This window comes from Schistocerca cancellata, chromosome 5 (genome assembly GCF_023864275.1).
Source record: "Schistocerca cancellata isolate TAMUIC-IGC-003103 chromosome 5, iqSchCanc2.1, whole genome shotgun sequence".
In the NCBI taxonomy this organism is placed as follows: Eukaryota; Metazoa; Arthropoda; class Insecta; order Orthoptera; family Acrididae; genus Schistocerca; species Schistocerca cancellata.
In genome coordinates this window covers 477252010-477312957 of record NC_064630.1, presented here as the reverse complement: position 1 = coordinate 477312957, position 60948 = coordinate 477252010, and the positions used below count along the sequence as shown (strand labels likewise).

The following is a 60948-nucleotide window of genomic DNA, read 5'->3' as shown; positions in this document are numbered from 1 at the left end:
GAATTGAAGCGTCGTCCTCCCGAATGCGAGTCCAGTGTGCTACCACTGTGCCACCTCGCTCGGTATTTCCTGTTCAAAACTGTTTTTTTTTTCTAGGCAATTTTTTTCGTCATACAATAGTTCCAACAAGTTAATAGAATTTGCAAATTGCATAACGTTCTTTATGTATGCAACTGCTTCTTCAGGCGTATTAATTTTTCTAGAAACATCATTTTCCTCCTCTTCTACTTCGTTTCTCCTTCATTATCCTCTGTGTTGTGGATTTCTCTTAAATCTGTTGCTGAAGTGAAAGTGGAGTGAGTTGACAGAAAGTCATCGCTTCGAATGTAATCATCTAAACTACATGAAATGCTTAGTATTTTCATTAATTCAGCAATTGCTGCTGCATTTTCTAGAACTTTGATGGCCACAGAAGCATCTTCTTCTTGACCCCCAAATCCTGCTTTGTTGAAGCACTTGGTGACAGTTTCAAGTTTTTATTTCCTTTACTGCCAAGCCAGTCCATTTTACTGCATCCAGGACAGAAACTGACCGTGCAAGAGCAAACGCACTTTTGGCTTCTTCAACACTAAGAATAAGAGATTGCATCAGTAATCGCCTGTAACGGCACTTGAATGTCTAAGTAACCCCGTGGTCCATGGGTTGTGTGAGGCTGAGACTGACTGAACCTGGAGGGAACCAAGGCAATTTCATATTTGATAACGTTACTTTTTTTGGGTGGCAGGTTGCATTGTGTAGGAAAAGGAGAACTAGGCGATTTCCTTTTTTCGTTTTGGCATTGAAAGAGCCCAGCCATTCTTCCATAAGACCACTCACAATCCACGCCTTTTTATTGCTTCGGCATGTGACTGGAAGCCTACTGAGTTCTATGTTTTTGAAACAACGCGGTTTTGCGCCTTTCCAATCACCAGTGGCTTCTCCATTTCACCTAACATGTTTCCACACAGCAGAACAGTGTGTCTTTCCTCGGACATTTTTCCGCCGGTGCATTTTTCACCTCGAATTACTAGCGATTTTGACGGCAGCGCGCGATAAAACAGTCCCGTTTCATCGGCACTGAACACATCTTTTGGGTCATAGTTCACAATTAAGTTGGACAGTATTGTCTTCTACGCTGTTGCTACACTTTCCTGCGCATCCTTCGCTTTCCCACGCACTTCATTCCACACGATGTTGTGCCTAGCTTTCAGACTGTCGAGTCATCCTGTGGATGTCTTAAACTCCGTAATTTCGAGCCCTTTTTTACTACTCTGCAACATGGGTCTAGATAACGGTAAGTTTTTTTCCCGCGCACTTACGAACCATTCCCACACTTTCTTTCTTCTTCTTCTTTATCGTCGCCTTGTCCCATGTCACGTAGGGTCGGCTTTGATCTTCTGGATCCTTCTCTTCCATAGTACTCTATCCATTGCCTCTTCCTTCTTCCATCCTTCCTCCCTTAGGTCGCCGGATATCTTATCCTTCCACCTCATCTTCAGTCTTCCTCTCCTTTTCGCTCCTTCGGTCTTTATATCTTCAACTGTGTTTCCGATACACTCTTCTCCTTTTCTCTGTAAGTGTCCATACCGCCTTAGTCTGCTCTCTTGTATCTTTTTCCCCATGCGTCCCACTTTCACAGCCCCTCTAACAAATTCATTTCTAATCCTGTCCTTCCTTGTTACCCCACACATCCACCTCAGCATCCTTATTTCCGCCACTTCCATCTTCCTTTCCTGGGCTCTGTGATTGGTCATACCTCTGCCCCGTATATCATAGCAGGCCTTACCACAGACTTGTACACTTTCCCTTTCAACCCAGTGCTCACCTTCTAGTCACACAACACTCCACTCACTTTCCTCCAGTTGTTCCAACCGCAATTTATTCGGTGTTGTATCTCGCTTTCCAGTCCTCCGTCCCTCTGTATGTACAACCCCAGGTATTTAAATTTGCAGACCGATTTCAGCTCATCATCCTGGATCTTTCAAGATCTCATATGCACATTCTTCAGTGCTAAATATTCTGACTTTGTCCTGCTAATTTTCATCCCTCTTTCTTCTAGTGCCTTCCTCCAATCCTCCAGCTTTTCCTCAATTCTGTCGATGCTCTACTCACAAAGAACCACATCATCCGCAAACATCATATTCCACGGCGCTTCCTTCTTCACATCTTTCACTAGCATGTCCTTAATCAGGCCAAAGAGGTAGGGACTAAGCGCAGACCCTTGATGTAACCCTACTTTTACTGGAAACTCCTTTGTCATGCCCACACTACTTCTCACCTGTGTCATTGCTCCTCTGTACATTTCCTTCACTAACTTCACATACTTCTCTGGCACACACTGCTCTCTCATGCTTCTCCATTCCCACACTATTTCGCTAATTTCTTCATTTCCGGTCTTCTTCGCCTTTCTTTTCATCTGCCCGTTCCCTTTCATCCATTTGTCCCGAATCTTATCCTTTCTTCTTAAAGTCTCATAAATTGATGTTTTACCGCATTTGAAACGCAACATAAGTTCGAGCACAGAGAGTTTTTCTTTTTCACTCGCCTCGATTACATTGATCTTTTCGTTAAGTGTTAACGACACAGACCGTTTGTTCAACATCTTGTTACTGTATCTCTTAAAGTGCTACTAGTCAACTGAAACTCCCAGAAAATAATGACCTTGCCGGGTAAAGCCATTGTTTAAAGGAACAATACCCACATCTTTCACTGCGCACATTGCATCAGTGTGTTGGTAGATGTGGAACAATGTTCCTGTATGCGCTGGCGTGCGTCAGTAATGAGGAAAACGAGAAAGTCGACAAACAGAGCGCTGACGAACGAACCGTTTCCTTTGATGTATTGTAGGCTTCCGACACTGAGCTTAACTTACTCGTTGTTGCACAGAGCGGCTCTGTTTTAGGTCCAGACAAGCAGTGCCGTGCTGCGCTGGACCTCTTTTCTTGGTTTTGCGCCGCTTAGCAGAGGTGTTAAAAGTAACGTCCTTGTAGAGTTGTGAATAACTAATGAACTGTAATACAGTAGTACTACATAGGCTCCTTTCCGCATAATACATTGAATTATTAAGTATGTTCTTAAAGATTTGAAGCCGTTTCCGCGTTAGGCACGTTTCACTTTATACAAAAAAAATCAGCATATAAAAGTGCACTGAAAGCCTCTGGACTGAAATACTTGTACGCTTTGGGCAGATTTCCGAATTATACACGTGTCGATTTGAGCAGGTTTTACTGTAGTTTGTTACCAGTAAGCTCCCTCTCCAGTTCGTTAAAGAATCGAGTTGTCATGTATAAAACAAGTTCAAACGTCTGATTACTTTACACATCAGTTAATATGTACTTGACGTGAAGCAAATAAACCATTATGGTTGAAGACACAAAACCGTAGTTATGTTGGTCTTATCAGCTTCCGTAAAATGGGGTTACTTAAAACACCAGGATCAATCTAAACGATTTGCAAAGATCATCTTTTTAATGTTGGCGTCATGGTGTGCGTAACATAATTGCTGGTTTTGTGTGATTCTGGAGAATCTTGCAATGAGTAGTAGTTTTAGCAAGAAATTGGAGTTAATGAATGAAGTTAGTATCTTCTAGACATCGTTTATGTTGTTGAGGATTTTAGACAGGAAAACCTATCTTTGAAAACTTATTTTCTACAGGACGATGTATGAGCTCCTAGGTGACTTCATGAAAACGTAAGCATAACCACTCTTGTTGCTGATGATTTCGCATTAATAAATCTTTGTTGTCTCACCAGGCTTGTTTGAATTTCTTTTTTTTTTTTAATCCTATGTCTAAAATGTGATAATTTGGAACAGTTTTATGTTCACTCAGTAACAATCGAGGCCACCAAAGACGAAGGTGGTCACTGTTGCGTTGCTGAGTGCACTACCGTAATAATTTATGGTTGAGCTTAAGGATCACAGACAAAAAAATCTCGATAATATAATTTTTCAGAATTTCACAATCTGAATGTGAGTAATTTTATTATAGTGACCCTAAAGTGCAATAGAGGCTCGAAGAAGGAAACTTCAAAGAGGTTTGTTGCTCAAATTAAAAAAAGAGATAAAAACTTGGGTTGCTTGTGGCTTTCTTTAGTCTGCAACAGAATTAAGCAATTTAAAGCACCTTAGCTGTCACCGTATGTAACAAAATTACTGAAGTGTCAAATCGCTACATTCTTAGATTCTTCAAACTATAGGACAGTAATCAGTCATTTCATGGTTAAATTATTTTGGTGGGCATTTAAAAGCGTTTCTACAGTTTTACAACTCACAGCAGACGTTTTTACCATGTGATCTAAACGACACAAGAGTTTTAAGGAACCCCTTGCCTGCCGGCCATTGTGGCCGAGCGGTTCTAGGCGCTTCAGTCTGGAACCGCGTGACCGCTACGGTCGCAGGTTCGAATCCTACCTCGGGCATGGATGTGTGTGATGTCCTTAGGTTAGTTAGGTTTAAGTAGTTCTAAGTTCTAGGGGACTGATGACTTCAGATGTTAAGTCACATAGTGCTCAGAGCCATTTTAACCATTTGAACCCCTTGCCTAGGTGTAACTTGAAACACACACATTTTCCTACTTTTGTTGTAGTAGATATTGACCAATAATTTAGTTGCTGTTGTGGTCTTCAGTCCAGAGACTAGTTTGATGCAGCTCTCTATGCTACTCTATCCTGTGCAAGCTTCTTCATCTCCCCTTACCTACTGCAACCTACATCCTTCTGAATCTGTTTAGTGTATTCATCTCTTGGTCTCCCTCTACGATTTTTACCCTCCAAGCTGCCCTCCAATACTAAATTAGTGTTCCCTTGATGCCTCAGAATATGCCCTACCAACCGATCCCTTCTTCTAGTCAAGTTGTGCCACAAATTTCTCTCCTCCCCAATTCTATTCAATACCTCCTAATAAGTTATGTGATCTACCCATCTAATCTTCAGCATTCTTCTGTAGCACCACATTTCGAAAGCTTCTATTCTCTTCTTGTCTAGACTATTTATCGTCCATGTTTCGCTTCCATACATGGCTACACTCCATACAAATACTTCCAGAAAAGTCTTCCTGACACTTAAATCTACACTCGATGTTAACAAATTTCTCTTCTTCAGAAACGCTTTCCTTGCCATTGCCAGTCTACATTTTATATCCTCTCTACTTCGACTATCATCAGTTATTTTACTCCCTAAATAGCAAAACTCATTTACTACTTTAAGGGTCTCTTTTCCTAACCTAATACCCTCAGCATCACACGATTTAATTCGAGTACATTCGATTACATTTTGTTACTAATTGGAAAACGCAATTAGTTTGGAATACATTTTATTGTGTTTCGATTCATTGTTGTGATGCAAGATGGCTTCAGAGGTCAAAAATGTTTCAAGCAACCCCAAAAGACGGTTCCCATTAATCACCCATGAATTAATGAAAAAGTTTAGAAGGGAATTGAAATTATGTTTAAAGTTTGTTGGGAGTCGCTAACTGCCTTCATCACCAAAAATTTTGGATGGGTATAGTCTGGATAATTTGGGATAGTTTCTGACGCGTCTCAGTGTTAAGACGCCATATCTCCTGAACTGTGTGTCATACAGTGACATAAAGTTGCACGTACATTTAGTGGTATATGCAGATACTGTCTGTAAAATGTCTAGCGACTAGAGTTAGTAGTAAAGAAGTAATAAATTAAAACGTTATCCATGATGCTGAAGCTTTTCCTTTCGTTATTTTGTGGGCGTGTTACCGAGAGATAGTTTCCAAAAGGTTTGAAATTATGTGTAAATTTGGTTGAAAGTCGTTATTCCCAAATACTAAATGAATATAATCTGGGTACTTTGTATCCCAAGAGTTGTGCTGCCTCAAGCCATGTTCACAATTTCTAGCTTCAATTCGTCTCAATTTGTTAAAACTTAAGCATAAGACTATTTGTCTTAGTGAGCAGATTATAACAGAATTTTAAATCTTTACATTCGGTCAATAATTGTATGAAATACTGACATTCAAATTTTTGTTTCCCTTGGAAGTCTTTATACAGGGAACCTACAACTGGATTCAGGTGATCGGATGAGATACTGAGATCCTTTGTCAAAAGGTATTATAGCATTGCAGTAACAAAATCATGCCACGATATTCGCATAAAACTTCAGTCTGCTTGAATGCTTCAGTCTTCGACAACTTTCCCTACTGTTCAATATTCTTCCGACATTCAGTACACTACTTAGCTTTCTGTCGAATACTTGCTTCGACCCTGTCGACCGAGTGTTCGTAACAAAGCACACCATTTAGTAGCCTGCAACACCGCCGCTCTGGGGCGTCCTCAAAAGCATGCAACCGTGTAACTCACACTTCACATATGTTGTAGTTATTCGTTCACCTAACGCTCGAGATTCAGGAACGCTGATCTCACGCAACACATCTACATCTCATATCAGCATTTACATCTAAACTACACAAGCCACTGTGTGTTGTATGGGGTGAGTACCTGATAAAACCATTTTCCTTCCTTCTATGCTAGTCACGGAAGTCGTTTTTATAGGCCCAAATGTCTTTAAGTCTGTCTTTGTCGTCACAACGTGCGGCGTGGGTTGGAGGAAGAAGTGTATTTATTGACTCGGAACTATAGTTTTGAATGGTGACCAACGTCTTACAGTGAGCAATACTAAAGAATTGGTCGATTGAAGGATTTGTTAGTGACTGCTTTCGTGGCCGATTTATTTTCTTAGGATTATTTCCACAAATGTGAATCTGGCACCTGCCATACATATAGTTAAACAGATACAACGGCTACATCTGCTCCTACAAATGTAATCTCCTGTGCATGGCGCACAGTATATCTTGCCAATGTTATCGCTTTCGTGTCCTATTCCCTTCACTTATTGAGTGAGGAGAAAAATCGCTGCCTCTGTACATGCCCTAAACCCTCTTATCTTGATCTCACGATTCCTATATGAGGTAGGTATTGTTGGTACCATAGTTGTTCCACAGCATTTGTCCGACATAGGATTTCTAAATTTACCCAAAATGTTTTTTGTGAAACTACATCATCCTTTTTGTCCAAGAGTTCCTTTTAATTCTGCAAGCATTTTTGTTACATGGCTAGCATTGCTGCCTCGGGGTCATGTGGTCCTGGGTTCGATTCAGAGCTGGGTGTTCGTGTTGCCCTCATTATTTCAACATCATCATCATCATCATCATAATTCCTGACAGTGGCAAAATTGCACTGCATAAAAGTTGGATTATGTAAAAATTGGGACATTGTATGGGTGCTGATGACTGCCCAGTTGAGTGCCCCACAAACCAAACATCATCAGGTACTAGGTGACCTTGACCTCGAGGAATAATGTCACTGATGGCACCCCCTCCACCCCTGCCCCATCACTGCAATGCGGCAAGATCATCAAACCATAGGACTGGTATTGGATGAGGGAGGTAGGGGAGGGAGAGAAAGAAAGAGTGGGAGTGAGAGGGATTAGGGTGAGGGTGAGGAGTTGGGGGGGGGGGAGAGGGAGTAGGGAGAAAGGGGTGGGGAGAGAGAGAGAGAAAAGTGGGCAGGGAGGGAAGAGGGGGGAGAGAAAGTAGGTGGGGAGAGAGAGTGGGATGATGAGTTAGGGTTGGTGTTGTGATGTCATGACTAATAAAGAGATATATTTTTTTTCCTTTCTTGTACTACCTTGTACTTAAAGATCTAATTCTGATGACTAAGATTATTTTTCATTTGGTTATATAGTGTAGAACATGAAGTGTGGTGTGGCTATGTTTATCATGGTATTCTCTATATGAGTTCCTTATGTAAACACTTGCATTTTTTTCTGGTGATTTTTCAATTAGTTTTATTAATTGTATTGTGTGAAACAGAATGGAGTAGACAGAAGTTTTGTAAGAACTGTGGAGAGAGAGAGGTGTCAATAGTTGTCAGGCCAAACAGTGTGTAGCAGACAATTATGGATGGTGCATGAACTTTGTACTAGTCATTGCATACATTGTATGTGTCTTTTGGAAGGGTATGCTTCGATGTGTATATACAGTACTTTGGAAAGGAGCATGTATGTATTGTACTGTGAAACATGACCAGAGATGTAAGTTGAGGCATCGGCCATTTTAAAATTGACATTGAAGTTATTTACACCTACCAATTACGAAGAAGTAGCTTATTATCCATTGGTTCAAGTTAGCTTATTAGAGGGAACTTTGAATCTGACAGCTGTCAAAGTACATGACTCTTGTTTGCATGCCACTTAACATGATATTTCCTTCATTCATGTTTAGATGCAATTTATCTGGGTTTAACTTTTACTGGTAAGCAAAATTACAGTATACTGTGTCATTATTTATCAAATTAGCTTAAGAGTGTTTTACCGTTTTCCATTGTCAAAGGATTTTATTGTCAGAATTTTAACAGGATGTGGAAACTTCTCATATAAAGGTTTGCTTTTGAAGTTTCCAGAAGTAAACCAGGTTCTTGGGGTTTATACAATATTAATTTACTTCATGAAGTTTTTCTTTAAACATTTTCTGATTACAAATTCATGGTCATAGTAAATCTCCAGGAACTGTTTTCTTCACAGTGCATGGAGTGGGAGGGTGCAGGGCAAGAGGGGAGAGGGAGGGTGGAAGGAATGGAGGATGGGTGGGGCAGAGGGGTGAGGGGGAGGCAGTGGGAAGAGGGAGGGGTAGATAGGGAAGGGGGAGAGGGGGAGGGGGAGAAACGACATGCAGGAATTTCTAAACTAGGTATAAAGAGTACATAAGAAGCTGGAAGTACGAAAATGGTATTCTAACTTTGCTGAACATGTGATAAAAATGGACATGAACCATCAAACATGGAACTGGACATAAAAAATTTTTGAGTGAACAACTACAACAAGAAGCTCCTGCCACTATAGGAAAACTTCTATACACATGGAGCTGTTGCAATGAAAAACTGAGTAATTAATGATCCAACTAATGTTAGGAATAACTCACTAATGATGTTAGCCACTTAAAAAATGACACTCAGATATGTAAAACGTAACCATACTAATTTATTAATTTATTAAGGGGAGGGAAATGGAGTTTTATGGTGAGGCAGCAGTAGGGAAGGCAGAGAGATGGATAGGGGTGGGAGGGGAAAGGGAGAGGGAGGGACAGGGGGAAGGATAGTGACAGGGTGATGTGAGATGGATGGGGGAGGGGAAGGGTTGGTAGAGGGAGGCAGGGGAAGTTAGGAAGTGAGGGAGAGGGGAGAGTGGGAAAAAGGGGGGGGGGTAGGAAATGAGGAGGAGTGAACAACACTCGGGCCAGCAGTCTGTGATGCTCTCAGCCCTTGACTGATGTCAGGACACTAGTCTGTAGATTTCAGAGGTGAAAGATCTGTAAAGGAAGTCCTGCCATGAGTAGATGATGAAGGAGAATGATGCTTTTCCAGTCAGGCATGGTGTGTAATGGCGTTAGATTATGCTACAGGAACCATAAGAGGGAAAGGTCTTTTTCCCCAATGGTCTACTTTAGTTGCTCAATTAGATGTCAGTGTCAATGGAATAGAGGTAGTAAACACTCAAGGTACTGCCGTGATTGAGCCACACTAGTAGCAAAAGCCAAAATCATTGCGAAAGGATATAAACGACCTACTTTTTCTGATTTTCAAAATATGTGAGGCGATCAGAGGTCTTAAGTTCCTGGTTTTCTGTTTCTTAATTAGGATACGAGACTTTGAAGATTGGCACAGACAGGTAATAGCTCACATGGTAAGGTTTCGAAGGGGACATCCACTGACTCCACAGATTGGATCATATATACACTGGGGAAAAATACAGTGTGTTCAGAAATTCCCATTACAGACTCATAGGACTTGTAGAGGGGAATGAGTACATGGTATTTTTAATGGGGAAACTTTGAATAGGAATCTATATCCGGAAATGGACCACTTCTCTTATACAACAGTTTCAATTCAGATGTGTAATGCTTCGATGTCTGCTGAGGGAAAGAGAATAAGCTCGGAGTTGCTTGTCCTGGAATGAAACAGGGCAGACAGAATGACATATACTGTGTCAGAGAGTCAACTGATGTCACTTAATGTCTGCCTTGCTGTAAGACAGAGGAAGATCTGCTGGCACAAGGCTGGCCACTGCACTAGAAATTGAAGAGACATGAGTTGGGGTGGATATGCTTTATATGTACGATGTCTGTCACAATATGGATGGCTGCCACATCAAGCCGCTGCTGTAATGGATCACCACAGTTCTGTAAGTAAGTACGCTGGTTCTTTTTTTTTTTTTGGAATAATGAAAACAGGTAAATACCTGGCTTGATGACTATTCTCTGGGATCCCCATACCTCCAAACAGAGAGGCAGCTGCTCCTTGGCAAATTCAGGGAGATAATAGCATGGACATCAGTAGCGAATTTCTTCTAGAGTCAGGGTGTTACCATAATAATGGTACCAGATAACACTTCATATGGACTGGCTACCCTGTTGGGTATGAGGCAACATTCCTTGCATGGCCAGGGCTTCAGTAAAAATGTTGAAAAAGTGGACGTCATACCCAGATGTGGTGAATGAACACGAGGTACTGTAAAATAAAGAAACAATGTGAGGAGGGAGTTAGTTTCCAGAGTTTGCTTGATTTTGCTTTTCTCCCAAGGCATGCCCAAGGTTGGAAATTTCTTAAGGTCACAGTAATCAACACTGAAGAATTCCAGTTGTTCTGTAGAGACTGCCTGAGCTTTGTAATCCGGTACTTTTCATGATACCTTGATGCCACCTACACCAAATGAGGTTTTTTCACATGGGCATCACACTGGCATACCAGTGGCCATCTGGCTTGATGGCCCTTCCCTGGAGTCCCACTGCCACTCAAATGGACAGGCCTTAACTCCTTAGCATGTGCAAGGTGGTGGCTGGTCAGGCATCTGTAGTGTGTTCCCTTCATATTCAGGGGGCTACCATGGTATGGGTACTTGACAACCGCCCCCCCCCCTCCCCTCTGGCTACCGAACTGGGCATTGGGCAAAGTTGTCCCCATGGCCTGCATTTCTGTAAAAAATTTAAGTTGGTAGTCAAACCCCAATAAGTGGGCGAAACATGAGTTATCCACACTAGGTGGTGTAAAATCAGGAAACAAAGTGGGGGAAGCCATTACTGATGTCATATGACCAAGCTAGGTTGTCAGCAAGAAATATGTCTTAAAGAACAAGTCCGAAAAAGGATGTAATCAGAGGATAAGGGTGCAAGGAAAGGCAATGGCTTGAGGCCCTATGCTCACCATATAAATGCTCACCAAAGAGCTGTCAGCATTATACAGAAAACCAAGGATATGGGTAAAAGAGGAAATGGAAAGACCTGATGGAATGTAAATAATTTAAGGAGTAAAGGTAACAACTCACTACTTAAACAAGACTGAGAACCTTGCTAAATTTTGGATAAAACCTCCTTTACAGCTATAGAATATGCATATATATAAAAACACACATACCTGTTCATTTTCCCAGATGACTACATTGTGCTGGCATCTGAAATGTCACTCACCATTCTACATCTACATCTACATGGATAATCTGCAAATCACATTTAAGTGTGTGGCAGATGGTTCATCGAACCAACTTCACAATTATCTATTATTCCAATCTCGTGTAGCACATATAAAGAATTAACACCTATACCTTTCCATTTGAGCTCTGATTTCCCTTATTTTATCATGGTGATCGTTTCTCCCTATGTAGGTCGGTGTCAACAAAATATTTTCGCATTCTGAGGAGAAAGTTGGTAATTGGAATTTCATGAGAATACTGCTTCACAGCAAAAAATGGTTTTGTTTTAATGACGTCCATCCCAAAACCTGTATTATTTCAGTGACACTCTCTCCCCTATTTCGCGATAATACAAAATGTGCTGACCTACTTTGAACTTTTTCAGCGTACTCTGTCAATCCTATCTGGTAAGGATCCCACACCACAGAGCAGTATTCTAAAAGAGGACGGAGAAGTATAGTGTAGGCAGTCTCCTTAGTAGATATGTTACATTTTGTAAGTGACGTGCCAATAAAACGCAGTCTTTGGTTAGCCATCTCCACAACGTTTCCTGTGTGTTCCTTCCAATTGAAATTGTTCGTCATTGTACTTCCTAGGTATTTAATTGAATTTACGGCCTTGAGATTTGACTGATTTATCGTGTAACCGAAGTTTAACAGATTCCTTTTAGCGCTCATGTGGATGACCTCACACTTTTCGTTATTTAGGGTCAATTGCCAATTTCCGCACCATATAAATATCTTTTCTAAATCGTTTTGCGAATTGTTTTGGCCTTCTGATGACTTTACTTGTAGAAAAACGACAGTGTCATCTGCAAACAACCTAAGACGGCTGCTCAGATTGTCTCCCAAATCGTTTATATAGATAAGGAACAGCAAAGGGTCTATAACACTACCTTGGGGTTTGCCAGAAATCACTTCTGTCTTACTCGAAGACTTTCTGTCAATTACTATGAACTGCGATCTCTAAGACAGGAGATCACAAATCCAGTCACGTAACTGAGGCAATGTTCCATAAGCACGCAATTTCACTACAAGCCACATGTGTGGTACAGCGTCAAAAACCTTCCGGAAATCCAGAAATACGGAAACAATTTGAAATCCCTTGTCAATAGCACTCAACACTTCATGCAAGGAAAGAGCTACTTGTGTTTCACAAAACGGTGTTTTCTAAATCCGTGTTCACTGTGTGTCAATAGACTGTTTTCTTCGGCCGGCCGAGGTGGCCGAGCGGTTCTAGGCATTACAGTCTGGAACCGCGCGACCGCTACGGTCGCAGGTTCGAATCCTGCCTCGGGCATGGATGTGTGTGATGTCCTTAGGTTAGTTAGGTTTAAGTAGTTCTAAGTTCTAGGGGACTGATGACCTCAGAAGTTAAGTCCCATAGTGCTCAGAGCCATTTGAACTGTTTTCTTCGAGGTAATTCATAATTTTTGAACACAATGTATGTTACAAAATCCTGCTGCATATTGACGTTAATGTTATGGGCCTGTAATTTAGTGGATTACTCCTACTACCTTCCTTGAATATTGGTGTGACTTGTGCAACTTTCCAGCCTTTGGGTACAGATTTTTCGTAGAGCGACCGGTTGTATACGATTTGTAAGTATGGAGCTATTGCATCAGCGTAATCTGAAAGGAAGCTAATTGGCATACAGTATGGACCAGAAGACTTGCTTTTATTAAGTGTTTTACGTTGCTTCAATACTCCAACGATATCTACTTCTACGTCACTCATGTTGGCAGTTATTCGTGATTCGAATTCTGGACTATTTACTTCGTCTTCTTTCGTGAAAGCATTTTGGAAGGCTGTATTTAGTAACTCTGCTTTGGCAGCACTGTCTTCGATAGTATCTCGCCATTGCTACCGCAGAGAGACGGTATTGAAATTGATTGTGTCTTGCTGCTATTATACCTCGCAGGGGATTTTCTGCCAGGTTGTGGAAACTATTATAAGCATCTCGCATTCAAGTCAGCGCCAAATCTCGAGCTTCTGTGAAAGATCACCAATCTTGGAGATTTTGCATCTGTTTAAATTTGGCATGCAGATGCTTTTTTCGTTGTTTCTGCAACAGTGTTCTGACCCATTTTGTGTACAAAGGAAGATCAGCTCCATCATTTGTTAATTTATTTGGTATAAATTTCTCAGTTGCTGACCTCTGCCCATACCAATTCACAGGAACAATATAACAAAGTTTTCAGTTTGAATCTGGTAAGTTATAGCGTGCATTGCATTACATTAAGACAATGACCTCCAAATCTCTGAGAAAAGTGAGAAATTTCAATGAATAATGTACTTATCTTTCACCAAGTACATCAAATATGCAATTTATTTTATTTATTTATTTAGTGCCCATATTATCACATTTCTGATACTGGATATGTCAAGGCTCAGAACAGTATAAAATATCACATATTTACATCATGTACAAAATCTTATCACTGGTACCAACATGTGTAACACTATTCTGCTTAATTTGATTATAAAATTATATTGATACATACAGATACAATAAAAGCTAGCAAAACCTCATGGATGATTTTATAAAAGCTATTAAATACCAGTACTTTAGTTAACTAGGCGTAGTAACATATGGCACAAAAGCTATGTGCATAATTATATGCATGTATGAACAAAAGAAGTTTGATTTTATGTAGAAAATTTGATAATTACGAAATTTTGTCTAGAGACTTATGGAGCAGACCTACAGCTTTGAGCAAAATTCCACATATTCATTAATAATGTAGAAGCTATTGTTTATTAGTAGATTTATTTGTTCATTTTTCAATGTATTAATGTTTGGTATATTTTTGACGCTATCTGGCAATGCACTGTACAGAACTTTTAGTTTGTAAACAGCACTGCCTTGATATATTGATTTTCTGTGCACATCCCTATGACAGCCATCCCTGTTCCTTGTTTGATAATTGTGGATCTCATTGTTCAAAGTGAAACTTGATGATTTTTAATGAAGAAGATGCTTTCAATTATTAATGTAGATTGTAAGGTCATGAGTTTAATTCCTTAAAAGGTGCTCTGTAAGCAGCATCACTTATTAACTTTACAGCTTTCCATTGGAGCTTAAAAGATGGCTTTGCAAAAGAGGTATTTCCCCAGAACACTATACCATACTTGAATAGAATACACATGTATGCGTAATAAGCACTTAACACTGCTTCGGTATTGCAGCAATCCATAAGCTCTCTTTATATATTACAGTTCTTGCTTAATTTTTTGTTAAGCATTTCTACATGTTTTTCCCATCTTAGATGCTCATCCACCTGTAATCCTAAAAATTTCATGTGATTCTTTTGCTGAATTTGGCTATTTGATAATGTGAATTTTACATTGCTCCTATTTTTGTTCTTTATGTGGCTGAAATTTATCCATACAATTTTCTTCTAATTGACAACTAGACAGTTATCTTAAACCATTTTTCTACCATTTCTGCTGTTTTGTCGATTTTTTGCTGCATCTCATAATCATTCTTCACTTCAGTAGTGAAGCTGGTATCATCAGCAAATAATATGGTGTCAACTGCTGAAAACTGTTGTGCTAAGTCATTAATAAAAATGAAGAATAACAATGGTCCCAGTACAGAGGCCTGGGGCACCCCATAATTAACTCTTTTATATTCAGAATGGTACACATTTCCATCCTGAGAAACTGGTACTCTTTGTTCCTTAGCAGTTAAAAATGACTTTCACCACTCTTAGGAAATACCACAGACACCATAATTATACAGTTTTAACAGCGGTAGATTATGATTTATAAGATGAAACACTTTAGAAAGGTCCAAAAACAACCCATAAATCAGTTCCTTGTTCTCAACAGCTTCGTAAACAAGTTTTAGGAAATTGAAGAGAACCGCTTGTGTAGATTTGCCTTTTCTGAAACCATTCTGTGCATTTACAAGAATTTTATTTTTGTTTAGCAAGTCTAGCAATCTGGCATACATTATTCTTTCAATTATTTTCCAAAATACAGATAATAATGATAGTGGTCTGAAATTTTTAATGTCAAACTTGTCACTACTTTTATTAAATGGTATTACTGTTGACTGCTTAAGTTACCTCGGAAACACACCAGTTTCATAGGAGTCCACAAGTTGGGAGGCAACACTATCCATACCATATTTAATAATTTTGTCAGGGATACCATCAAATCCGTGCATCATTTTACTCTTTAGTTTGCTAATAGCTGTTTGTACTTCATTGTGTGTTATGGGATATAGGTACATTGCCCTTTAATTTATTGGAGTTATTACCTTTGTCTTTGGATTATATTTAGTGGTGAAATGCATTGTTGATTGCTCCATGATCCAATTCTCTTTTGTCCATGTATTGTATAATAGGTTCTTGTGGAACTTCAAATAAAATGATCAATGTATTATTCAGTTAATGACTTCCATTTTTTCTGCTGGTAGACTCATTTCACAATGGCAGCCAGAACTGCATAATGCTTGACATAGAAAGGCACATCACAAACATGTATGGTCAGCATTAGAGCAAAAAACCAACTACATTTTTGAATCTCAGTGTCCAAAATAGCTGATACCACAGGGTTGACTACAGTTGACTCTACTTATGCAAAAAATGGAAAACAATAATTCTGATAAAATGGATCAGATGTTATTTATTTTCAAGAACAAATTCCATTATTTATGGAATTAAATTTTTGCGTTTAATAGTAAAGGTAATTTGAATGTTTTGAAACTTACTTGTCAAATTTATATTATAAAGTTACTTTTTCTCAAAACATGTCTTTGTATCTTTTTGAGTATTAAATTAAAAATGTAAAAATCCAAAAAAAATATGTTGTTAACAATATTGTAAGTTGTGTGTGTTTTGAAATTATTAATTCCAATGAAGAAATAATCAGTCTTGATCACAATAAACAGAAGGTGTTTTATTAATGGGGACCTGTTTCAGTTTGACACAGATCTTCAGACCATGACATTTCTGAAAATTTAATGTAAGTTTTCTTAGAAGGAGATTAGGAACTTTTAAATACATAAACAGTATCCAGAAAAGACAATACAAATTTCTATAAAATACTAAAATATTTATACCCTCCAGTAATCCACAGGGAGACTGAGTCAAGCCAAATCTGTTTGCCAGAAGGCAAATTTGTCAATTACTGAAAAGCACAACAGTGCTGTGAGTTAAAGGCAAAGCTCTGTCCACTATACAGCAAGCACCAACAAGAAGAAAATGAAATGGTAATGTACGTAAATACATTGAAAATATAAATTAGTAGTTTAAAAAATCAAAAAATGCTCATAAGTGTGTTGAAGTACATCATTACTAATTGTCAGACTGACTTAACATTAGCAATAAAATAACTGAAAAATGAAAATGATAATCAATAGAAACCAACTACAGCAAAGGGAATTGTCACCTAGGGGAATAAATGGAAATAATAGACTGTAATGTCTTCGTTAGAGATTGTAGCGACCTAGATGTCAGTGCAAAGATTTATTCAAATGACACCACCAGTCACCATGAAGACAAGTGCCTAGAGTCCACCGATGAAATATTTCCATGGTAGGGCAGACATCCATTCAAAGATATACTGACAGCAGATCCGCCACAATGGAGAGGAGTAGCCAAGAGTCCACTGATGTAACATGTCTGCAGCAGAGCAGACATCCATCTGAAAATGTGCCCATAGAGAACACCTTCATACACCATAAAGAAAAAATCATCACAATGAGCCAATGTTGTAATTGTGGCCTTAGAGATAACTGGCCTGAAACTCAATAATAAACATACTGTCTGCAGCTAGGTAATTGTTTACTCAATGACATGGCACCATGAGATGCCATTAGTCATCATGGAGATGAAAGATATCACAGATTATTGACTTAGGGTGATAACATAAGTGCAATTCTAGTAAAACATCATACCACGTGGCCAGCTATAAGCCGATGCCATTTTATAAAATAATTAAGCAGTAACTGATCAGAAGAAAATAATAGTTAATTGACTGTCAGGTGGCCCAGAGAGGAGGTGTAGGTGAATATTCGGCCGCATGATTAACATGAATGCCGGTCCCTTGTGATAAGCATCGGGTTGATTTGATGGGACTCTGCAGCATTTTCTCGTGAACTACAGGGACATTTTCTGGTGCATGAGCTCATTTTGAAATGATATCAGATCATATTTGATATCATTTCTTCACTACACATTGCATGGCATTCCTCGCTGCAACTTTGACACCATTAAACTTTTCAACAAACAACTGACCACATCATTTCCATGACTGTTCTCATACAACTTTTCCACAATGAACACTCACTCTTCCAATGTGAGTACCATCATCCCTTTTGCACTGCTCCACTCACAATGATAAAGCCCACACTATGCTGTGAACTGGTGTGGATCATGTGGTGGGCATACACATTATGTGCGTGTCACAGGGTGTGGTTATATGCAGACATCAAATGCTACATGACGATAACATCAGGATTTTTTAAATACTAAAAGAACAAAAAAGCAGTAATTTTTTATAACAAGTTGTCAAACAGACAGTAAAATTGTTTATCTTTTAAGACATAAGGTAACTGATGTGTCCCCTGTCAGAATATCTTTCTATGGGCATCTGCCCTGCCACAGATGTGTTTCATGGGTGGACTCTAGGCCACTCACCTCCATGGGGACAGGTGCCATCCTCTGTTGGTACATCTCTCAATGGAGTCTGCCCAGCCGTGGATACATTTCATCAGCGGACTCTAGGCTGCTTGTCTTCATAGCAACTGGTTGTGCCATTTGAATACATCTTTGCATTAATGTCTGATTTCCTAAAGTGTTTGACAGTGATTTTACAGTCTACTATTTTTATGTATTGTCCATAGGAGGCATTTGCCTATACAGTACCCAAGTATTATTGGTTATCCTTTCTATTCTTCCGTTATTCTGTTACAAGTATTCAGTACATCAGACAATTAATATTGTATTTGAACATACTTACATATATTTTCCATTTTTTCAAATTACTCACCTATTTTTTCAATGTGTTTCGTATATAACCATTGAATTTCCTTCTCACTGGTGCCTTCAGTGATCATGCACTAAATGGCAGGTGGAATTTTGCCTTTGTGACTCATAGTGCTTTTATGCTAATCTGTTGCTGATGAATGCACCTTCCAGCAGACAGTATGGCCCCACTCAGTGTCTCTGTGGATCACTGAAGGGAATGGGTACTTTTGTACTTTATTGTTATTTTTATTGGCTGTTAAGTATATTGTTTATGTATTGAAAAGTTTCCAATCTCTCTCTAAGAAAATGTATCTTAACTTTTCAGATATGTTGTATGGTCTGAAGAAGATCTGTTACAATTTAATTTAGATCACTGTTGTTCTATATACACTATCAAAACCTGAACTTCATATTTCAATAACAACTAAATCCGGCAAGTTTGGCAAGAAATGAAATGTAATCTGGACATTCTGCCTTCTAAGCTTCCTGATGGACTATAAATTCTTAGAAAGGTAATTATTTTTTGTAATAATAAACTTTGCAATTTGTGTTCCTGTATTGATTCAGTGGCCTTTCTGTTCCCTATACTTACAGTGGTTATTATCAAAGTAAACTGAGTGCTATCCTTACTTAAATTGCTTTACAGTTCATTGATTTGGATATTTGTATATTGCAAAAGTGTCTGTAATTATAGCAATTCAACAAACTTTGTTTCCTTTGCTAATTGTCAGAATATAAATCAACTATTAAAATCTGTCAAGTATAGGTATCAAAGACTTGTCCTAATGCTTGTTAATTAAATTAAGATTGATCCCTTGCAGACTCTACTGAATTGACCAGTGCACTGTTTAAAACATTATTACTGTAACTCAACTGTGGTGAACCTGAAACATATGTCAGGTGGAGAGGGTGAGGGGAGAAAGGACATGGGGAGCAGGGATGAGTGCTTGGAAAGCATGGCTGATAGCTGGGAGGGAGAGGTAGCAGATGTGTGGTGGATAAGTGTGGCACAGACAGGGTGAGTTCTGCATAGCACTAACAATCTGGAAGAATTGAGTGGTAGGAACTGTGGAGAAGAGTGTGTGGGTGTAGGATGGATGAAGGTATGAACATAGGGCTCAGGTTTGTGTGGGGCAGGGCCAGCCAGGGAGGAGTGCAGAATCAAGAGATGTGCTGCAAGTACATCTTCCATATACATCATTCAGAGAATCTATTGTTGGATGGGAGGATCCATGTGACATGGGTTGTGAAGCAGCCTTTAATCAGCAGTGCATTCTTCCATTGGGTTGTCTATCTGCTCTTTGCCACAGTTTGGAGAGGAACATACATTGGTTGCTTTGCCCCAATTTTTCTGCCACCAGTTGGTCTACTCTGCTCTCTGCCATGGTTTGAATGGGGACACACATTGGTTGCTACGACCACATAAAATTTTGTGCAGAAGTTACCTCAAAGGTGGTATATGATGTGACTACTTTAACAGGTGGCCCTGTTTCTGCTGAGACAGGATAAATGTGTGGCACATCTGGAGTAGGTTGTGATGGATGGTGGTATAAGCTAAGTCTTGCACCTGGGTAAACTTTGCCTCCTGTCTTACATTCAGCTATCCAAGTATCTAGATCTAGGGATTGAAAAATTCTATTAGCTATGTAGCAAGTCACAGTGTTTGTTGTAAAGCTTTATGAAAAGTAATAATATGCTGTAAATATTACTCATTTTCTTTGAGAAATGACAATATAATCAAGTAATATTAAGCTACCAACAGCAGATATATAGGGTGTTACAAAAAGGTATGGCCAAACTTTCAGGAAACATTCCTCACATACAAAGAAAGAAAATATGTTATGTGGACATGTGTCCGGAAACGCTTACTTTCCATGTTAGAACTCATTTTATTACTTCTCTTCAAATCACATTAATCATGGAATGGAAACACACAGCAACAGAATGTACCAGCGTGACTTCAAACACTTTGTTACAGGAAATGTTCAAAATATCCTCCGTTAGCAAGGATACATGCATCCACCCTCTGTCGCACGGAATACCTGATGCACTGATGCAGCCCTGGAGAATGGTGTATTGTATCACAGCCGTCCACAATACAAGCACGAAGAATCTCTACATTTGGTACTGGGGTTGCATAGACAAGATCTTTCAAATGCCCCCATAAATGAAAGTCAAGAGGGTTGAGGTCAGGAGTGTGTGGAGGCCATGGAATTGGTCCGCCTCTACCAATCCATCGGTCACTGAATCTGTTGTTGAGAAGCGTACGAACACTTCGACTGAAATGTGCAGGAGCTCCATCGTGCATGAACCACATGTTGTGTTGCACTTATAAAGGCACATGTTCTAGCAGCACAGGTAGAGTATCCCGTATGAAATCATGATAATGTGCTCCATTGAGCATAGGTGGAAGAACGAAACTAAAATGAACTCTAGCATGGAAATTAAGTGTTTCCGGACACATGTCCACATAACATCTTTTCTTTATTTGTTTGTGAGGAATGTTTCCTGAAAGTTTGGTCATACCTTTTTGTAACACCCTGTATAGTATAGTATAACACTTGTTATCAAAGTAGCGACTGTCTTACTAATTTACTCTATCAGATTTGCTTTTAATACAGTATTCAGATTAAGTTTCTATGATTTCATGGTCTTTTATCAATGTACACCTTGCCTTGCTTCACAGCCCAGAAAGATCTTTCTTCATGAGATCTACAGAATATGATAAATGAATGATTAAATCTTCCACAAGAGTATGATCCACAGGCCAAGAGACTGAAAGTATTTGTGCCATAAATATGGACTAGGATATTCTTTAGATTGATGGTGGTAGAATACCACATTGAGAGAGGTGGGAAGGATTGCAGATAGAAAGTTCCTCAATTCTGGGCACAATAATACATAGTCAAAGTCTTGCTGAAGGATATAGTTCTGATATTCTTTTCCATGATGACTAGGTGATGAAAGGGTGCTCCTTTGCAGCTCCTATGTGGAGTGGTTAGATGATAAGGGGTGAGTGTGGATCTGACAAGGAAAATCTTATCTATGGCCTAGGAGTGGGAGACTAATACCTGTCTGTGAAGACCTTATTAAGGCCTAAGTATACTGGGCAATGAACTGCTCATCACTACAGATGAACTGTCCATGGGTAGCTAGGCTATATGGGACTGACCTTTTTGTGTGAGAGTGATGGCAGTTAACAATATCCAGTATTGCCTCAATCGCCACTTTTTTTGTTGTGTCAGCATCTTCGCTATATGGCAAGTAGCATCTTTCATTTTCATAATATGGTTATTTGATGTTGTTTCATCTTCGTCCTGGAGAAGTTTTTGCAAATGTTTTTGTGGTGATAACTCATTAGGAGTCTTCGTACAAATCAAGAAAAATGAGCAGACCCTCCTCAGTGATTAAGATGTTACAACAACAATGCTTTTCTTACGCACAGGCATCCATACAGAGATCATCAAGTAAGGGCATTCTCCTCCTCCCAGAATGTGGAGTATGGAGATTTTATTCATTACAGAATCATCATATACTTCTATAAATGATTTCCCATCATTCCACTAAACTCTAATATTTTAAGTCAACTATAATATTTAGTTCTTGTGTCACGACACTTCTCAAAACCGGACAATTCATTTCCATAAAAAAGTCTCAATTTTAGAGTTTTGCCGTGTCCCCCTTCAACCCCATCCCTCAACCCAAACCAAACCCAGTCTACCTAACCATAACTCACCCCACTCTGTATCACCCCCCCCCCCCCCCACACACACACACACAGACAAATTTCTGTAGACATCCATGTTCTTATGGAACTGAGAGATGTGTAGACAACATGCTTACATAGATAATAGGGAGGGTTGCAATAATGCTTGGGAGATGGTTACAGCTAAACATGCTTAACTGGCTCATGAAATAAAAGAGAAACATGTTACGCTGAGTGCCACTTGCTGCACACTGCAGTCTTTGGTCAAGTAACACAGATTCCCCTTATACCCTTATATTATGTCAATGATCGTATTGCAATAGATGTCCACACAGATGTGACAAAATATGAATTTAAGTTAATCATATTTTAGCCATCATCCTGTAGTCTGAATAAACATACTACACATTCTTGCAAAATTTCTGATTTAGGATTTGTTTAATTATTTCTCTTTTTAATTGTAATTACACAGCCTGGCACTATTGACAAAATTTTAAGCTTCTACTTGTTGCACAATTGTGACAGTGAGGCACCAACAATTACAGAATGTTTGAGAATATAATTCTTTTGTTTCATTACGTGTTTCACACTGAAAATTATATTGTTCTTTATTGTTTTGGCAGTCTAGAACTTTAATGACCATGTAAAAGATTGCCGACTTCACTAAATAACTGCATCAGCAAAAGTTAATTCATTTCTTACAAGCACATAGTCTTGCTAGTTCCATAGCCAGTTGTTCAAAATGTTAATCTTCAGGCTACTAACAAGGAATCCCATGAGAGTGAGGTTGCAAGTACAATATTCAGTAAGGACCTTTTGAAAGTGTTGTGTTAACAGGGTGTAAATGACCTGGGACAACTGGGAGATCCGGGATAAACCGGGTAATTTTTTCATCAGGGAGGAAACCGGAAAAAGCCTGGGAATTTTTTGTTCTTTTAGTTATCAGCTAAATTTTTGTAATTTTGACTGGTAAGCAGCATTAAAACATGAGCAAGAAAAAAACGAAAATAAAACTTAAATTGCAAAGGAAATGTGCCATATAAAATAACACAGTGCACGTAAAACAGTCTGTCAACAGTAAAATGTGTCAAAGGCTTTAGGAAGACTATGCAATGCTTCATTACTACAAATTGCCTTCTATGAGATTGACGTCACAATGGTTTACATTAAGATTCATTTAAGCAGTTACGTGCGGGCTCATGCACATGCGCAGTTGAGTCGCGTATGAGTAATACCTTCTCCTGCTTCTGGCTACTGAAGTGTGGCTGTTAGCTGTGTAAGCAGCACTAGCAGCAACCAGGCACTTGGGGCACCTGGAAAAATTTTTGTGGCGTGCCCAAGCTGCCAGGTTCACGCGTGGGGGGCAAACCTGTGTATCTGAACCAGGCGGCAATTTGGGGAGGGGGCAAATTCATATTCTTGAGGAAAAAAACCTTGTTTCACAAAGTATCTAGCATCCAGCTCACGTTGGGCTATCGATTATTCATACGATTTTGAAACACACCACTGCTGGTTTTTGGACATTTTTGAACACAGTCTAAGTTGATTTCTCAATGAATTATAAGTTGACATTTGAATGTGTGCATAGTGCACATGATGTCTCTGCCAGGGGAATCCTCATCACATCTAGAAATTAACTTTCCAGCAGACAAAATGGGATGGGGCTATACGAGCTGAGCGGAATAAAGCCGAACCAGTGAATGCGAACTGCTGCTTGTTTATGTGGTTGATTCGGTTAGCAAATGTTCAGCATTGTTATAATTACTAGCGAAATCAATAGATACAGACTACCAGAGTGGAAATAAATGACTAACAGGAATAACAGGTAAGTAAGATTATGTTTTACCTTCACAGTGTATTCAAGAAAGTGAAATTCTGACAGAAAATTTTTGGCCAGATCACTACACTAGACAGGGCCAGTTGTAGTCCCTGGCTAGCAGCTACTTAAGTTCCATTCTGGGAGTAGCGTGGAAAACGCATTGTACGAACACATAATAACACCTAACCAGAGAATAATCACTGGATAACTAAACTGGTGATTTTGGCAGGGTTACTAAAGTTAACCGGAGAATGAGTTTTGACAGTTGTAGGAATAGTTACAGAATTAGTGATGACAAGATTGTTTGTTAGAATGAGGAAAAGAAATGGGGACATCACACAAATTAAGACTATTCTGAATTTATACAAAAATTTCGTTCTACTATTTGGTCTCATGCGTGAGAAACTGGAGGGTATCAATGAAATGTGAAACTATTTCCTAACACAAAGCTTTTTGATTGTAGTAGGCCAAATAGGTATTTTGTATTGGTTCTTCATGAATTGTATTGTAGTATAAAAATGATCATTATTGCCAAAACAGTCTCGCTTATTTGGTGTGTGTTACAATTGGTGCAATATTAGAAAGGCCTGTTTTGTTTTATCCAGCACACAGTGACAAAATATACATAATCAGATTGAGATGCCACACCAGTCTTGGGTACTATTTGTATTAACAGCTTTTTCAGTATTAGATGATGACATTTTGATTTTTCATGTAGCAAAATGTTTCATGAACTTTGATGAGGTAATAGCTCTTTCACAGAAAGGAAAGCATGCCATGTAAATCTGTAGCAAGATCAGAGAGAAAAAACACTAACACATAAGGATTGAAGAAATGTGTACTGTCTTGCCTGTCTCTTGTCTTTACTGGTTTTGGGTACCCTATATTTAATTTTATGTCACACAGAAGAGCAAATTATTAGCTAATAGACAATAAAGAGTCCAGATTTTCTTGAGTTCTTGTTCTCCCATTTAAAATTAATCCCATCCAGTATTAATTGCGATTTTTATATATATATATATATTTTATTTTTAAAAGGGGCAAGATATCAAATTGGCTGGCTGAGACGAGGAGAGGTACTACAGGACATTTTAATTTCCACTGTCCTGAAATAGTTTGATGGCATCCATTACAAAATATACACGTTTGAGTTCCACAGAGCAAAATACAGTGACATGCATTATGAGAATGTTGTTTGAAGAGGAATGGCATTGCACTTCAGCACACTTAAGACCAAATAACATGTCTTTCACCTCCTCAAAGATATATATTTTATGTATCAGACTCTTCAGAAAGATGTGTGCTACAAAATGAACTTGTTTTGGAAAAGTCTTTTTAAATTGACATTCTGATGCACAGAGCAGTCTGAGTTGTGGTGGTGGTGGTGGTGGTGGAGGGGGGTAGTCTCCATGTGACCCGTGTTTTCCTTTAGTGATTTTTCTGTTTTCTCTTTGTTTACTGCTCTCACATCAAATGAAAACAAGATGGATTTCTGTGGCTGGGAGCTATCAAGTGAATTAAAATACATTCACATAATTATGAAAGGCTAGTTTCAGATTTTATTTTATTTCCACCTTTCTGACACTAAAGCATTAATTGCCTTGCAGAACATTGAAGTTATTTTTGTTGGTTTGCTAAAGAAATTTGGCTTTCATTAAGCTCTCCTGCTGAGGCAGTAAATTTATTTGAAATGAAGTGTTTAATTCCACATTGTTGGCTAGTTTCAACTGTTCACTGCATTTCAAGTGTATGTTTTCATCTTCTAGCATGTATGGCATTATGCGATAATAAAGAACCAAACATGAGATAATACAGTACTGGTACTCCAAGAAAATTTATGTCCTGAAAACCACACCGAAAAGCGTAATATCAGATCAAGGTCTATGTCATAGGGAATCAGGACATATGAATGTGCGCTTTAAGGTGAACTATGCATTTTAGAATGGTTTACAAAATTCCGATGCTCTTGTAGTATCCTCTGATGCCTTTTTTCGTTTATGACATAATGTAAGTAAGATATTTTAATGTATTACACGTACAAACATAAGGGCTTCCTACACCACCGTAGCTACGCAAGCATGGTGACGCCTCTTATCTGGCACTCTCTGGCAACTGCTGAAATGAATCTAACAGGTCATGGGGAAATATTGTGAATTGTGACTTGAAGAGTGTTATTTTCGAAGTAAATTTACTTTTACGCAAGATGAACTATGTGTAAGAATGTACGATGAATTTCTTAAATCGCAGAGTGTTTGCTCTTATTTAAAAATCAATTCATTGATGACAAGCCATTTAGAAGAATTTCGAGCCCAGAAGATCAGAGATCTATGTCGGTATTAAAAGTTTTTACTGTCATATTTGTGTGATGCATCTTCAAGCATAACATGCACTAAACAGATAAACATTATATGTCAAATCTTAGCTTTTCTTGTAGCTTATTAATCGTCAAGACAAATATTATATGTGAAAGCTTTGCTTTCCTTGTAGCAACACTATGTATATTAACTTAAACCATTAACTTTTCCTGTTGGTAGAATTAGAAATTATACTTTTGTAATATGAAAGTATGCATCATACATGTTGGTGCACATCAGAGAGCTTTCCAAAACGTGCTTTTCCCCCCTGAGTTTCATTTTCTAAAGTGCCGAGAAATTCTACGCTGCTGTATAAAACCATATCCATTCAGAGGATTGATAAGTTTTACTGTTCCGACAGAATGTATATTGTCACTTATCATGGAAAGAGTGTATTTTCACCTGGGAGAAAATGTATTTTTAACTGTGAGATCCGGGAAAAACCTGGGAATTTTTTTCCTTGTCCGCGTATACACCCTGGTTATCGATTATGACAGGAAAAATATTAGCTGCTAATGACTCACCTCATGTATCAGGAGGGCAACAGGAAACAAGTGTCCAGGAGGTGCAGAGATCAAGCTTCTATGGGATGTGTATATTACACTTCACAAAATGTTTGTTGTCAACGTTCAAAAAATGTTCAAAACGAACCATTAAGTTGCACCATAAACACCGAATGAAACAATGAACATCACGGTGATCATAAAGGTTTGCCCCAGTGAGACTGAAGGCAAACATTTTTGTAGTTACAAACTGTGCAGGATGTTCAGCTAGATATCCACTTTTAAGGCATGTATTGTAACACTGGTGTAACAAGGCAATGAGGACTGATGGAATATGATGACATGCAACCATAAGTGAAACAGTCTGTTGTGGAACTTATCATGAAACTGGCTATCCTTTGAGGTGTAGCTGCCAATTGCATGATGATATGTTTTATAGATACAGAAGAAACAAACATCTAGAGGCTGAATTTGGCCAGTAGTTCCAGGTGGTATGAATTGCAAATGTCACACACTTTTCAGGTGGGGTGGTTTGCTCTATAGGAGTATGATTTTTACACGCAGATCAAGAATCAAGGAAAAGCAAGATATTTTGATGAGCAATGTGCTAAAAGCAGTGCTCATATCATAGTTGTAGTTCTCTTTTCCCATTATGCCACTTTTACTTGCTGTGACATAAATATTCCCTACTGTCCTCGCAAGGTCATGCCCATGAGAAAGAATCATAGGGGGCAGAGCACCTCCAATTTCCTGCAGCACAATAAATAACTTTCCAGTCAATTTACCATCCTGATTAACAGTCAGCATAATTGTTTATGAATGTGTTAAGGCACTGATGTTAATTGATCTCAGTACAACTCTCTTGGTACATATAATTTTGGTGCTGTGCATTTTCCTCTGTATGTCTGCCACCATTCTGTGTGATATGCTGCATTGGATGTGTGCTTAGTCTTTGGTACATTGTCGGATTTAAAAGGTCCCGGAACTTCTGCTCATAATCTTTGGTCTTCATTACTATGGGTGCATTTCCCTTATAGGCAGGCAGTAGCACTATACTCTTGTCAGTGTTAAGATTTTTAATAGCTTGTAACCATTCTTTCTTCAGACTGTAAGCTGGTGGTTATGTTCAGCACAGTATCCTGGCTGTTCCAGGGAGTATTTCCTCTGCTCTTTCACAAGGAAGTGTCTGAATAGCCACTTTGGTATTAGCAATGATATCCTCCTTAGGTATAGTTCTTGAGATGATAGTGAAATTCCCTCCTTTTTGAAGAACAGACACTTCCTCTTTGGTCAGTTGTCTTTCAGTGAGGTTGACCAATGTGCATGACATGTCGGGAATCACTTTGTCAGTCTGCTTCTGGCATCTTACAAACTTTTTCTTCTGGCACTCAGTGCATTGTTCAAGTTCTTTCTGCATGCCCCTGTGAGTGATGCTGTCGATCTTGTCCCAGTCATCTTGATCCATTCTACTACTTAGCTGATAGAAAATGTCGAAAAGTTGACAAGTCTCTCCATGTTGTATGAATTGGGTCACATAGAAAATCTCGTTCCATTCTGTCATAGATATAATATACTTGGCTAGCGGTAAATTAGTGCTTACATTTCATGAACTTTGGTGTAGCACCTTCATCCCTGCATTGTGACAGAAAGGCGAGAGAGGACATCAATCACATTTTCTACTTCCATCATTGATCTAGGTGTTGGTACAATCTGCAGATCTCCTCCCTTACTGCCAGCAGTCAGACAGAGAAATGTGCGCAACACAGAAGCCCTAAAACCTTGGTTGTATGGATTACCTAAGATCCATAAGAACAACATTCAATTGTTAGTGCTCCTTCTCATTGATATATAAACTGGCAAAACAAATGGCTTCTCTGCTCCAGCCACACGTGGGGAAGACTGACACATACATAAAGGACCCAGGACATTTCATTAAGAATCTGAAGAAACTAAAACTTGCACCAAATGACATCCTGGTCATCCTCGATGTTGTTTCTTTGTTTATGAAACTGCCACTCAGTGTCTCTCTGGAGCACATCAGTTCCATTTTCCTCCAAGACATCACAAAGCTCTTTCATGCATGTCTCACCATGAACTATTTCACATGTAATGGCAATTTCTATGAACAGCTGGAAGGTGTTGCCATGGATAACCCTCTTAGTCCAGTGGTGGCCAACTTCTTCATGGAACATTTCAAAGCACAGGCACTGGACTTGGCAACTTTTAAACCTAAGGTGTGGTACAGATATGCTGATGATACTTTTGTTGTGTGGAGCCATGGTGAAGAACAGCACTGTGACTTCCTAAGACACTTGAACAGTCTCTGTACCAACATAAAATTTACCGTGGAAGTAGAAAAGACAAAAAACTACCATTTCTAGATGTGCTGGTCACAAGGGATGGTGAAAACCTGGGACACAGCGTGTACCGAAAACTGACGCAAATGGATGGATACCTGCACAAATTATCAAACCACCACCCATGCCAGAAAAGACACATGATTAATACTCTCGTAATGCAAGCAGGATGAATATGTGAGCTGCACCACCTCAGACATGAAGTGAAACACGTGGAACATGTTCTGAGGAGCAATGGGTACTCCAAAAGTTATATTAGGAGGGTAACAGAGCCAAACACTCAGCAAAGTGACAAATCAGAAAAAGAAATGTCGAGTATGGCCTTTCTGCCATACAATTCCAGAGCAACACACAGAATCAGCCATATACTGTGTAAACATGGCGTAAAGACCATTTTCAAACTGAAACAGAAATTCAAGGAGTGTCTTAGATTGGCAAAGTAGAAAAGGTCCCCACTTGCAATGCAGAAATATACCGCTTACTGTTCACATGTGGAAAAGTTTATGTCAGAAAGACTGGATGAACAGTCAACACCAGGATCAAAGAACATAAGTGACATTGCAAGTTGGGCAAGTGGAGAAACTGACTGTGGCAGAGCATGCACTGTGTGAGAATGACAATGTAATAAACATCATCAACATGGAAGTTCTGGGTGTAGAGAAGCACTATCACCCCTGCTTGTTCAGAGAAGCTATAGAAATACAATATACAGGAATAGCTTCAACAAGATATAAGAAAGCCTCAAGGTAAACAGATCCTGGCTTCCTGTGATGCGGCAAACAACCGTCGCAGGTAGCAAGGGGAGAACCAAAATGAAAACAACCACAGAGGAGCCCTCGGACAGTGGCGCACCATGTACATATAGTCCACAGCTTTGAGCTTGGCTCCAGTTCACCACCAGCAATGGATGGTGAAACTTTGACAATGCCAACCACTTGTGCTGGGGAAATGTCAGGAAAACATCAGGCAAATGTCAGCCGAAGAACCCGAGACAGAAGCCAATAGGCTAATTTTAATACCTCTTCAGTTATCTCAAAATGATCTAGATTAATGAATCTGATTAAGCTACATGTACATTCATTACTTGTAGAAGTTTTCTGTCAATATTCAGTTTCATGCTGTTACTAAACTACCCATGTCTAATATTATTTTGTCATTTATTATACCAGAAATTGAATCTTAAACATTAAGTCAAACAATGAAACATCCAGGATGGAATGTAACAATATTATGAAGAGGAAAGTTGCTACTCACCATACAGTGGAGATGCTGAGTCGCAGATAGGCACAACAAAAAGACTCTCGCAATTACACACACACACACACACACACACACACACACACACACACACACACACACATATGCACGCACGTGCGCAAACACAACTCGCACGCATGACTGTAGTCTCAGACAACTGAAACCACACTGTGAACAGCAGCACCAGTGCATGATGGAAGTGGAGACTGGGTGGGGTAGGGAGGAGGCTGGGGCAGGAAGGGGGAGGGATAGTATGATTGATGAAGCTGACAGTGAAATACTGCAGGTTAGACAGTGGGCTGGGGAGAGGTGGGTTGGGAAGAGGGTGGGGTGGGGGGGGGGAGTAAGTAGTGAAAGCAGAGAAATAAAAAGACTGGGTGTGACGGCTGTGTAGTGCTGGTATGGGAACAGGGAAGGGGCTGAATGGATGAGGACAGTGATTAATGAAGATTGAGACCAGGAATTTTACGGGAATGTAGGATGTCTTGCAGGGAAAGTTCCCACATGCGAAATTCAGAGAAGCTGGTGCTGGTGGGAAGGATCCATAAGGCACAGGTAGTGAAGCAGTCATTAAAATGAAGGATATCTGGTTTGGCAGCGTGTTCAGGATCAGGGTCGTCCACTTGCTTCTTTGTTACAGTTTATCGGTGGCCATTCGTGTGGACAGACAGCTTGTTGGTTGTCATCCCTCCATAGAATGCAGCACAGTGATTGCAGTTTAGCTTGTAGATTACATGACTGGTTTCACAGTTAGCCCTACCTTTGATGGGATGGGTGTTGTTAGTGACCGAACTGAAGTAGGTGGTGGTGGGAGGATGTATGGGACAGGTCTTGCAACTAGGTCTCTTACAGGCATATGAGCCATGAGATAAGGGATTGGGAGCAGGGGTTGTGTAAGGACGGACAAGTATATTGTGTAGGCTCGGTGGGTGACAGAATACCACTGTGGGAGGGCTGGGAGGGATAGTGGCCAGGCCATTTCTCATTTCAAGGCATGACGAGAGGTGATTGTAACCCTGGAGGAGAATGTAATTCAGTTGCTCCAATCCTGGGTAGTACTGAGTTTTGAGGGGAATGCTTCTCTGGCCAGATGGTGGGACTTCGGAGGTGGTGGGAGATTGGAAGGATAAGGCATGGGAGATTTGTTTTTGTACATGGTTGGGAGAATAATTAGGGTCAGTGAAGGCTTCAGTGAGACCCTCAATATATTATGAGAGGGACTTCTCATCACTGCAGATGTGACAACCATGGGTGGCTAGGCAGTATGGAAGGGACTTCTTGGTATGGAATGGGTGGCAGCTGTCGAATTGGAGATACTGCTGGTGGTTAGTAGGTTTGATATGGATGGAGGTACTGATGAAGCCATCCTAAATATTATGTATAGTAAGTATCTGAAGTGCTTGAAAAGATTAAGCTAAAAAGAAAGCTGAAAATGGGGATACTAGAAACTTCATGCTTATGGAATTAATTATTACAGTGTTCTATATAGTCTTGCCATTATGTTTTAGTGTGCCGTGTCTTATGAGGAAAATAATTTCCTAAAAGCTTATCATTACTATTTTCTGAAATAATGCAGGAATCAGTGGAATTGTCAGTCCTGAATGTTACCTGTTAACTGTTGAAGCATTTGACTTTTTCCCAATTGAACTGAAAACACCACTGTTAGTTCAAACAGGAAGTATAAGGTTGTTTATATTTTAGTCATTTTAAAATTTCCAAAGAAAAATACAATTGCAAACTGTTCATAAAATACAGGGCTATTACAAATGATTGAAGCGATTTCACAGCTCTACAATAACTTTATTATTTGAGATATTTTCACAATGCTTTGCACACACATACAAAAACTCAAAAAGTTTTTTTAGGCATTCACAAATGTTCGATATGTGCCCCTTTAGTGATTTGGCAGACATCAAGCCGATAATCAAGTTCCTCCCACTCTCGGCGCAGCGTGTCCCCATCAATGAGTTCAAAGCATCGTTGATGCGAGCTCGCAGTTCTGGCACGTTTCTTGGTAGAGGAGGTTTAAACACTGAATCTTTCACATAACCCCACAGAAAGAAATCACATGGGGTTAAGTCGGGAGAGCGTGGAGGCCATGACATGAATTGCTGATCATGATCTCCACCATGACCGATCCATCGGTTTTCCAATCTCCTGTTGAAGAAATGCCGAACATCATGATGGAAGTGCGGTAGAGCACCATCCTGTTGAAAGATGAAGTCGGCGCTGTCGGTTTCCAGTTCTGGCATGAGCCAATTTTCCGCGGGCTACGCGTGAAACTTGCCCGCACGCGTTCAACCGTTTCTTCGCTCACTGCAGGCCGATCCGTTGATTTCCCCTTACAGAGGCATCCAGAAGCTTTAAACTGCACATACCATCGCCAAATGGAGTTAGCAGTTGGTGGATCTTTGTTGAACTTCGTCCTGAAGTGTCGTTGCACTGTTATGACTGACTGATGTGAGTGCATTTCAAGCACGACATACGCTTTCTCGGCTCCTGTCGCCATTTTGTCTCACTGCGCTCTCGAGCGCTCTGACGGCAGAAACCTGAAGTGCGGCTTCAGCCAAACAAAACTTTATGAGTTTTTCTACGTATCTGTAGTGTGTCGTGACCATACATCAATGAATGGAGCTACAGTGAATTTATGAAATAGCTTCAATCATTTGTAATAGCCCTGTATATATTGATCAAAATTTTCTGAAGTTCCTTGACTGAAACTGCTTGAGAAATTGTACATATTTTTTCGTAATTATTATAATATTTTTTATTTGTATAACCACTAGAGTAAAATGCCTCTACTATCCTATTCATTTCATTATTATTTCATTGCAATTTAGGATGTTTGATTTTTGTTGCACAACAGAGTGAAAATTTGAGTACTGGGTACCTCTGCCTCAGTCAACAAAAAAGGAGGCATATGCACAGTATGTTACTGGAGTTACAGAAATTATAGTTTTTTGCCTATGTTTTTAAATGTACATTTCAAATAGATTAGTTATCTATGCCCTGTTCATATTTTCTGACTATAAAAACTATGTTTAATTTCTCTAAGTGTAGGTCTCACGTAACTGGAACCCATAGCTGCCATATAACCTTTATATAGTTGCATAGACCAGTCTTGAACCAGTATTACAGAAGCAAAAACTGTTGTAGCTGTATGAGAGTATACCATAACTTCGGGAGAAGGACTGAGATGTAAACAGATTTGAAAATCAATGAAAATGAATGTGACATGAAGCCATATATGTTACCAATGAAGAGAATAGCAGCTAAGAGGAAGGGGTATGGCGGGGAATGGAGGCGGCAGTGGGGGTGAGTGACACAGGAAAAAAATCAATCTTATCTTAAAAAGAATAGGAATCAATTTTATAATAATCTTTAAAATATTCAAAAGATCACATTTTTTTGGTGTCTGTTATAAAACTATTAGCTGATTTACTTGGAAAACAGAAATGTTACTTAAGTTATAGGTTGATTCTTACAGAGAAGATAACAGCAATCATCCACTTTTTACAATGCTATTCACTTATTTAAATAGTGCCATTACTGGTTTCAAACTGACAGGTTCACCTTTAGACAGCTATTTCATGTTAAAAGCACATTTCTACATACAATTACAGCCTCTGTGCCAACATAAAACTTATCATGGAAGTAGATAAGACAAAAAACTACCATTTCTAGATGTGCTGGTCACAAGGCATGCTGAAAGCTTGGGACATAGCCTGTATCAAAAACCAACACACATGGATGGATACCTGTACTAACTACCAAACCACCATCTGAGCCAGAAAAGACACATGGTTAATACTCTCGTAACGTGAGCAGGATGAATATGTGAGCTGCACCACCTCAGATGTGAAATGGGACACCTGAAATGTCTTCTTAGGAGAAATGCATGCTCCATAATTTGTATTAGAAGTATAACAGAGCCAAACACTTGGCGAAGTGACAAATCAGAAAAAGAAATGTCGAGTACAGCCTTTCTTCCATACAATCCCAGAATGACACACAGAATCAGCCATGTATTGTGCAAACACGACGTAAAGACTACTTTCAAACTGACAATGAAGATCAAAGAGAGTCTTAGGGCGGCAAAGCAAAAAAGGGCCCCACCTGCCATACTGAGAATATATCACATACCATGCACATGAAGAAAACTTTATATCAGAATTACTAGATGATAAATCAACCTCAGGATCAAAGAACATAAGCAATATTGCAGGTTGGGGCAGATGGAGAAATTGGCCACGGCAGAGCATGTATTCAACAAGTGGTCACAAAAACCTTAACAATCCTGTATTAAATTAGCACAGTCTTTTCACTTTACTGGTGAACATGATAAGACAGTTGCATAAATGTACTATTTACAGCATCCAGAGGAGTTTCACTCTAGAGACAATAAGATAAAGCAAAGGTACACATGGCATTTTCTTACTGACTAAAAATAGGGAAGCAGAAAGTAGTATATACAACTTCCATAAGAGATTCACTCTGGGAAGCAAATTTAAAGAAATATATGAGGCAAGGATAAACTGGAAAAAGAAGAAACAGTTCATTTCATTGGGTAAGCGCTATTTTCATTAAACTACTTACCATAGAGACAGTGCACCCTCTACTAACTTCAACTCATTTGGAGTTAGATGTCAGTAACTGTCCACTTTGTGTTTTGTAATAGATAAAACACTAAAAGTTTGAGCTATACATACAGTAAAAATTAATAGTCATATAGACATAGTTTGTCCCAGTCACTGCTTCAAGTATCTATGTCATCTCAGATGAGTAGTACTAATAGTAACTTTCATCTTTTAGAAATGCCCAAACGGCCGGTGATCAGAGGATGTGGCAGTAGGAGTAGCAATAATTGTTTTTATGGTAAACCTTTATGCATTTTTGTCCCTACTACACCACCAGTATTAGAAAGCAAGTCAAAGTACAAAATTTTAGCCCCAACCTAACGTTGCCAGAGGTGTGAAGCATATGGTGAGGATGTCAAATGCTTGCCAGGCCACCTACGAATGCTCAGTTGGCATGTAACATGGTGTCACTACTAGGAGCAGAAGAGGTGGTGCAAGCTGTCATGGCCTTGTTGCTGTGTTCTTCCACGGCCTGGGAGGATAGTCAGTATGGTGCTGTCTCTCTAAGTTCACCTTACGTTACTTGTCCCTTGTGCAGTAAACATGAATGAAGCCTAATATTCTACAAGTACTGATGTAACGCCTTTGAATGAGGTCATCATTATTTTCTTGTTGGAGCTTTTGGATTCAAGGAGATGTGTAATGGAACAAAATGAAACTTTCAAGAAAGACCATTCTACACTGGCGTTGCACCATCTGCAGAAAGACATTAAGAACATATGCATTCCAAAGTTCATGGTACGAGTAGCACAATTTGATACATGCTAAATCTACAAAAGGAAAATTATTGTGGTAGCCATATTTCCTTTTAAGGACAGGAAAAAACTATACTGTCTACTGGGGGTTTTGATGATCTGAAGAATCTGTCTACAGGTTTATCATGGTATGCTTCACCTAAAGGTCACCTAAGTTGTTTTATCTCATATAAAGAACTATGCAAATAGCTGCTTAGTATTCAGAGCTGCTTAATGAACATCACAGACTGATGAAAATCAGACACAACAATGAAGTGAAAGCAGGAGCTAGCGATCAGAGATCCTGATGAGGCAGAAGAGTCCATGAAACCTGGAAATATCAGGACCATTTTTAAACTTGTGCTAAATAGGAATAAAGATCAGAGAGCAAACAAGAAGAAACAGGCTATTTCCAGGGATTTTCAAAAATTATACAAAACGAAGTGATTGAATGTATAAATGAAGAAATTTTTGAATATATACATTCAGCTCTGGATTGAACCTCATTTTAGGCTTGCATTGTGGATGAAGCAGTGGAAGTTTCAGACAAGTCACAGTGCTCTAGTGTTGTGAGACTTGTGGAATCCAAAGGCGACATTCAGCAACACTTTGTCATCAAGGGTAGTTCTCTTTGTCACATATTGTTTCTTTTTGCTGTATACCAGAAGATTTTCAGCTTCTGTCAGAACCTGTATGGCATGGTGGTAAGAAATGGTAAGCTTTAGCATTGATGCATTGAATGTAAAGTAGTACATGTTATTTATTATGTTGTCAATGCATGATTCATGAGTTCTGATATAGAGAAAGCTATTTACCCTTACAGTGAGAATGTACTTAATTCATTAGATAATAAACTGGAGGCTACTGCTATTTTCTGTGACCTGTCTAAAGCCTTTGACTGTGTGAACCACAGTATTCTCTTAAATAAGTTAGAATATGGTAATGCTGCAAAATGGTTCGTGTCTTACCTATCTAACAGGAAACAAAGGGTGTCATTGCAAAATAACTGTGCAGTAAGCAGTCAGTCTTCATCTGACTGGGAATTAATACATGTGGTGTTCCCCAAGGTTCTGTCCTGGGTCCATTTCTTTTTCCTTGTGTAGATTGATGACCTCTTGTCTGTTACATTGCTAAATGGTAAGTTTGTTTTGTTTGCAGATGATAGAAAAATTACAATAAGTAGCAAGTAAAGTACAGATTTAGAAATAGCTGCTAATAAAATTTTCACTGATGTTAATAAATGGCTTAAAGCTAATTCACTGCCATTAAACTTTGAGGAGACCCACTATATGCAGTTCAGAACCTGTAAGAAATATCCTTCCAGCATGTGTATAACATATGAAGACATGCAGATTGAAGAGGTTACAGCTGACCGGTGTAGCCGAGCGGTTCTAGGCGCTTCAGTCTGTAATCGCGCAAAGCGCAATGCCTCAGGCATGGATGTGTCTGATGTCATTAGGTTCATTAGGTTTAAGTATTTCTAAGTTGTAGGAGACTGATGACCTCAGATGTTAAGTCCTATAGTGCTTAGAGCCATTTGAACCATTTGAAGAGGTTACAGTGTTAAATTTTCTTGATAATAAATTCAGTTGGGAAGGGCATACCACAGAATTGCTTAAGTGCCTAAGCAAGTCTGTATTTGCAGTGAGACTGATGTCAGCTGTAGGATATTTAAATATAAAAATACTTGGATGCTTTGCGTACTTTAATTCTATTATGTCATATGGGATCATATTCTGGAGTAACTCATGAAACTGAGCAAAAGTTTTTAGGGTGCAGACGCATGTGTTAAGAATAATTTGTGGTGTAAATTCAAGAACATCATGTAAAAACCTGTTCAAGGAACATTGTATTCTAATGGCTACTTTTCAGTATATGTATTCCTTAATGAAATTTGTTTTAATTCCCAACCAATTACATAGTATCGATACTAGGAATAAGAACAACCTATATAAAGATCTAAAATCACTTATCTTGGTCCAAAGATGGGTCCAGTATTTGGGAACACATATTTTTAATACGAGGGCAGTTCAATAAGTAATGCAACACATTTTTTTTCCGAAACAGGGGTTGTTTTATTCAGCATTGAAATACACCAGGTTATTCCCCAATCTTTTAGCTACACAACACTATTTTTCAACGTAATCTCCATTCAATGCTACGGCCTTACGCCACCTTGAAATGAGGGCCTGTATGCCTGCACGGTACCATTCCACTGGTCGATGTCGGAGCCAACGTCGTACTGCATCAATAACTTCTTCATCATCCGCGTAGTGCCTCCCACGGATTGCGTCCTTCATTGGGCCAAACATGTTTCATCGCCTGTAACAATCTTTGACAAGAAATTGTCACCCTCAGCCACATGACGAGCAAGCAATTCCGCACAGATGGTTCTCCTTTGCTCTTTATGGTGTTCGGTTAGACAACGAGGGACCCAGCGAGAACAAACCTTTGAATATCCCAACTGGTGAACAATTGTGACAGCACTACCAACAGAGATGTCAAGTTGAGCACTGAGTTGTTTGATGGTGATCCGTCCATCATCTCAAACGAGTGTGTTCGCACGCTCCGCCATTGCAGGAGTCACAGCTGTGCACGGCCGGCCCGCACGCGGGAGATCAGACAGTCTTGCTTGACCTTGCAGCGATGATGACACACGCTTTGCCCAACAACTCACCATGCTTTTGTCCACTGCCAGATCACCGTAGACATTCTGCAAGTGCCTATGAATATCTGAGATGCCCTGGTTTTCCGCCAAAAGAAACTCGATCACTGCCCGTTCTTTGCAACGCACATCCGTTACAGACGCCATTTTAACAGCTCCGTACAGCGCTGCCACCTGTTGGAAGTCAATGAAACTATACGAGACGAAGCGGGAATGTTTGAAAATATTCCACAAGAAATTTCCGGTTTTTTCAACCAAAATTGGCCGAGAAAAAAATTGTATTGCATTACTTATTGAACTGCCCTCGTAAATTGCCAGCAACCATTAAAGGCTTGGTTTCAGATAAAGTTGATAGGCAACTCCTATTACTCTGTAGTTTCGTATCTTAACAGAGACTGTTAAGACAGTTTAAGTAAAAATTTCTGTCAAATTTCAGTTATGACAGCACTTGATCATGACAATCAAGATTAGGTATTTTGTGTGTGATAAATTTATTAATAGTGCATAACAATGTTTCATTCTGGCATCGTGTTAATTCTGTAAATATTAACTGTTCCAGATTACCGTATTGTAGTCACCTATTTCAACAATCTCCTAACCAATGATCAGGGTAGTAAGTATTATATTAATATGTTTTATGTTTTTATGTTATACTTTCTGACATGTTCCACACCAACAAGAAGCATCTATGGGTCTATGGAATGAAAACTGAATCTAATCTAATCTGATCCCTCTAGAGGGACTGTTTACCAGAAATATTACTTTAAATTGAGCTAGTATTGGTATTAGTTTTTTAGAGCTAGAGTCATTGGACAACAAGTCAGTATTTAAATCCACAGATAGTATGATGTTAACTCAGCCATTTTTAGTGCTGTGTTAATTGTCTATGTCAACAAGCAGGTCTCTACGAACATCAAAGAAAATATCTAGGCTACCAGGTGGAGGTCTGTATAGGCCTATAATAATGAAGTTCTCTTTCCCCCTCTTGTAATTAATTGCTGCTAGTTCTATTTCACCCTCAATGCTGAAAGTACTTACGTATGTTACATCATAGTTACTACCACTCATGCAAGGATAGATACCCAACAACCATGTTTCTCTTTTCTACTGATGGCAAAGCAAAAGATCATGGAGAGTTGCTTACATACACTAATTAGCTCATCTGTGTACCAGTGTTCACTTATAACTAAAACATCAGAGTTCTCAATTGCTGCAGCCGTATCCAACTCATTGTGATATTTTGCTAAGACTGAAAGTTTTGCTGAATTAATTTGTGTGTGGGTTTGGATTGTTGAACACTGCTTGGAGGTGTTACCCTACCTGAGCGATTGTTTTTAGGACTAAAAAAGTTCCCCTGTATGAAATTAGGGCTGAGTTCCTCCTGCTTGACCATACAGGGAGATTTAGAGCTAACAGGCTGTCCAGCAGGGTTAGCACAGCAATCGTAGGGGCTGGGAGTAAAATTTCCATCTACTTTACCACATAATCTCTCCACACACAAATTTAGACAGGTGATGTCATGGTTGTTATAGCAGCTACACATGCTCAGTCTGTGGCTCCTTCCATGAGGCTGAGCTGTGAGAAAGGCAACATACTTCACTTCCCCTGGTCAGAATCATACACTGCTGCTACAGGAGAGTTCCATGCAGTGCAGAACAGGGAAATACATTTGGAGCAAAAACCAGCAAACATGTTAAGATAAATGCACTTTTTTAAAGTGTGACAAGATAAAAGTATTCCTGAAATGCCATTTCACCTGCTGCCACCTGGATAGCTGCCCCTGTTATAGATTAGTCAATGTTGCATGTTCCAGTACAACAGCTTTAAGCCATGTATTGTGCAGTCATTGTCTTAGTTGCTGTTGCTATTTAATTTGGGTCTGTATATGTCTCTGCAAATTACCCAGTCAAGTGATTCACTAGAAACAATTTCAATTTGCAGCTTATGAAGTGCACTAATTATTGTTTCCTGTTGTTTATTAACTTGTGATAAACAAGAACAGGACTGTGGGGAATAAATCAAGCCATCACCACATGTTTATTTCCTAAACAGATTATTGTATCATTCAGTTGTTAATGAGACTCCCATAAACAAAATGGTACATTTATTTGGGTGATGATACACATGAACGAACTGCAAAGTATGGTATTGAAATTAAATTAGAATTTAATTGTTTGTTAAAAGCTATAGCCTATGTATCAACAACTGTCAATATGAAAACACTCCTCTCCTTGTTCACATACAACACATTTTTATAAATTTCACCTCTACATTTCACCATTTTCTTTCCTCTCAAAAATTCAAATAAAATTTTTGGAAATAACAGTTTGGCAGCATGGATATGATAATTTAATAACATTTTATTTACAAGTAATTAACTTTGTAATAAGTTTAGTAAAATGTATTCATCTATTGGGTTTCAGTTGTTACTACAATAAGGAAAACAATTAAATTTGTATTGTTTTGCAATGTTATCGAGATTTGAAAATGATGTCATAAGGTTTTGGTGCAAGATTAAATCCCCCAAAAGCAGTAGACTTCAGGTCACTACCATCAGCAGGAAAAAGTTGAAAATGTTGCAAGATTCCAGCAAAAATATGGAATAAACAACTTTTTGCAAAATGCTCCCCCAAACATCGATGTCGACCTGAAAGACAAAGTAAAACTGTCAGATATGAGCCGCAACTTATATTACCATAACTCTTTCTAGTAACAGTAACTCACCCAGACCAAAAGGTAAGAATGCATCATCCTCTCTAAATAGTCCAGTTTCACTTATGAAACGTTCCGGTCGATAAACTTCAGGATCACCCCAGTGTTCTTTATCCATATTCAGTGACCAGTTGTTTACCAGTACAGTTGTATTCTACATAAGAATGCATCATTTACTTTATGTAAGCAACTATTTAAGGTTAGAAAGCATAATAAATATCTCTGTTTATGTACACTTTATTCATAGTAGTATTATTTTTATTGATCTTATTTTTCGGATTATAAAGAACAGTACTATTAAAATGTTGTGAGTTTAGAAAATTCCATTTGTAACATACATTATTAGGAAAGAAATAAGACACAGAGAATTTACCAACCCAATAGTTACACTTATATAGAAATTTTTCTTTGTGCCTTGGACAGTGAAACCACAACACCAAGGCAAAAGCTATATCAGGTAGCAAAGTTAGTATGAGATGTAATAAAATTGTTTGTGTACAATAATACCCAAAAATAAGAATTGGACTGTTTGCTGAGAAACTGTTTGATTTGTTACATTGAGCCATTATTAACTTGATCACATGTACATTAACTGAAGACATTGAACTATCTCAGAAACTACATGTTGTATAAAAAATTTATAATTCCAATTTCTTTATCTTGGTGGGTGACATCAAATGATGCCACACTCAAGCCAACACCCTACAACATGAGTGAGCAGCAGGAGTAACTTCGTAATCTTCAATGGGAACCCCTGTTTTTTATGGCAAAATCTACATACATTTTGTCTGAAGCAATTTCTTCATTTTTCCACTGATGGCACTGTAATTGGTGGAACAGAAATGGGTACAAAATTGTAATTTATGGCATGCCACTCAATGACTCTTGAATATCCAATGGCATGTACCACCCTGTCTCCATGCTGCGAGAACAGGACAGGCCAGTATTTTATAACTTCCAACTGGAAACCCCATTGCCAACATTGTATTCCTCTGAAATTTTGAAGAGAGGTCTACTCAATAGGCCATACAGATAACAATAACGTATCATAACAGGCGGTACACTGTGACCAGAGCTCACATAATCATGCAGACATGGAACAGATAGCGGCCCCAAACATTACAATACTTGTACAGTGTTTATTGCCTACACACCTACCCATCATATGGAGAAAAGATGTGCAAGTGGACAATCATCCTAATTTACAAAGAATGTAGAAGAAATGATGAGGCTGCTATTGCCCTATATGACAAGTGCCTTCCAGAGAAACCTCACTCTCATTCATTCTTTTACAAGATTGTGGACAGACTTATGTTGGATAGCAATGTGCAGACCAGCAAAATAAAATGAAGCAAACGTATTACAGGAGAAGGTAATGAAATAACTGTACTAGTTGCAGTGCACCACAACTCCCAGATAAGCACCAAAAAAATTACATTATAATTCCTTTATGGTTGTCGGTAGCATTTTCGCAATACTGCTTCATCAAAAGTATCATTTATTCACACCATGTGTCACTGCATCAGGAATTTCATGGCACCAATTTCATAACTGGAGGTGGGGTCCCAAGTGCCATTGGCTATTCAAGGGCCATTTAGCGACCTGCCATAAAATATGATTGTGTACCCACTTCCATTCCCCCTATTACAGCACCATCTGTGGAGAAACAAAGAAAATGCTTCAGACAAAATGTATGTGGCTTTTATCATAGAATCATAATCTGCAACAAAAAATGGTGGTTCCCACTGAAGATTTCAAAGTTACCTCCCACCTCCCACTCATGGGTGGGGTGGGGGATTGAATGTGATATGTCCCCCTCCATGACAAACAAACTGTTATTACAACTTTTTTTTGATCAGATGTGTGGTGTTTGACATATTTCAATGTCTTCAGTTAAAATGAGCACAATGCATAGGCCTATTTCTCAGAGACCACAATCCCTATACTGGTTTATGAGTTCTAACATGCCTTTGAATGTGAATGCTGTGGAGCAATCCTGCCATACATTCAGGAGAAGTTAAGCATTTGGGTCTTCCTTGCATCATCTGAGAAGATTCTGTCTTATTGTGGTATACAGCTACGAGTTTATTATGAAAAAGTATGCTACCTGCTGCCTAAAAGATGAACTGTGGCAGATGCAGCATCCATGCCTAGTGAGTGTAGGACATTGACTGAATAGTTGTCAATCCAAGTTGAAGGTGTTTCAGTCTGCACATAGCCTAAGATTGGATTACATATACTTTATGTCCCAATAGATCTATAGTGAGGAGATCCTCTAGGATGTAAAAGATGCCAGAAAAACAGAAATATGCAATAAATATTTACAAAGGAAAACAAATATGCTAATGTACATTCCACAGGTCTCAATTGGAATGCTCCTCACAGAAGCTGACTAAGTAAAAAATACCTTAAATGTATTATTGTTTGAAAGGTAATAAATAACTTGTGACAAAATATGTAAATATTCAGTATAAGGAAGTTCCTATGGTAATTTTTAGGTTATTGTAACCATAGATCATCAAATAGAAAAATTAATTTATAGAACATCTTACTTACAATAATTACTTTACTGCACTGAATTTGTGCTAAAGCCAGATTACACTATTTTATATAATTTGTAACACATACACAACTATTAGTCTTCTAAGAAATTCATCAACGGATTAGGAGCTAGCAAGCAATAAATCGTTTAGGCTCATTTAAATAGAACTTTATTAATACCATAATTAAACTTTTTATGGCTGCCGGTAGGTTATTGAAAATGTATGTTTGGGAATAACAGACACATTTCTGGACCAAAGTAAGTGACTTAATATCTTTGTGATGATTATCCTTGTTTCCAGGATTGATTCCATGAACTGAGCTGTTGGTTTAAAAAAAGAGATATATCTGAAAGATGAATTTCATTAAGGAATAAATATATTAGCAAGCAATAGTTGGCATCAATAGTTCCCTAAATTTGCCTCTACAGGATGTTCTTGAGTATACCTCAAATAACTCTTATTACACATTTTTGAATCCAGGAAACTTTAACTTAGCTTGATGAGTTACCCAACACAAAAATCCTGTGTCACATTGTGGTATCAAATCAAGCATAGTATGCTAGCTTTTTTATTTTTAGGAGGAACAGAAATGCTCTTAAATCTATGCCCATCCAACTCCCACCATGCATCTTGCTTGTCAACACTGATACCACCTCCCTCTGTACTAAGGTCCCTAAAGTACATGGTCTGTCAGCTGCTGAACATTTCCCCAGGCAAAACTCACCTGATTCCAAACCTATGACATCCTTCTTACTCCCCTTAATGACCTTTATACTTACCAACAACTACTTCACATTTGAGGGACAGACATACAAGCAGAGCAAGGGTACAGTCACGGGAACCAGGTTGTCTCCTTCCTACCCCAACCTTTTCACCGGTCACTTGGAGGGGGATTTCCTGTGATCCATAAGTCTTCAGCACCTGGTTTGGTTTACGTACATTGATGACATCTTTACTGTATGGACTCATGGTGAGGCTGACCTGTTAAAATTCCTGGAATCTCTGAATACCCTCTCCCAAGTAAATTTCAAATGATAGTATTCTGAATCCTGTGCCACTTCCCTTGATGTGGATCTCATCCTCACCAATGGCCAACTACACACTACTGTCCAATTGAAACCTACTAACAAACAACAGTTCTTAATTTTGACAGTTGCCATCCTTTCTACGGCAAACGTTCCCTCCTGCACAGCCTTGGAATTCAAGACAAACTTATTTGTTCAGATGAAGACTCCTTACAGCAATACACCACCATTCCCATCTCAGCCTTCACTGGACATAATTACCCCACCTAATTCAAAAGCAGACTTGCAGGGCCATCACGTCCCATCCTGGTACTGCTGTTCCCTTCAAAAAACAACTTTGGAGCACATCACTGCTCACTCAGTATTATCCTGGTCTTGAATGTATTAATCAGTCAATTTCACAAGGTCATTACTTCCTAAAATCATGCCCTATAATGGGATCCATTCTGTCTGAACTATTACCCACCACACCTGTAACAGCTTTTTGTCACCCTTGCAATCTCCACAGTATTCTTGTGACCCTACACTCCATTTCCCATCTCCCTACCTTATGGCTCCCACCTCTTTGAGCACTCCCACTGCAAGAGTTTCTCTATGTACCCTCCTACAACCACCTATACCAGCTGTGTAACAGGCAAAACATATAGTATCAAAGGGAGACCCACCTATGAAATGACACATGTCAATAGCAACTGTTAACACTTTCAACACTGCCCTCTTTACACCTGGCACTTGGCTGTGAACTGGCATATTTAATAGATGTTTGAAATTAGATTGCGAAGAACAGAAACATTATAGGAGTATGGTTCTTGCATCACCAGTTGGTGAATCTCAGAGAGCATACAATTTTATTCCATATTTATTGGGTTTGTTTTTCATGTATACTCTGAAGCTTGTTCTACCACGAAAGGGACACGTTGCCTCACCTATTGTGAGATTCATGCCTGGACGAAAACTAATTTTGCTTTTATTCACAAAGAAATCAAACAAAAGCCTCACTTTGTGAAGTGGGTCATGCTTTTTTTCACCTCTGCTAAAGAACGTAGCATTGTCATTCAAGTGTAACATCAACAATAAAGCGCAAAATCGATCACGACTCAACAATTTACTCGCAATTCCTGTCTGCGGAAACGTGTGTGTTGACCAATAATCACTGATTTTTGGCAATTTGACGACACACATATGCAAAATAATATTGAGAGACCAGTAAATGTCTTGCAATTTTACAGCAGACCACTTATGTGAAACAGAGTTTATTTTCAGGCTACCTTTGTGTTCCATTGTCATAGTAACGTTAGCAGCGTACAGATTCATTTCACTTTTAATGAGTTGAATAAGGTTGTCATCAAAGAAATAACTAAAATATCGGAGCTCCTCAGTGGCATCTGAAATTGCGATGCTACGCTGACTACTTCCTGGAAATCCGGCAGTGCTGGCTGATCGTGTGGTTCCGACCAATCTTGCTCTTTGTGCTCGGTGAGGCTCACACGACCAGGTACCACAGATCGTGATTGATGGTCTGTACCATTGTCTGCATAGAAAAAAAGTAATGCTAACATTCATACTAAAAGGTACTAAATGCAAGTGAAGTAATGAACATTACTCACAATACAAAATGCGGTAATGAACTCTTCACTTTATGAACAATTGAGACATATACATACCTAAATCATCACTTGTACTTTCGTCTGGAGAGTAAGAATCCTCTTTGTCAGAATCGTCAATTTCAAATCCTGCATCTCCATAAAGAATATCTAAGATCTCTGCCTCCGTCAACTCGCTGCACGATGTTTTCACGATCGTAAACACCTGTGAATGAACTGCACATAACTTCGTCTTTGCAGTGCTCACAACCACTCCCATGATGAGATAGCCAATATGTGCTTGCCTCTTGTGGAAGAAGAATGAAATACCTCCACATTAGTTGACGAAACTGCTTCAGAGACTCACTAAACGCGCTTACGGAGGCAAATAAAGGCTCGCCTGTACGGTGTACGGGCGCCGTCGCCAACATCAGGGCGGCTGCGCCCGTATGGCATATGGGCACTGTGCTGTAGGTGTTAAGTAAACACTGTTTGGACCTTTACATCAACAGGACAACCACCAAATTATTATTTAGGATGAATGGTGTAGGCAGAGGGTGTACTCTGGCAACACGCAATATCCTGTTGCAGAGTGTGCTCCACATGACAATCGAGACCTTGGTGCATGTTTCACCATATATACCACTTGGATTCTCCGCCAGAGACCAGAGTTTCAGAACTCTGCAGGTGGGAACCAGCATTACTGCATGACCTAGGTTCTTGCCACCCCTTCCCTTAATTTACATTAATTTCTCCTGCCTCAGCATTTCTTCACAGTAACTACTCCATTCTTCACTCTGTTTTAGTTTTTTAGTTTTCTACACCTTTCATTTTCTTACCTGTCTATTTTTTGCCACATCCCCCCCTTCCTTCTCTGTTATATGCAATGCGCTTAGTTTTTCACTCTTATTAAATCATCCACGACGTTTAAGCAGTAATCCCTGTCTTGCATATTACCCTGTCTTCCACAGTTTTTCACTCTTATTAAGTCATCCACGATGTTTAAGCAGTAATCCCTGTCTTGCATATTACCCTGTCTTTCACCTTTAAGTTCTCAGGTTTTCAAATCTCATCTGGTGCAGTCCCAACAATCAGTCTTTCCTTCTCATCCTGTCTGGTAAGTTTGCTCTTATCCCGGTTCTGGGTGACTTTCCCAAAATCTACCCCTTTTCCTAAACCTCTCTCCAATTCTTATCCTTCACCTCTCTTCCTTCCACTTCAACACTTCTGCCTGAAGAAGGTGCCACTGGCTCCAAAAGTTTATCTAATTATAATCTTTTATGTGTGTTTTCTGCTGTCATGTGGTGAATAGATTTTGTTTTACCTGACCAGTTACCTTATTTTGACAGAAAACTGTTCAATAGGTATGCTATATTTTATCAACATTCATAACCAAGATCCAAGTCTAACCTGTTACTAAGAAATAAATCAGAAATCATGTGGACTAAACCACTTGGCAGTGCTATGTGGTACACAATGCATTTGTTTGCTCACAGCTATCTTTTTTCATCATTACACCATACAAAACAATTTCATCAGTAAAGAATTCATGGGCATCATTTTATAACATTTTACAAAAAGTAATTTTTTAGAAAACAATGCATAACAGTTTTTTTGAATTGTTGAAAGTAATATCATGGAAGGGCCCGCTGGGTGACACTAGTGTACAGGAGACAAATTTTCTGTTAATGAGCCTAACTTCGACTACAGCTTATAAAAACCAGTGCTTACACTACTTGTCCCTATTTACTCTTATTACATGTTACAATTGTTTCATAGTAAACACCTACAGACATTGTAAAACTACATAATAAAGCATAAGCTGTATTTGCGCATGCTATAATCTGGAAAAAGATTAAAATTATAAGGGGAAAGAAAAATTGCTTTAGAATTAGTATATTTAAAACATTGTATATAAAATCTTCTATGGTTCTGTTAGTATGAAATTGTTTTTCTGTAAATAACAAGAAATACACAATGCCATGAAGACGTTAAAAGAGGGAAGAGGAGGGAGCAAGGGTGGATTGTGGAGGGAGGGGAGCGGGGGTTGAATTGGTAAACAGGATCATCTTGATATCTTGAAAAAATATTTTAAAACTGTTTGGAATCCTGTGACTACAAATGTTTTATAAAATGAAAAATTTTAATTAAAATAATATGAAAACACTATGGAACAGCCACAGTAGTGCTGTTGTTGGGAGTTTTCAGTTCGTACCACATAGTACCAAGAACTAGGTAATAACTTCTGAATATTTTATTGGCCCATGACCAATATGAGCATAGGACCCTGCATGTATAGTGAACAATTAGGCTGTTATTCATCCAACGTAAAAAGAAAAACATGAGGGCAAGTGACACAGAGGTGCATAGCCTTGGGGGGTAACATAGAGAATGGTGTGGCATTTATCACAAAAAGAATGTTCTGTAGTGGCAAACTTTATTGCATCACCAACTACCAAGAGTCTAGGTTGATGGTAGAAATGTATCTATAAGTGTTCCATAAATAGACTCAAAACAAGCTGTTAGTGAAATCTATTTGTACATTTAGTATTTCTGTTGAAAATTTGTTACTCTGAAAAAATTCCAATTTCTCAAGTGTATTTAACAATAGCCTTTTTGGTGTGTTGTGCAGAGTTTTAAGATTACTTTGAACTCACTGAACAAGTGGTTGTTTTGTACAAGATGCCTCTTTATACAGCCTTCATTGCTGTGATGTGTTTGGTCTCTAAAACAATTTTTGAAGGAACTAGCAGTCCGTCCTATACAAAAATTTTCATGATTAGTGGTATGGGATTACTGGCTCATGAATGGTAGCATTGGTACGCAAACAAAAGAAGGTGCATTCGTGCAGATGCTGTGTTAACTATTCATCTCTCATGCATGTTGAAGAATGACTGCCTCACAGACAGACAGGAAATCTGGGCAGAAGAACCATTGGACAGATTGCAGTAGTGGGAGGGAAAAGACATCCCTGTTGATAGGTGTCCAGTGTGGTGCAGGTCTAGGGGCAACTGTGAGATGGGAGAGTTTCATACAACATCTAAAGAAGACAAAATTGGAGAAAAACTGGGTGACCAGCAGATATCTAGGGCTTACATACTAATAGTAAACTAAACTGGTCAAACCACATCCTGGATATGTGTAAAAGACTGCATTCTGCAATGTATGTTTTGCACATTGTCTGCTCTTACAGAAATGTGGGAACCATTATATCGACTTATTGTGGCTATTTTTATGCCATTATGGCATATGCAGTCATATTTCTGGGAAATCAGGCACATGCTAGAAAAGTACTATGTGCACAGAAAAGAGCCATAAGAATCATGAGTGGAGTCATAAGCAGAAATATTTTTAAGGAACTTGAAATCGTCAAATCCACGGCATAGTATATATTCTGTCTGCTGTGTTTCATAAGAGAAAAAAGTGTTTCAAATTTAACAGTGTGCATCATAGTCTTGAAACTAGAAGAACAGATATTTTCCGTGAAGATGCAAATCTGAGTATGATGCAGAATAGGGTCCAGTTTGCTGGGTGTAAGATTTTTAATACCATCCCTTCCGAAATTGAGTGTTTAGTAGATAATGATCTCTTGTAATGAAAAAACACCTTAATCCCATTGCAACTGTCATTTACCCTATAAAAGAGATCCTGAACCATAATGAACATTACTTCTGTACTTGTCATACTCAGGTTCATTTCCAGATCTTACATAATATTTACTTCAATATGAAACTGATTAATACTTTTACATAATATTCTAACAAATTTGTAAAACTGACATATTCCATATGTTGTGAAATATTCACAACATGGATACACCAATCACTGAAATTTGCAATAAATAAATAAATAATAAAGAAACAGTTATATTCTACAATGAATTGGGAACATTTATGTGGTTTGACAATACTATTGTTATTGTTTTTTGATGCAGTTCTCCAAGTTAGCTTATCTTGCGAAAAGATATTCATTTCTGCATACAACTGTAGACTACATCATTTTGGACCTGTTTACCACAGTGAAGCCCAGTGAAGCCTTGGTCATCATCTTCAGGTTTTCTCCTCCCCCCCCCCCACCCCACCCCCACCTCACATGTCCCTTCAATGTGAAATTGATAATTTCTTTATGTCTTAGGAAATTTCCTGTAATATGTCCTGTTCATTAATCAAGTGGTGCTGTAAATTTATTTACTCCCCAGTTTCATTCAATACTTCTTCATTAGTTATCTGATCTAACTATAAAATTTTCAGCAGTCTTCTGTAGCATCACATTCTAAACACTCCTTTGTTGGCTGAACTGGTTAACATCCACATTTCACTTACATGCAGGATTACACTCTAGATAAATATTGTAAAAATGACATCCCAATATTTATATTTATATTTGATTTAAAAAAAATGTTTTTTTCAGAAAAGCTTCTTTGCTAGTACTAGTTGACAGTTTATATCCTCTCTACTTCAGGAGTTGTCACTTATTCTGCTGCCCAAACAGCAAAACAAATCTCTTACTGAAACTGACCTAGTATTATGTTAAATTAATAATGCAGTTAAATTGTAAGAGATTTTGGAATTTTTATGCTGTATTTCTACTTTATAAATATACAAGTAAACTAAGTTTGTTTAAACGCTATCAACAGATTTCATTCCCTTTTGCTGTCTGATAGATGTTTTGCATGAACAAGTAACTGGTTATTGGGCATTCAGATTGTCTAAAATGAAGATCAAATAAAATGGTGAAACATGTTCACCTAAAAACAAACATATGAAATTGATATCTATCAATAATTCAGACTCTATTTATGATTACATTTTGCAAGTGCAGTGTTTTAGTTTCAAACCCAGAAAAAAGTTATCATGCCTTGTTTGAATGTGGTCATGTTGACTGCTTGTTCCTGCAGTGAATGCATTTGTTGTATCCTTCAAGTATTTACTGTTCAAATGCAAAAACTTACCTGAAGATGCCTGAAATATCATGTGATGTGTACTGTTACTATTCACAGTGGAAAAACACTCAGGAACTGCATGACACACTACGTTTCCATGGGGTAAGGACTGATTTAAGGCCCAAGTGACACAAACCATCAGTTAGGGCCCAAGATAAGATGGGCACCAGAGGTGCCACAGTTGTAAGATTCCTACATACGACATACCACAATTAGTATTGGCCTCTTGGGGTGCCAATCTTAGAGGGGCATCAAGGACACCCAATATTGCAAGATTTGTCTGCAGTGTGTAACACAATTAGTAGTGAAAACTGACACAGCTGAAAGTGTACGAGGGAAAACTGGGAGGAGGGACACCAAATGACAAGTTGTTTGTGTGAAAAAATGTTCTTGAATCACTCCTGTATGGGAAGGGTCAATGTGTGAAAAGTTAAGTCAAATAATGTTTTTAATTAAGTTTTCTCATTTTCAGATTCACAGTCACAATGTACATTACCCGAACAAAAACAGCTCGATGTCTATTAATGGACACTAATATGGGATGTGCCCACCCTTTGCTTTTTTGGAGGCTTGAGTTCTGCTGGGGACACTTTTAATGAGGAGTCTGAGTGTCTTTTGAAAAATGGCAGCCCATTCTCCCTCCAGAGCCAAAACCAAAGAAGGTAATTGGATGTTGTGGTCTGGAGCAAAGTCAACAATCCAACTCATCCCAAAGGCGTTCCAGTTCCAACCAGTGCAGATCAGGACTCTTTATGTAACAGTCCATTTCTGGAATACTGTTGTCCACAAAACATTGCCTCATGCATGCTGGTCTATGACAGGGTGCACTGTCATGCTGATACAAATAATCCTTGGCTTCAGACTGCTCTCCTGCTGTACATAGTGAACAATGTTGTAAAATATATTCATGTTCTTCCACATTTACCATTCCCTTAAACACAATAAGAGGGCACATCCTAACCACAAAACACTGTCTCCTCCACACTTCACTGTTGCCAACTCACATGAATGCAGGTAATATTCTCCAGGCATTTGCCAAATCCAAACCCACTGGATTGCCACATGGTAGTTCTATAGCTTGATTCATCACTACAAATCACTTGTTTCCAGTCATCCATTGTCTAGTGGTGTCACTCTTCAATCACCTCAAGTGTTGTTTAATACTGACTACAGAAATGTGTGGCTTATGAAGAGCTACTCCAGAGTTGCCCCATCTTTTTAACTCCCAATGCAGAGTTATTGTTGTAGCTAGACAACTGGAACTGCTTTGGAACTCACAAGTGATTCTTCCTGCTGATTTCATGTGATGCTTTAGTTGACTCACTGAAATGCTCAATAATCCATGTCTGTCAGTACAAGAGGCCTGCCCTGGCCTGGTCTTGGTTTAGCTGTAGTTGTTCCTTTGCATTTGCACTTCACAATTACATCTCCAACAGTTGAATTAGGCAGCAGTATAAGGGATGAAACATCCTTGATGTAATTGTTACGAATGACTACTCTGCCTTCACAGTCACTGAGCACTCCTCACCAATCCATTCTGGTGTTATTGCCTGTTACTGACAACACAATACTCCCTTCCACCTTTTATGTTGGTCAGCCCATCTCTGGTTATATCTAGTGGCCAATTCCACACAAATTTGATCAGCTGGTGTATTTTCTGAAGGTCAAAACCATCTTGTCCATCATAGGCTATTTAATTTCCTGGAACAAGTAGAATATTTTTATTTCAACATTTGTGTTACATACAAATCAATTGTGGCTTGTGATTTTTTTTCAGTTGCAGCTGTAACAGCCAACATAACAAACATCAAAATTTGATATTATTTATGCATATGAAAGTGGACACAGGCTTAAACTACCTTTATTCAAAATATATTCTGAAGTAAGATTTCAGCTTGTTCCAATAAATGAAATTGTGTATGGTAGACAACAAGGTTTTGACCCTGGAATCAGTCATCTTATGTTTTACATGAGCAAAATACTACTCTGATTGGGAAAACCTGTGATTTATCAAATGATATACTTCTGTCCTCTTAACTCTTCACCTGTGTTTCCCATACTCTCTTCTCCAAAATATGTTCTTTGTTCCATCATTTGCTACTTTAATATATCACTGATATTAAATACGTTCTTTGTTCCATTATTTGCTACTTTACTATTGCACTGATATTATCTCTGGTTTGTTTTCTGTTTTATGGCAATTTGTGCCTTCAGCCAAAGTTAAAAAAAAGTGTTTCATTTGTGGGATGGCATTTTCTTTTATTAACAGTTTTCAAAAGAGCTTTGCTTTGTTATGCTGTGTGATTATGCCACCGCTCTGAGACTAGTAACATGTGTGGAAAAGATGCTCAACATGTCTTGGAGAGGGGAAATAGGTAGACAGGTCTACAGGGGCAAGACATATGCTGTTCACATCCATACTGCATTCACAAGTTCTGAACCCACATCTGCAAGTCTTTTATCCAGATCTGTTGATACTGAAATTCTGTAAATGGCATTAACCCATTCAGCAGGCCAGGGCTCTTATGGTAGGCTTGTGCTTGGCCTAAACTTTCATCCAGTGAAGTTGGACCTTTCAATTTACATTGCATGAAGTGAGCAGGTATAGGCCAATCATGATCATCTTTTAATATAACGTAACCCGTCACATTCTTGATACATTCTGTAATTTACAGTTAGCTGTCATAATTACTGAACAGGTTTTTTTTAAATATTGTTGGAAGTTTGCCAAAACATCGGGAGTCAGATGACATTGTGTTACAATGCCACAGCCACAGTGGTCCACAACCCCACGATGACTACTGCAGTCCACTTTAGTAAAACAGTTATCAAAACCAAAATACATTAACATAGGGGTTATGCAAGGTAGCATATTAGGACCAATACTATTCCTGATATACATCAATGACTGACTTTCCCAGTAGTGTTACTCATGGTGAAAAAATTCTCTTCGCTGAAAACAGCAGTATTATATTCACTGAGAAAACAAGAGAACTCCTTGCAGAAAAAGCAAATGAAACTCTCGAGGAAGTTTATGATTGGTTAGTAAGCAATAAAGTGACATAGAACATAAAGAAAACTAATGCCATGAATTTAAGTTTCAAGAGGAAAAGTGGCATTGTTAAATGTAGATGGCACCTCTATAGACTGTAACAAATGCAAAATTTCTAGGAATGAATATTGATTCTCAGCTGAAGTGGTGTGAACACACAAAGCTACTTGCAAACAGAATGTCATCAGCATGTTATGCCCTTAGAATCCTAACATCAGTGTGTAACATGCAGTATCTTTTAATTACATACTATTCATATGTAGACTCAATTCTTAGCTATCGAATTCTTTTTTGGGAAATAAATGCACAAAATATGAAAGCAATTTTCAAACTTCAGAAAAGAGCCAGAAGAATAATAACTAAAAATAGTAGTCAAGCTCATTGTAAAGGCCTGTTCAAAACACTGCGGATTTTAACTGCCCCATGTGAATACATTTACCAGTCAGCTGTACACATCAAAACTAACATTGGTAATTACTGCCGAAACAGCTCTGTCCATGACCATGGAACAAGAGCTAGACTTGGCTTACATTTACCAAGAAAAAATAAACATAGAACTCAAAACAGTATTTTCTACCAAGGAATAAAACTGTACAATAAATTACCAAAAGAGTTCAAAGAAATTACAAAAATACACTTATTTAAAAGGCAGCTAAAAAGTACCTGTTATGCAATACATTTTATACATTGAAGAATTACTTAGATATAACAGACTAGGGGTTTGGTAAAAAAAAGTTACACAAATAAATAATAATAATGATTATAAAACATCCAACATTCCACATAACACCTTCACACTATGTTTTTTCCTCCTTTTTTCCTTTTCTAGCAATACTTACCCCCAGGCTAAGCATAGCACAATACTAACACTTCTTCCTCTTTCTGAGCTCAGCATCTCACTCATTATAGAAGGATGCTGACTCAGTTTTTCAGGATAGTGAATGGCAAGTTGCGGTATAGAAAATGGCCCAACGATCACCAGTGTGTGTGTGTGTTTTTGTGTGAGTAGTGAATGAAGTATTATGAAACAATGTGTGTATAGTGTTTGCAGTGACTGGTAGTGAGATATTAGTGAACAGTGTGGCATTACATTATTTCATAAGTTATTTGTAAAAAAAGTATTGTATACCTGGAGTAAATCTAATGATTGTCTCTAACTAGAAGTCTGTAAATGTATGTGTATACGAATTAGCCTATTTTAAATTGATCTAAAGTTGTAAATACTTTGACATGTCCTACTCCCTTGTAAAAAGAGATCTATAGATGAATAAATCTACTATAGTACTATTCTGAAGGTGATGTGGGGATGATGTCAATGAACCCAGACTCTGCATCATTATAGTATTTGAATATCTCTTCAAGTTTCCAGGTGACACTGCAATCAATGCTTTAAACCACATGGACATATACTCAGCCATTTCACCGAACAATGGACCTCTTTTAAGACATGCCCCACTGTCAGTGGCATGAGGCAAGTTGAGACTGAGCTTACATGGGATGTCCCATCTTATCTCCTTTTGATGGTTGTAGAGTGACAATTATTTATGATGTGCAGTCAAAGACCTGCTTAGGTTGTGTCAAGAAGAGTCTCGTAGACTTGGAGTGCATCTAAAGGAGGATAATTCAAGTACCAATGGGCAAAGCTGTACCTACACCCTTGACAGAATCCATACCTCCTATGTACACTGCCACCTTCCAGAAGGATTCCCCCTTGCACGTACCCAATACCAAATGATAGTAGATCCCATGGCACAGTCGACACAGGTGGAAGACAATGTGTTGAAGATGTAAGCTGGAGAACCTCCTGCTGAGCAGCTACAATAGAAGTCTGATGTCACAGGAATGGAGACAAATATGGAAATCAGCTGGCAGCTGGTACCAACATCACCTTTTGTTCCCAACTTTCAAGACAATGTGGCTTTCAAACAGCATTCAGATTTGGATATGGGTGCATGACAGCACAAACAGAGGTCACCAAAATGGTGAAATAAAACATGTTGCACACCCTCAGATGACAGCTTTCTTCATACAGGAGAAGATGAACAGGCAGACGATGACAATGCCACACTAGAGAGTGCTGGGGTCTCCAACGATGACTGACATTACACCAGCAAATGTGACAGCCTTCTCTACACTGGTGAGACCTTTAAGACAGATCCAAAGGAATTTTAATTACTCAGGATAGTAGAGGAAGACATGGTCATAACAGCTGAGGCTGAGAAGGTTCAGCCACAGGATTCATCTTGGCAGAACTGGGCAGGTGACTGAGGAAATCCAGCCACCTGCAACTGTGGGTATCACAATTGAGGTGCCACCGATGAGAGCTTTCACAGGCATACATTCAATTGCATACTGGAAGGTTTCTTGGGGAATGGTAGCCCATTCTTCATGGAGAGCTGCACTGAGGCAAGGTATTGATGTTGGTCAGTGAGGCCTGGCATGAAGTTGGTGTTCCAAACCATCTCAAAGGCGTTCTATATGATTCAGGTAGGTACTCTGTGCAAGCCATCCATTACAGGGATGTTACTGTCGTGTAACCACTCTGCCACAGGCCATGCATTTTGAACAGGTGCTCGATCATGTTGAAAGATGCAATTGCCATCACCTAATAGCTCTTCAACAGGGAAGCAAGAAGGTGCTTAAAACATTAGTGTAGACCTGTGCTGTGATAAAGCCACGCAAAACAACAGGGGTGCAAGCCCCCTCCATGAAAAACATGACCACACCATAACACCGCTGCCTCCAAATTTTATTGTTGGCATTACACACACTAGCAGATGACATTCACTGGGCATTCGCTATACCCACACCCTGCCATCAGCTCAGCAAATTGTGTACCGTGATTTGTTACTTGACACAACGTTTTTCTACTGTTCAGTCGATCAATGTTTATGCTCTTTACACAAAGCGAGGCATCATTCGGCATTTACTGGCATTATGTGTGGCTTATGAGCTGCGTGTGACAGTCTGGATAGATGTCTGCCTATTAGACATTATGACCCTCTTCAATTGGCAGCAATCTCTGTCATTCAAAAGACAAGGTCAACCTGAACGATTTTGTGCTGTATGTGTCCCTTCAGGTTTCCACTTCAGTATCACATTGGAAACAATGGACCTAGGGATGTTTAGGACTGTGGAAATCTCACATACAGACGTGTGACACAAGTGACACCCAATCACCTGACCATGCTAGAAGTCCATGAGTTCCGCGGAGTGCCCCATTCTGCTCTCTCACAATGTCTGATGACTGCTGTGGACTACCTGGCAGTAGATGGCAGCACAATATACCTAATGTGGAAAGCATATGTTTTTGTGGGTGTCCAGATACTTTTAATCACATAATGTATCTGCATGATCACCCTCCAGAGACAGCAGGTTGGTTGGTTGGTTTGTTGATTCCGGGGGAGAGGACCAAACAACGAGGTCATTGGTCCCATTGGATTAGTGAAGGATGGGGAGGACGTCAGGTGTGCCCTTTCACAGGAACCATCCCAGCCTTTACCTGAAGCAATTTATGGAAATCACGGAAAAGCTAAATCAGGATGGTCAGACTTGGGTTTGAACCGTCATCTTCCCGAATGTGAGTCCAGTGTGGTAACCACTGCACCACCTCACTCAGTAGGCAGTAGGTGTGGCGAAGCTGTGGCCTATGGAAAATGAATGTGGTCCACTTTAGAGCTCCAGAGTGTCACCAAGTTATTGAAGAAATCTGACAACCGTGTGAAAGCATCAACGAATATACCCTACTACATTACGCTGGTGGTTGGGATGTACCAAACCAGCGATAAGGTGTGCACTAATTGCATTGAGGTATGAATATTCACAATGGAAATAGCAGACTTTAAACCTCTATTTCACAATTTATAGGAATGTATCAATCAGGACCCCTCTCCTTAATGACAGGTTGTGGTACAATGAGCCAAGGCAAAAATTATTGCTATTATGTGTTCTCATTTAGGAGGAGCAATGGTCTGCTCAAGGACACTAGATTGACTCATGGGTGAACACCCATCGCTGCACCTTATCATTCATGAACTTAAGTGATGCTGAAGAAATCTAATACATACCACTGACATAGAGGATGGTATAGATCTGACGACATAAAATGACATAGCAAACGTCTTAATTGTATATTATATCTGACTATACAGTGAAGAATACGAGAGGATGGCCCTACAAAGCATTACTGACATGCTTTTTAGAATGCTCAGTCAAGAGGCAGAGGCCATAATACTGGAGGAAATTAATGAGGACAAAGTGTTAGAAGCTATAGATAAGAGGGCATTCAATAGTCGCTGGGGCTGGACGAAATACTATTGGAGTTTTATCAGATGTTTCAACACTTTATGGCTTCCTGTTGGACTGAAATCTACCACAAACTAATATTTGTTAATGTGTCTCTTCCACCTGCCCGCATAGAGGGGCTGATGATCCCAAACTGTAAGGTGGCACACAACTCAGAGACTACCTCCATTGATACTACCTAACTGTGATTTTAAGATCTTTACCAGATTGTTGGTGGATTGACTTACAAGATTACTGCATCGTGTGATGTCACTTGACCAGACATCCCTCAGCAGTGATAGCAACATCCAGATAGGAGTCATCGAATACTTCAATTCAAGTGAAGGAAGGGTGGGAGGGAGGGAAGGAAGGAAGGAAGACTGGGTTTAATATCCCATCGACTTGAGGTCATTAGAGATGGAGCACAAGCCCAGATAGTGTCAAGGTTGTCCTCTTGAATGTGAGTCCATTGTGCTAACCACTGCATCACCTCACTTGGTCATGTGATTTGATCACACTGGTGAAAGCATGTCAACTACACAGAGCTGTGATATCCACAGAATTCAATCAAGCCTTTGACAGGATCAGTCATACCTCCATTATGGAAGTGTTGACATAAATGAAGTTCCTGGAGCCCTAAATCACCTTGGTGATACATTACCACATGGAGCCATCTCTAATGTGCTTGTTAATGGCTGGTGGGCCAGGCACCTTACTATTATGAGATTGGTCTGACAAGGGTGACCCCTATCCACGATGATATATGCACTGGCTCTCAGACCACTTCTTAGCAGTCTTTGCCATCTCTTGACAGGACTTAACGATATGGGGACACACTTCTCAGTGCAAGGAGTATACAAATGACCTATTACTGGTGACGTGGACTGTCAGTAAAAAATTTTCTGCATTCGATTGGATCAACAGATGAGGTGCTGCTACCTATAGGGGCATGGACGTTGACAAATTGGTCACCCTGAATATTGGTGCTGGACAACCTGTTACTGCGACACGGCCTTCCAGATACTGAACAATGTAAACTGTCTGGGGATCATGTTGATGAATGATGTAAGACATGTGGTGGTGATCAGCTTTAACATGTTGCTCCTATCTGTTCAGAATGGTGTCAGAGCGAATAGCTTGTGTGCATAACACAATATTCAGTGGGTCACCTACATGAGTACCAATTTTGGATCACATACCCATCTATGCACAGATTCTTCTGGTGCTGCAGACATCACTCGGTGCATGTTGGTAGCCTTTGAATACTTTGTCAGTACAGGATTGCTCTTCAACATTGAATACACTGCCCTAACCATATCCACTGGAAGAGGAGGCCTCAAACATCTACACATTTATGATCATATGGTGGTACTTTATATCAGCCCAATGTTGAAGACATGGACAGGGTACACAACAGCCGAGTCTGTCGGAACTCTTAATAGACAAACTGGCACCAGCTTCCCTACTTGTGCCCATGATAGTGAAAAGCATTTCTCAACCATATCATCATATCAGAGATTTTTTCCTTGGCAGATCTGCTGGCCAATAGACCAATGACAGCACATGACATTTACTGCATACTCACAACCAGGCACCTTGCCAACCCTGTGGAAACATGGCACTTGTTGATCCGCTGGCCGGTAATATGGTGGACAATTCAGCATGCAGCCCTTGACACGGAAACATGAACAATGTTGTGCCTGATAGTTAATGATAAACAAGTCACCAGATGCCACCTCCACACCATAAATATGCTCAACTCCTCATTATACCAGTTAAGTCAGGCGGAGATGAAGATGCTCACAGTCTTATGTGTAGCTCACCCTCAGAAGTGTGGTATCTAGTGACGAACATGACTACCTTTCTTCTCCACATAGGACAACAAGCCTTGGATCCTATGATTGTTGTTTCTTTTTTTTTTTTCAAACAGAACTTACTAATCATGCATCAAGTTGAATATAGTGACATGGCTATGAGTTCAAGCAGTGCATTATCTGCTTTGTGATGGCCTGAAGAAAGTGGACTTTTGGAACCTCCTGCATGGATGTCAAATGGCAATTGTATACAACCTGAATTACCAACCATATTTTTCTTATTTTCTGATGAGTGCTCTACGACGTCCTCCACACAGCTGGAACATCACAGGTGTGAGAAGCTGATGTTGACCATTATGAAACAGTTATCTTCTCCAAACCAGTTCTACAGCATGATTTGGCTGGAAGTAGCACTGGAGAGGACTGCTCTTATACTCAGCCACTAGCGGAGATTTTCTTTTCTTCTCTCTATTCCTTAGATATTTGAGAACACATACAATTTTCTTAGTGGAG

The 60948-nt window shown here is 39.1% G+C and overlaps 1 long non-coding RNA gene across 1 annotated transcript; it reads left to right on the top strand.

The window, feature by feature from the left end:
* The first annotated feature begins 18792 nt into the window (after positions 1 to 18792).
* LOC126187856 (uncharacterized) lies at positions 18793 to 55523 on the top strand. Its single transcript, XR_007537799.1, has 3 exons — positions 18793 to 18960; positions 39040 to 39093; positions 55230 to 55523. It is a non-coding gene; the product is annotated as an uncharacterized LOC126187856 (long non-coding RNA).
* The last annotated feature ends 5425 nt before the right edge of the window (positions 55524 to 60948 follow it).